Source organism: Apteryx mantelli, chromosome 7, assembly GCF_036417845.1.
Source record: "Apteryx mantelli isolate bAptMan1 chromosome 7, bAptMan1.hap1, whole genome shotgun sequence".
NCBI classification, from domain to species: Eukaryota; Metazoa; Chordata; class Aves; order Apterygiformes; family Apterygidae; genus Apteryx; species Apteryx mantelli.
The window spans coordinates 1879253-1951341 of NC_089984.1; positions in this window are offsets into that span (position 1 = coordinate 1879253).

Here is a 72089-nt window from a genome sequence, read left to right on the forward strand (position 1 = left end):
TCCCACGGAACACCCACGTCACGTTCGAATCACCCACGTCACGCCCACGTCACGTTCGAATCTCCCACGTCACACCCACGCCACGTTCGAATCTCCCACGTCACGCCCACTTCACGTTCGAATCACCACGTCAGGCCCACGTCACGTTCGAAACACCCGTGTCACGTTCGAAACACCCACGTCGCGCCCACGTCACGTTCGAATCTCCCACGTCACACCAACGTCACGTTCGAATCTCCCACGTCACACCCACGTCACGTTCGAATCTCCCACGTCACGCCCACGTCACGTTCGAATCACCCACGTCAAGCCCACGTCACGTTCGAATCACCCACGTCACGTTCGAAACACCCACGTCACACCCACGTCACGTTCGAATCTCCCACGTCACACCCACGTCACGTTCGAATTTCCCACGTCACGCCCACGTCACGTTCGAAACTCCCACGTCACGTCCACGTCACGCTCGAATCACCCACGTCACGTCCAAGTCACGTTCGAATCACCCACGTCACGCCCACGTCACGTTCGAATCAGCCACGTCACGACCACGTCACGTTCGAATCTCCCACGTCACACCCACGTCACACCCACGTCACGTTCGAATCTCCCACGTCACGCCCACGTCACTTTCTATTCACCCACAACACGCCCCCTTCACTTTTGAATCTCCCACGTCACGCCCACGTCACGTTCGAATCTCCCACGTCACACCCACGTCACGTTCGAATCACCCACGTCACACCCACATCACGTTCGAATCTCCCACGTCACACCCACATCACGTTCGAATCTCCCACGTCACGCCCACGTCACGTTCGAATCACCCACGTCACCCCCATGTCACGTTCGAATCTCCCACGTCACGCCCACGTCACTTTCTATTCACCCACATCACGCCCACGTCACGTTCGAATCTCCCACGTCACGCCCACGTCACGTTCGAATCACCCACGTCACGACCACGTCACGTTCGAATTTCCCACGTCACACCCACGTTATTCCCGCGTCACGTTCGAATCTCCCACGTCACACCTACGTCATGCCCGCGTCACGTTCGAATCACCCACGTCATGCCCATGTGACGTTCGAATCATCCACGTCACACCCACGTCACGTCCGAATCACCCACGTCACTAACACGTCACACCCACGTCACGTTCTATTCACCCACGTCACACCCACGTCACGTTCGAATCTCGAACGTCCCACCCACGTCACGTTCGAATCACCCACGTCACACCCACGTCACGTTCGAATCTCCCATGTCACACCCACGTCACGTTCTAATCACCGTCACACCCACGTGACACCCAGATCACGTTCGAATCTGCCACGTCACGCCCACGACATGTTCGAATCTCGAACGTCACACCCACGTCACGTTCGAATCACCCACCTCACACCCATGTCACGTTCGAATCACCCACGTCACGTCCACGTCACGTTCCAATCTCCCACGTCACGCCCACGTCACGTTCGAATCTCTCACGTCACCCCCAAGTCACGTTCGAATCTCCCACGTCACACCCACCTCGCCTTCCACGCACTTATCGAACAACCATGCTCCTCCCTTGCAACAGCCTCACAGTGCTAGTGCCAAGGTGGGAGGACAGCTGGTGTAGGCTTGCGGAGGGGAGGCAAGGGAGCCGGGCACTCGTGCTGGGGGCTGTCCTAGGCATGCGGAGGCAACCTCTGCCTTCCCAGTGCTCTTGCCTCTGAGCCCTGCTTGGTGGGGGAGCCTTGAAGCAGGGTGGCACACCCACGCCAATTTCGAACCACCCAGCTCACGTTCGAAACACCCACGTCACACCCACGTCACGTTCGAATCTGCCACGTCACACCCACGTCACGTTCAAATCTCCCACGTCACACCCACATCACGTTTTATTCACCCACGTCACACCCACGTCACGTTCGAATCACCCACTTCACACCCACGTCACGTTCGAATCACCAACGTCACACCCACGTCACGTTCGAATCTCCCACGTCACGCCCACGTCACGTTCGAATCTCCCACGTCACGCCCACGTCACGTTCGAATCTCCCACCTCACGTCCACGTCACTTTCGAATCACCAACGTCACACCCACGTCACGTTCGAATCTCCGTCACACCAACGTCACGCCCATGTCACGTTCGAATCTCCCACGTTCGAATCTCCCACTTCACACCCATGTTCCGTTCGAATCTCCATCGTCACACCCACGTCACGTTCGAATCACCCAGGTCACACCCACGTCACGTTCGAATCACCACGTCACACCCACGTCACGTTCGAATTTCCCACGTCACGCCCACGTCACGTTCGAAACTCCCACGTCACGTCCACGTCACGTTTGAATCTCCCACGTCACACCCACATCACGTTCGAATCACCCACGTCACACCCACGTCACGTTCAAATCACCAACGTCACACCCACGTCACGTTCGAATCTCCCACGTCACGCCCACGTCACATTCGAATCTCCCACGTCACACCCACCTCGCCTTCCACGCACTTATCGAACAACCATGCTCCTCCCTTGCAACAGCCTCACAGTGCTAGTGCCAAGGTGGGAGGACAGCTGGTGTAGGCTTGCGGAGGGGAGGCAAGGGAGCCGGGCACTCGTGCTGGGGGCTGTCCTAGGCATGCGGAGGCAACCTCTGCCTTCCCAGTGCTCTTGCCTCTGAGCCCTGCTTGGTGGGGGAGCCTTGAAGCAGGGTGGCACACCCACGCCAATTTCGAACCACCCAGGTCACGTTCGAATCTCCCACGTCACACCCACGTCACGTTCGAATCTCCCACGTCACACCCACTTCACACCCAGGTCACGTTCGAATCTGCCACGTCACACCCACGTCATGTTCGAATCTCCCACGTCACACCCACGTCACGTTCGAATCTCCCACGTCACACCCACGTCACGTTCGAATCACCCACGTCACACCCACATCACGTTTTATTCACCCACGTCACACCCACGTCACGTTCGAATCTCCCACGTCACACCCACGTCACGTTCGAATCTCTCACGTCACACACACGTCACGTTCGAATCACCAACGTCACACCCACATCACGTTCTATTCACCCACGTCACACCCACGTCATGTTCGAATCTCCCACGTCACGCCCACGTCACGTTCGAATCTCTCACGTCACACACACGTCACGTTCTAATCACCAACGTCACACCCCCGTCACGTTCGAATCTCCCATATCACGCCCACGTCATGTTCGAATCTCCCACGTCACACCCACGTCACGTTCGAATCTCCCACGTCACACCCACGTCAAATTCGAATCTCCCACGTCACACCCCCGTCACGTTTGAATCTCCCACGTCACGTTCGAATCACCCACGTCACGCCCGCGTCACGCCCACGTCACTTTCGAATTACCCACGTCACACCCACGTTAAATTCGAATCTCCCAAGTCACACCCACGTCACGCCCACGTCACGTTCGAATCACCCACGTCACACCCACCTCACGTTTGAATCTCCCACGTCACACCCATGTCACGCCCGCGTCACTTTCGAATCTCCCACGTCACACCCACGTCACACCCGCATCACGTTCGAATCTCCCACGTCACACCCACGTCACGCCCACGTCACGTTGGAATCTCCCACGTCACACCCACATCACACCCACGTCACGCCCGCGTCACGTTGGAATCACCCATGTCACACCCACGTCACGTTCGAATCACCCACGTCACACCCACGTCACGTTCGAATCTCCCAAGCCACACCCACGCCACGTTCGAATCTCCCACGTCACACCCACATCACGTTCGAATCACCCATGCCACACCAACGTCATGTTCGAATCTCCCACGTCACACCCACCTCGCCTTCGAAGCACATATGGAATAACCATGCTCCTCCTTGTGGTATTTTCCTCTGGGGTCCTGACCAGAGTATGCCTAGAAAGATGACTTCATTGCTGGGGCCCTGTATTTTCTTTGGGTTCACTACCCACCCTCTGTCAGTTAACACATCTAGGACTCGTGCCTTTGTTTCAGCAAGGCTTGCTGCAGTGGGACCACTTAGCAAGATGTCATCCATATAGTGTTCCGTTACTACCTTATTGGGCAGGATCACCCAGTCAAGTTCCCTGCTTACCAGCTGGTGACAAATGGTGGGGCTATGTTTGTAACCTTGTGGCAGCACCATAAAGGCATATTGGCGGCCTTCCCAGGTAAATGCAAATTGCTCTTGTCTCTTTTGTGTGATTGCAATAGAGAAAGTGGCATCTGCCAAATCTACTACCACATGCCAGTGTCCTATTCTGGTGGCAATCATTCCATGATGGACACCATGTCAGGCAGAGCTGCAGTCAATATCGGAGTTATGTTGTTAAGGTTGTGGTAGCCCACTGTCATTGTCCAGGAACCATCTTTCTTTTTCACTGGCCAAATGGGGCTATTAAAGGCACTGGCTGCTGGGTGAATGATGCCAGCAGCTCAAAGGCCATGGATGGCATCTGTTATCTCATCATGCTCTCTGGGTACACGGTACTGTTTAGTGTTAACAACAGTGGTAGGCACTGGGAGCTCCACTGGGTCCCATTTAGGGTGCCCTCTCAAAATAATAGTAGCTGTTTTAATGTATAAAGGCCGCCCAAAAGAAAAGGGGACCCACTGAGTAGTGATTGTTTTCCTTCGGAGTATATCAACGCCTAAAATATACTCTTGGATCAGGGCCACCAACACAAAAGCCTTAACAGAGGATGATCTGCCCATAGCCAATTTACTTGCATGGGAGTGGCTTGCACATCAGCCCCGCCGAGGCTGCTCACAGACACTGCGCAGCCCTGGCGGGACGGGGTGCCATGCAAAATGCTAACCTCTGCCCCTGTGTCCACAAGCGCCATTACTTGCTGTTACCCCCCATTATGACAGTGAATTTCAATCGGGATAAAATGGCGACAGTCCCCCATTACATATCGTCTAATTTGGATGGGGGATGGGGGGTACCCGCCTCCCTATCAATATTGAGCAGGCAGTTTCCACTCGGTGTACTCAGCAGGTGGGGCAGTAGGTGCTGCTGGCCCTCCCCTGTACTCTCCGGGCTGCTTGGTGGGCCTTCCCCTCCGTAGGCTTTGTGTACTGCTCCAGCTTGAGCTGCAGTCACTGCTTGAGCAGCTTTGCATTGGGTTTGCCGTCCACCTCCTGCCATGGTATGCCAGCTCGCAGTAGGTCTTGTAACACAGTGCTGTGATTCACTCTTTCTTTCTGTGTCACGTTTACCCGCCTGTTTCCTGACTTCCTATCTCTGCTAAGAGAGGACACCCCTGCTAACTGATTTGCCGCACTGTACTGACTCCTGAACATAGGTAGCACCATCACTTTAAAATGGGGGGGGGGAGGCAGTCCACAGCATCTTAGTCTGGATGGTTTTGCTCATGGGTATCTGATCTGGTCCTGTAACCTCGGTGGAATAAATTCTGGACAACATTTCTAGTTGCTGCAGCTGGTTTATCCCTGCTGCGATAGTAGTCTACCGGGTGAGCCCATCATTGATGCCTGCGGCAGTCGGCCAGGTTAAACGTGCCACACTCATCAGCCACTCCGTTAGGGAAGGGTGAACCTTTTGGTTTTGTTGCTGCGGGGTACAGAGAGTGTTACACAGCTTGGGATCCTGGGGCAGAGCCCCCATCCTACCGAGCTCCTCTCCAGTAAAATAAATTGGACAAAATAAACAACATGGGCCTGTCCCTTTCAGAGGTGACCTTTCAAGGGTGAGAGAGGGCAGCCTTGCAAGGACATTGGCCAAAACATTCAGCTCCCACAGCTGCAACCTGTAAGGTCCCCACAGCTGCAACCTGTAAGGTCCCCCTGCTTGTATGGGCAGAGGTCTCGCGAGGAATCCCTTCCTTGACCCTTGTGCACTGCCTGTAGTTCATCTCCTCCTCAGCCCCCTTCGCTAAGCATAGGAGCTGGGGGGATGTTGTTGGTAAAGACTGAGGTAAAGAAGGCACTGAGTACCTCAGCCTATCCTGCCTCTGCTCTCTCTCTTACTACTAATGCAGTGCTGGAAGCTTTTCTTGTTGCCCTTGACAGCCCTTTCAAGTCTCAGCTCCAGCTGAGCTTTGGCTTTCCTAAGGCCATGCCCACGTGCCTGAGCAATGCTTCTAAACTCTTCCTCTGTAGCCTTGTCCCTTCCTTGTCCTTGCTTCCACCTCCCGCGCACTGCCTTTTTGCTTTCTAGCCGCATCATGAGTTTGCTGTTTAGCAAGGGTGGTCTCCTGGTCTGCCTGTTTTCCTGAGCATGGGGCTGCATTGTTCTTGCACTTGGAGACAGCTGTTTTTAAAGGTTTGCCAACTTCCCTGTTCTCCTTCCCCCTTCAGAGCTGCCTCCCATGGCATGCCCCCTACCAGGTGCCTGAAGAAGGTGAAGTCTGCTCTCCCAAAGTCCAGGGTCTGTACATTGCTACTGTCCTTCCTCACTGCCCTCAGCATCTTGAACCTCCATGACTGCATGGTGACTGCAGGCAAGGCTGCCATCCCTTATCACCTCACCAACCCGGTCCTCCTGGTTTGTGAAGAGCAGACCCAGCTGTGCATCAGCCATTGTTGTGCCAGGCAGCACCTGAATCAAGAAGTTCTCCCCAACAGTCTCCAGAGGTGTCCTGCATTGCTTGCATGTTGCAGGGGATCAAATGACTAGCTTGGTGGATGAAGGGAGAGCAGTGGATGTTGTTATTCTCAGCTGTACTAAGGCTTTTGACACTGTCTCTCATAACATCCTCATAGACAAGCTGATGGCCCGTGGACAGGGCAGTAAGGTGGACTGAAAACTAGCTGAACTGCTGGGCTCAGAGGGTTGTGATCAGCAGCACAGCATCCAGTCGGAAACAAGTCAGTACCCTCAGTGCACCCGAGGGGTTGATACAGTGGCCACTGTTGTTTAACATCTTCATTAGTGACCTGGATGATGGAACTGAGTGCACCCTCAGCAAGTTTGCAGATGATACAAAGCAGGCAGAAGTGGCTGATACACGAGATGGTTGCACTGCCATCAAGCGAGACCTCGACAGAAATGGGCAGAGAGGAACCTTGTGAAGTTCAGTAAAGGGAAGCGCCAAGTCCTGTCCCTGGGGAGGAATAACATCATGCCCCTGGGGAGGAATAATATCATGCAGCAGTACAGGCTGGGGTGTAGATGGGCTGGAGAGCATGCTTTGCAGAGAAAGCCCTGAGGGTCCTGGTGGACAACAAGTTGGACATAAGCCTGAAGTGTGCCCTTGTGGGCATACACCATCCCGGGCTGCATTAGGAGGAGGGTCACCAGCAGGTCGAGGAAAGTGATTCTTCTCCTCTCCTCAGCCCTAGTGAGGCCACACCTGGACCTCTCCAGAGGTCCCTTCCACCCCCCCGCCATTCCGTGGTTCCGTGACCCTGCAGCTGTTGATATTCAAATCTCAGAAGAAGCCTGAGTTCTACCAGACGGAGGGCACGCTGCGCTTCAAGCTAGAAAGCTTCCTGGTCCTGGGAGGTGTACAGACAGTGTATTAAGAGTGAGCAAACAGGTAAATCTTCCTTTAAAAAGCAGAACCACTCAGAATTCACTGAGATCAAGGGGAGGCCCTTGCGACCTCCCTCTGGTCTGCAGGAAGCACATCTGGTTGCCCTTAGACAGTTCTTGGTAGTCCTGGGTATCCCACCCCACATTCATGCCTCAGCTGTTCATTACCTCACCCTGCCACCCCCCTTCCCCCCCCCCCCATAGGTAGCTAAGTCTGGTGAATATTTCCCCTCCTTCTTTGGAAATGCTGGGTAATTCCACACATTCATCCCTCATTGCTGCCTCTCCTCATGTTACCTATGATGACTTCTCTGAAGTTCTGGATGATTTGGGGCCTTATTTACACAGTTTGAGTTACCAAGCCACGTGTAGGATTTTCCCCTAACTGCAGCCTGTTCCCTTTACAGCCACATACAGTCATGTGCTCTAAGGGCCCTCAAGCCTGACAGCACCCTGGAGAGAGCACGCCTGAACCCTTGGAGGAGCTGAGCCGCATTTGGCTCCCCCACCTGCACTGCCTCCAGCAGTGGAGCCCATGGAGGTAGGTGCCATCCGCCCTCACTGCTCAGCCCACGACTGACAAGAGAGGCAGAGGGACGGGGCATGCTCTTATTGCGGTGAGAGAGGCCATTGCACTGCCGCCTGCCACGAACCCCCCCTGCCCTGCCCACTGTGAAGGGAGTGTCAGCTTGTAGAAGCTGCAATGTCGGGAGATGCTCCTGTCCTCTCTTTGGGTTCATCACCTCTCCAACAAGCCTTTTAAAGGGTTGCGGTCAGAGCTGCCAGGGACAGAGGTGTTGTTGAATTCTGCTATAATTTGGCTGAGTGGCAGGGTTGAGGGTCCCTATCTGTGCCCAAAGAAATAACATTGCTCCCTGCCAGAGAAGTCAGGGGTTTGTGCCTGAACCTTGAACCGGACAGCTCAAGAAGCACCCCGAATTCTGCGGAAAAGCAGGAAGATCCCGAAAGGCCCTGCCAAAGATGTCTAAGCCCTGGCAGGATGTCCTTTCCCAAGGGAATGCTGGTCCTGTGGTCAGGGTGTCCTCTCTGTGCGGCTCAGGGCACCCTTGGGATGTCACCTCTGAGCTACTGTGGCTGCTCTGTTCTCGCTGAAGTTCCCCAGTGGCAGAGTCTCGCCCAGCTTAGCTCACCCCCAGGTTGCTGCCAAGCATGTGTGCAAGGCACGGCAGGAGCTCCACTCAGACATGCTGTTGGCGTGGGGATTGGGAAGTTTGGGGGCTAGCAGCAGCTCTGGGTGCTGAATCGCAAAAGTGCTTTCTGTCTTTTCTCCCTCGGCTGACAGGGATGCTGTGTGTCTATGGCCAGTGCGCTGTGTGTACCAAGAGGCTGCAGGGGTCTCTAGGAATGCTGAGACACCTCGCTGCCTCTTCCTGAGTGTTCACCTGCAGCTGAGGTGAGCTGCACTTGGAAATGTCCTGCAGGCTGGGGTGTGCAAGGAAGCAGTGGTGTTGAGTGGGGTTTTGGGAAGTGCTGAGTCCCAAGCAGCAAAGGAGTGCTTTTGAAGAGGGGAAGGAGAAAGGGCAGGGCTGAGGCTGGGTGCCCAAGAGTGGCAAGGCTGCCCGTGTTCCCCGGGGGCAGCATGTTGGTTCCTGAGGTTTCCAGCAGGTGCCAGTTCATCAAGGAAGAGTTGCTCTCACAGCTGACTGAATGCATGCTCCCGCAGCCTCTTGTGTTCAGCTGATGCAGGTGGTACTGGTGCAAATGGGGACCTCTCCCCTTCTGGAGGAAGGAAGGAGTCAGCTTCTGTGCTTCCTAGGCAGTTCCTGAGCCTGGACATTTTTCAACGCCTTTCCTTGCTCTCTTGCTGAGTTGGGAGGGGACTGACCCATGACACCTCCCTTTTTTGAGGGCACCCAGGCCTTCTGGGGTGATAGGCCACCAGTGCCCATGTTCTTTCTTCTCATCCCAAAAGAAGCCTCCTGTGGGTTTCGGTACCAATGGCTCTTCTGCACCCTTCCTGCACCATAGTCCAGCCCCCACACAACCCCCACAGTCTGCTCCGGAAAGGAAATGATCTTGGCCTCTCTTTCTTCAGCAGAGCGCAGCATCAACAGCTGAGGCACCTGCAATGGATGGCAGTTCCTTACCCTCAGCTCTCCCCAGCCCTCTGCAGCCAACAACACCACGACCTGCAGCTCCAGATGCTACATGTCCCATCTGTCTGGACACCTTGGACGACGCTGCCTACGTGAAACCCTGCTTCCATAAGTTTTGCTTTGGTTGTGTGTACCGGTGGTCAAAAAGAAAGGCCGAATACCCTCTGTGCAAGCAGGTTTTCCAATCAATTCTGCACACAGTGGTGGCAGAAGATGACTACCAGGAGTATGTCATCAGGCCTCCCAAAGATGGTTTTGTTGCCAGCCGTCAGCAATGGAGAGCTCCTCAGCGCCCTGCCATCAGGAGGCGCCGCCACCCTGCAGCTCGCCCGCAGCAGCATTCCCCTTCTCCTCAGATGCGGTCCTCTGCCCAGAACAGCAGCAGCCTGGAGGAGAGCCCAAGCCACAGCATGCAGAGGCAGAGAGCCAGAGGGCTGCTGGAGCCAAGCCAGAGGCTGTCCCCACAGAAGCAGGCTAGTGCTAAGAGGAGACCTCAGGGGCATGTGCCAGTGAGGGAGGAGGAGATGCTAAATTTCCGCCACTCTCTGTACCGCAGAGGGATGCGCGTGCAAAGGGCTCCCGATGGCGGCCAGCCCTAAGACATCTCAGCAGAGTTCTTCTGCCACAACCCAGCCAGCATTCAGAGACTGCTGCCCTGGCTGCAGCGGGAACTGAGAGTCCTCTTTGGAGTCCATCAGACATTGGTGACTGTCACGGAGCTCATTGTCCTGACAAACCTGAGGAGGTATGACCTGGACAGTCAGGCCTTTGCTGAGGACTTAGGGCTGCTTCTGCTGAGTCGCACCAAGCACCTCCTCCATGAGCTCATCAGTTTTGCCCAGTGCTCATGCAGCATGGAGACCTATGACCAGCAGGCCATATACGGCTACCATGCTCCCAGCCAGCACAAAGGAAGCCCCTCAGCCTCCCTGAGCCCGGCAGCTGCTGCAGGTATGGCCGTGACGCCAGTGTCAGCCCAGAGTCCATCCCAGACTGGTAGCCCTGGGCACACGGAGCTTCCTGGCACCTCATATGCCATCCCCCATGAGGTTGCCGCAGCCACACAGTCTCCCCAGCAGCCACAGAGAATCTCTGATGATGGGGCTGCTCGAGCAGGAAGAGAAGCCTGGAGACAGTTGCCAGCTCCTGCCCACCCTCAGGACAGTGACTCCTCATCAGACAGCTGTGTCCTTGTGGGGTACTGGAAGCCCTTGGCAGAGAGAAGCCCCGAATGCATTGTGCTCTCCTTGGACTTGGAGCACTCGGCCCCAGCAGAGGAAAGGGAGGCTGGGCAGAAAGAGCAGTCACTCTACGTATCCAGCTGGAGCCGCAGCAACGCCAGCGGGGGCTGCTCACCAGGCTCTGCCATGTTGGAGGGAACTAGCTGGAGCCACCCCAGCTGTTGTCCCGCTGCCCCCAGGGAGGAGAGAGAGCCCCAGGAGGGGTGGATGGAGGATACAGCTGGCTGTTGTGTGCAGAGCTGCAGCCAGATCCCCTTTGCTCCTGGCAGTGGCAGGCAGTGCTCACCTGGGAGTCCTCAGCTGTCCAGCAAGAGGAGGGCAGGCAGCCCTGAGGCTTGTACCCAGCCCAGCAAGAGGCCAGCATGGTCTCAGCATTAGGAGGGAGAATGGGACTGCCCAGGAGATGGTCAGGAAGCAGAGACAAGAGCAGCCAGAGAAGCCAGGGGAGATGAGGACTAGAAAAGAAGACCAAAGGAAATGGAGAAAGGGCTGCAGTGCTGGGCTCCAAGGGTTGTCCTCAGCAGTACGAGGTCTGACAGTAAGCTGGTGAGTAGTGTCATCCTGGGTGGAGGGGGGTTGCAATGCTAGGGCAAAGACTGCTTAAGGTCTTTCTTAATGAGCTGCATGAGGGGATGAAGGGCTCTAGGGGCGAGCTTGGAGCAGGAGTTGGACTAGACACTGGCAGATGCAGGGCCCACATGGATGAGGAAGTCTGTCTGTCCCCACAGCAGTTATTCTAGGAGTTGGCTGTCTAAAAGCACCTTTTGCAGGACACTGCAGGGCCAGGTTTACATAAAGACCGGTGCAATGCAGCTGGTTGCCATGACAAATGCTGAGGAGAGTGAAGGTGTTAGAACATCCCTGTGACCGCAAGGTGGGCAAGAGAGCGTCAGATACCGGTGGAGAGAGACACTCAAGGTTCATAAGGGGTTAAACAGGATAGATTTAATGAAGGAATTGCTCTACAGACTGCATGGGGAGCCCTGGGAACTGCGAGAAGGGATTGCCGATGGGAGGCTGCTGGAGGTATGGGTCGGACACACAGGCAGAACACACGGGTCGGACGCATGGGCAAGACTCAACTCGTTGTTCCTAAGGGCCCCTTAAATCTACTAGAACTATTTCCTTATCTCAGCTGCGCTAACCTTGAGCAGCTACTGCCCAGGAAGCAGCTAGACATTGTTGACAAAATGGAATATGCGTGCCTGGCCCTGACGGGGATTTGGTCAGTGTGTAGTTTCACACGCTGGGCCTGCTACCACCTACTCTGCCAGTCACTGACTCCTTGCCAGATCTTCCACAGGTGTTCTCACTGCACTCCACCCCTTGACTGACAGAGACATGCTATCAGTGCCACCAGTGTGTGGACAAGTTTCAGACATGCCTTTCAGGTATTATCCTAACTAAACAGCTAAGATGTACAAGCAACTAAACCATGATGAATATACATATAGATATATACATATAGACAGTAAATTATAACATGTATGCACACAAAACTGATCAGCCCAGAAGACCAGGAGCATAATGCATTTTCCCCATAGTCTGAAATTCGACAGCCATGATGACAGTCACTGCCAGGGGTTGTCCTGCACTGATTCTTTGGACTTTACATCGTGTAGTACTTGAAGTTGGCTCTTTATCTTGTGGATGTTGTGTTCGATGTGCTCACCACAGTTCCGTCGGTGCTCCAACTACTGTTAGGGTATAGGGTTAGGATGGAGGGCAGCAATGTCACGGCTCCGCTCAGCATATTCATCAGGTCACACACAATTCTCTGAGAGAGAGTCTCCTAGAGGGGACATAGGCTGGGACACTTTCCCCTTTGATTAGTACCAGGTGGGCGTCTCCTGGCCCATCAGCAATGATTTCCCCTTCCGACTGTTCAGGTTTAGCCAGATCATGCTCCCACACAGCACGCCCTGGAGACCTGAAACCTCCCAGTTGCTGGCTGGGCCACAAGGAATCTATTTCCTGGATAGTGGGGACCCTTATCCGCTCGCATATCAGTAGGGCTATTTGGTCTCCCTGTGCACATCGCAGAGATTGGGATCCAGCATAATGGATTGCAACTTTCACCCCGCAAGGTAGTTGGAGTCAATGACTCCTGCCTTGATGTCCATTCCCCTGGAGAGCTAAACTATTATAGGGCACCATGCGACCATAATACCCTTGAGGTATGCTGATGGCCAACTCCATACTCACAAGATGATGGCTCTCCCGTTCTAGGGTTATTTCTTTGTGTGGCAGTCGCAGACCCAACCCTGCACTCCCAGGCATGGCTTGCATGGGGAGGCAGGCTTGGGGGTGCAGCCGTTGCACTCTAAGCACACGCGCCGCTCGATGGATTCCCCTTTGAAACAAGCATACAGGGTAGAGCCACACAGTGGTCGGTCACTGAGGCAGGCAGTTGCCTGACAAATGCTTTTGCTCCAGCCCATGAGGGTACCAGTAGGGGCAGCTGGCACAGCTGCTCTTTGAGCAGCCCATTCATTCACTCTATCAATCCTGCCCTTCACAGGTGGTAGGGTATGTGATATGTCCAGGCTATTCCCCGCTCTTCGGCCCAGTTCTGAATGTCATTCCCTGTAAAATGAGTGCCCTGATCACTTTGGACTTCCACCAGGGAGCCATATAACCCAATCAAGTCTCCTAATGCCTTAATGGCGTGAGCCCGGGTAGCTGCGGCACAAAAGTGTATGATAGACCAGAGTAGGTGTCCACAGTGGTCAGGACATATCTGTGCCCCTGGCTCTCTGGTAGGGGTCCAATATAATCAGTTTGCCACACCTCCCCAGGCTTTTGCCCCCTGCGGATATAATGCTTTTTGGTCCGCAACTGCTGTGGAGCTAAGCAGGTACAGCAGGGGCAACGCTGCCTGGCCTGTTTTTTGTGCTGCTGGCAGATTCCCCTCTGTGCATGCTGCCGGCGGGGCAGTGGGTGTCACGGGTCCCCCCTGCACTCTCCTGGCTGCTTGCTGCGCTCCCCCATCACTGGGGACTGTGTACTCTGCTCTGGCTGAAGCTGCAGCCACTGTTCGAGCAGCTCTGCACTGGGTTTACTGTCCACCTCCCGCCACGGCATGCCAGCTCGCAGCAGGTCTCGTAACATAGTGCCGCAACTCACTCTTTTTTTCTTTTTCACATTTACCCTCCTGTTTCCTGACTTCCCATCTCTGCTAAGAGAGGACGCCTCTGCTAACTGGGATAGCAGTGCTGCAACTTCCCACACTGTACCTGCCCCCCCACCAATCATAGGTAGCAACATCACTTTAAGATGGGGAGGGGCGGTTCGCAGTATCTTAGTCCAGATGGTTTTACTCATGGTGACTTGATCTGGTCCCGTAAACTCGGCGGAATAAATTGCAAACAACGTTCCTAATTGCCGCAGCTGGTTTATCCCTGCTGCGATAGTAGTCCACCTGGTGAGCCCGTTATCGATGTCAGCGGCAGTCAGCCAGGTTAAACGCAGCACATCCCTCACCCACTCCATTAGGGAGGGGGGAACCTTTTGGTTTTGCTGCTGTGGGGTACGGAGAGTGTTACACAGCCTGGGATGCTGGGGCAGAGCCCCCATCCTACCGAGCTCCTCTCCAGTAAAATAAACTGCCTCCGCCCCATCGTCCCACAGCCCTAACAGCCACTCTAACAACCCTTCACGGGGTGGCTGCCTGTAGCGCCCCTGCATATCTTGCTGCAGCTCTGATGCTTTAAAATCACAAATAGTTGTGGTCTCTTGCAGATTGGCCACATTTGGTCTGGAAAGCTGCTGCTCTACCACCGGTCGGGCAGCTACCTCCCCCTCATACTCTATGTCTGACTCCGAGCTGGGGAGGTCGTTGGAGTCCCAGACGTTTCCATCCCAAGTTTGACACAACCTTCTGGGTCAGCTGGTGAGCCTCCTTAGTGGCTCCAAGATCACTTTCCAACTGCCCAATTCGCCAGCGCTGTGTCAACAGCACCTTGTCCAGGGTGCAGAGCACAGTCAGGAAGATCCACCCCAGATCCCCCATTCCCTTTCGTGACGCCAGCCCTGCTTTTTCCAGCCAGAGCTCGGAAACCAGTTCCACGAGCCGCTCTGGGGAAACCCTTAGCTCACTCTCTAGCTCCGGCCGTGCTGCGGGGACGATCCACCCCGCCAGCATGCAAGCCATGGGTGCCCACCGACCTGTAGCGGGCCACCCGGGAATGTGACTCACTCTCTCCCCCTTGTTCTTTTGCCCCCAAAGAGGCATCTCCACACCGGTATCCTGCTGACTATGCCAAATGTGACCGCAAGGCAGGCAAGAGAGGGTCAGATACCGGTGGAGAGAGACACTCAAAGTTCGTGAGGGGTTAAACAGGATAGATTTAATAAGGGACCTACACTCCAAGCTGCACGGGGAGCCCCAGGAATCGCGAGGAGGGGTTGCCAGCAGGAGGCTGCTGGAGGCACAGGTCAGAGGCACGGGTCAGATGCCCAGGTAGGACTCCCCCCCACGTAACCCAAGGGTCCCCTCTTTAATCCACTAGAACTATTTCCTTATCTTAGCTGTGCTGTGAGAAACTACTGCCTGGGAAGCAGCTAGACACTGTAGACAAAACGGAGTATGCATGCCTGGTTCTGATGGGAACCAGGTCAGTGTGTAGTCTCACATGCTGGGTCTGCCGTCATGTACTCTGCCAGTCACTGACTCCTCACCAGATCTTCCGCAGGTGTTCTCACTACACAAGACCTTGGTGTCCCAGAGGAAAGGAGTCTCCTGAGGGAGCCAGTGACGGCTGGGAGCACCCATGGAGCTCACTTCTGATTCCTCACTTGGATTTGTCCCCCACTCCTGCCATGCAGGAGAGGTGCGTTGTGCATCTTCAGAGCAGGAAAATCCCCATCCTAGGCACTGTGGCACATTTTGGACAAACGATTAGAAGAGCCCAGCTAGTAGCACTCCAGGCAGAAATGTGGTCTGGAGCCTCCCTGGGTGCTTTCCCCCGGCCAGGGCTGACAGAGAGGAAAGGAGGCACAGGGCAGCCCGCTCAGGGGGAGCGAAGGTGAAAGAAAGTGTTTTGAGGTTTCCAGGCAGTTTGAAAGCAAACCTGCTAAAATTGTGCTTTCGACCCTGGGCTGAGTAAGCACTAAGGGTAGCAGAGCTTTTTTGTGCCCTTGCGTTACAGCCTCTCATGGGGCAGGAGTTGCTGGCGGTGTCTGGAGAAAGCCCTTGGCCCTTCGGGTGATCTGCGCCCTCGCTGGGGGCCCCGAGGCAAGCAGCGGATGTGTCGGTGTTTGGAGCAGGAGTCTCCACGTCCCCGGAAGGGTTACTGGGGATGAAGCTTCTGGAAGGATGGGTCCAGACCTCTTTCTCGGGCCAGAGTTGAAATCCCTCCTTGACGTGGCTGCTAATGGAGCTGGGGAGACTGGGGCTAATCTCAGGCCTCCCCAGCCCCAGCCTGTGGGTTTTCCTGCGGGAGAAATGCCACTTGCCACAATGATACTTGCTGCAATGGATAGATACTTGAAGATACTTGCTACCTGAAGTGAAAAGATAATTGAAATAATGAAATGATCCAGTAACAAAGGCTCATCTGAAAGGTAGAGATCTCTTGGCAATTTGTAGGGTGTGTGGCAATTTGTGTCTGTTTTTTGTGGGCACAAATATATCTATATATGCCCCTTGCTGCTCTCTCCCTGGGAACAGGCTCAAGCATCCCCCTGATGCTCTGTGTGGCCCATAAATCCCCAGTGCTGGCAGCGCTGTTTGCGATGGGTCAGAGCTGCTGTTGGCAGCACGGCTACAGCGAGGACTCTGTCACGAAGGGCTCGGGGACCCGTGTCCTGCTGGGGTCGGGCCCTGCTCTGCTGTGACAAGGGGGGAGATTTTGGTTTCTGCTACACCAGGTTATGATCGCTGTTCGTTCCTCTGCCTTCCCCTCCCGTGGTGGGAGAAGCTATGAAGGAGCTTTTAGTGCTTGTCCATGGACTTGCAGATATGTCTGGGCCTGGGGCCTGCTGTGCCCGTCGCTGGGGCTCTCTGACTACAAGCTGCTACCCTGGGATTTGGGGGGGATGGTGGTGGGCAACGCTGTGTTGGGGCACAACGGTGGCTCTGTTAGCACTCTTGGGGTAGTGCTAAATATTGACTGCATCTGCAGCTGTTGCCTCCTGGATGCTGCCAGGCAGGTCATTTTGGGGAGCTGCTGAGATCCCTGGCTTCTCCACGGCAGGGAGCCAGTTCTCAGCCAGCGTTTGTTAGGCTGGAGTTTTCTGGGCAGGAGCCTGACCTGAGCGCAGCGAACAGAGGCAGCGAACAGACGCAGCAGTTTGCGCAGCAGTTCGCGCAGAAGGGCGCGCGAAGGGACGTGCGAAGGGACCTTTGTTTCTGTTCCCTGTGGTGTACATTTCCTCAAGTATGGTCATGACACGCCGCACAGCGCGTTCCCCAGCGGCTGTTGGAGTTGCTGTGTCAGAGGCTTGGACCCAGACCGACCCTCTGACAGTAGATGCAGCTCTACAGGTCTCAGGCTGCAGGGAGTGCTTGGGGCCTCTCCGGGAGGCCTGGGCTGGCAACCAGCTCTCCTGCAGGAGGTGTGCTGCTGTTGACGAGTTGTGTCATCAGGTAAGGGAGTTACGGGAGGAGGTCAGTAGGCTGCGCAGCATCCGAGAAGCAGAGCAAGAGATAGACAGGGTATTCTCGGAGACTGTACAGCTCCAGGAGTCCCAACCCCCTGCAGCAGTGGAGTTGCCAGAGGGCTCTGTGCCGTGTGAAACGGTACATCAAAACATTGTAGAAGAAGGCTGGAAACTGGTCACTGCTCGTGGGAGGAGAAAGGCTCCTACTCCTCCTGAAGACCTGAAGCTGAAGAACAGGTTTAGTGCCCTCCAGGATGAGGAGGAGATGGGCATGGCTGCCAGGGAAGTACCTGGGACAACAGACCCTGTGCCCTGCCGGAACACCCGGAAAAAGCGGCGGGTGATTGTTGTGGGAGACTCCCTGCTGCAGGGGACGGAGGCATCTATCTGCCGACCTGACCTCTTGTCTAGAGAGGTTTGTGGCCTGCCGGGGGCTCGTGTGAGAGATGTCATGCAAAGACTGCCAAGGCTTGTCCACGCTTCGGTCTATTACCCACTGCTGCTCTTTCATGTGGGCGCCAATGACACCAAGGGCAAACTGGAGACCATCAAGCAGGATTTCAGAGCTCTGGGGATGGTGGTCAAGGGTCTGGGAGCCCAGGTCATCTTCTCCTCAATCCTGCCAGTGAGGGGGATGGATGAGAGGAGGAGGAGACGGACTTTCCAGGTTAACGACTGGCTGCGCCGCTGGTGTTGGCAACAGGGTTTTGGTTTCTATGACCATGGGACCCTGTTTGAAGATCGACAACTGATGGCGAGAGATGGGATCCACCTCACGAGGCAGGGCACGTGGGTCTTTGCCAACAGGTTGGCCAACCTGGTAAGGAGGGCTTTAAACTAGGAAAGATGGGGGAAGGGGAGAGTTATAGTGACAGGGTAGTTAGCAAAAGACTGCTCATGTCAGGATGCCTCCAGCAGGTGAATACAGCCAGGGAAGTGCGCATGGGATGTGGCTATGGAGGACCCTCTTTTACCCCTCCTGGGAAACCTGCATGCTCGACCACCTCCCTGAAATGCCTGTACACCAATGCACGCAGCTTGGGGAACAAACAGGAAGAACTAGAGATATGTGTGCGGTCGCAGGGCCATGATCTCATTGCCATTACAGAGACATGGTGGGATAGCTCGCATGACTGGAGTGCTGTCATGGATGGCTACGTGCTTTTTAGGAAAGACAGGCCAGGAAAGCGAGGTCGTGGAGTTGCTCTTTATGTGAGAGAGCAACTGGAATGTATGGAGCTGTGCCTAGGGGTGGATGAAGAGCGAGTCGAGAGCTTATGGGTAAGGATCAAAGGGCAGGCTAACAGAGGTGACACTGTTGTGGGTGTTTACTACAGGCCACCTGATCAGGATGAGGAAGTCGATGAGGCCTTCTACAGACAGCTGGAAGTAGCCTCACGATCCCAGGCCCTGGTTCTCATGGGGGACTTCAACCACCCCGATATCTGCTGGAAAGACAACACAGCTAGGCACAAACAGTCCTGGAGGTTCCTGCAGAGCATTGGTGACAACTTCTTAACACAGGTGGTGGAGGAGCCAACAAGGAGAGGTGTGCTGCTGGACCTCGTACTAACAAACAAAGAAGGACTGGTGGAAGATGTGAAGGTTGGGGGCTGCCTTGGCTGCAGTGACCATGAGATGGTGGAGTTCAGGATCCTGCGAGGAGGCAGCAGGGCACCAAGTAGGATCGCAACCCTGGAGTTCAGGAGAGCAAACTTTGGCCTCTTCAGGGACCTACTTGGAGGAATCCCATGGGTGAGGGCCCTAGAAGGTAGGAGTGTTCAAGAAAGCTGGTTAATATTCAAACACCACTTCCTCCAGGCTCAAGAGCGGTGCATCCCTATGAGTAGGAAGTCAAGCAAAGGAGGCAGGAGACCTGCATGGATGAGCAAGGAGCTCCTGGCAAAACTCAACCAGAAGAAGGAAGTCTACAGAAAGTGGAAAGGGGGACAGGCCACTTGGGAGGAATATAGGAATGTTGTCAGAGTATGCAGGGATGCGACGAGGAAGGCTAAGGCCCGTTTGGAATTAAATCTGGCTAGAGATGTCAAGGACAGCAAGAAGGGCTTCTTCAAATACATCAGCAGCAAGAGGAAGACTAGGGAAAATGTGGGCCCTTTGCTGAATGGGGTGGGTGCCCTGGTGACGAAGGATGCACAGAAGGCAGAGTTACTGAATGCCTTCTTTGCTTCAGTCTTTACTGGTCAGGCCAGCCCTCAGGAACCCCAGACCCTGGAGGCAAGAGAGAAAGTCTGGAGAGAGGAAGACTTTCCCTTGGTGGAGGAGGAGTGGGTTAGAGATCATTTAAGCAAACTTGACACCCACAAATCGATGGGATGCACCCACGAGTGCTGAGGGAGCTGGCGGATGTCATTGCTAAGCCACTCTCCATCATCTTGGAAAGGTCATGGAGAACAGGAGAGGTGCCCGAGGACTGGAAGAAAGCCAATGTCACCCCAGTCTTCAAAAAGGGCAAGAAGGAGGACCCAGGGAACTACAGGCCAGTCAGCCTCACCTCCATCCCTGGAAAGGTGATGGAGCAGCTCATCCTGGAAGCCATCTCCACGCATGTGGAGGAAAAGAAGGTGATCAGGAGTAGTCAGCATGGCTTCACCAAGGGGAAATCATGCCTAACCAATCTGATAGCCTTCTATGATGGAATGACTGGCTGGGTAGATGAGGGGAGAGCAGTGGATGTTGTCTACCTAGACTTCAGCAAGGCTTTTGACACTGTCTCCCATAGCATCCTCATAGAGAAGCTCAGGAAGTGTGGGTTAGATGAGTGGACAGTGAGGTGGATTGAGAACTGGCTGAATGGCAGAGCTCAGAGAGTTGTGCTCAGTGGCACAGAGTCTAGTTGGAGGCCTGTAGCTAGCGGTGTCCCCCAGGGGTCAGTCCTGGGTCCAGTCTTGTTCAACTTCTTCATCAATGACCTGGATGAAGGCACAGAGTGCACCCTCAGCAAGTTTGCTGACGATACAAAACTGGGAGGAGTGGCCGATACGCCAGAGGGCTGTGCTGCCATTCAAAGAGACTTGGACAGGCTGGAGAGGTGGGCAGAGAGGAACCTCATGAAATTCAACAAAGGGAAGTGCAGGGTCCTGCACCTGGGGAGGAATAACCCCATGCAGCAGTACAGGTTGGGGGTTGACCTGCTGGAAAGCAGCTCTGCTGAGAAGGACCTGGGAGTGCTGGTGGACACCAAGTTAAGTATGAGGCAGCAATGTGCCCTTGTGGCCAAGAAGGCCAATGGTATCCTGGGCTGCATCAGAAAGAGTGTTGCCAGCAGGTCGAGGGAGGTGATTCTCCCCCTCTACTCAGCCCTGGTGAGGCCCCATCTGGAGTACTGCGTCCAGTTCTGGGCTCCCCAGTACAAGAGGGATGTGGCACTACTGGAGCAAGTCCAGCGAAGGGCCACAAAGATGATTAGGGGACTGGAGCATCTCTCTTATGAGGAAAGGCTGAGAGAGCTTGGCCTGTTTAGCTTGGAGAAGAGAAGGCTGAGAGGAGATCTTATCAATGTGTACAAGTATCTGAAGGGAGGGTGTCGAGAGGATGGGGCCAGACTCTTTTCAGTGGTGCCGAGCGACAGGACGCGAGGCAATGGGCACAAACTGAAACACAGACACTTCCATCTTAACATGAGGAAAAACTTTTTCACTGTGAGGGTGACAGAGCGCTGGAACAGGTTGCCCCGAGAGGTGGTGGAGTCTCCTTCTCTGGAGATATTCAAAATGCGCCTGGATGCAATCCTGTGCAATATGCTCTAGGTGACCCTGCTTGAGCAGGGGGGTTGGACTAGATGATCTCCAGAGGTCCCTTCCAACCTCAGTGATTCTGTGATTCTGCCCTGCTCTCTCACTTTCCCCCTGCTCACTCGCTCTTCACAGAATCACAGAATCGCTGAGGTTGGAAGGGACCTCTGGAGATCATCTAGTCCAACCCCCCTGCTCAAGCAGGGTCACCTAGAGCACATTGCACAGGATTGCATCCAGGCGCGTTTTGAATATCTCCAGAGAAGGAGACTCCACCACCTCTCTGGGCAACCTGTTCCAGTGCTCTGTCACCCTCACAGTGAAAAAGTTTTTCCTCATGTTCAGATGGAAGTGTCTGTGTTTCAGTTTGTGCCCGTTGCCTCGCATCCTGTCGCTCGGCACCACTGAAAAGAGTCTGGTCCCATCCTCTCGACACCCTCCCTTCAGATACTTGTACACGTTGATAAGATCTCCTCTCAGCCTTCTCTTCTCCAAGCTAAACAGGCCAAGCTCTCTCAGCCTTTCCTCATAAGAGAGATGCTCCAGTCCCCTAATCATCTTTGTGGCCCTTCGCTGGACTTGCTCCAGTAGTGCCACATCCCTCTTGTACTGGGGAGCCCAGAACTGGACGCAGTACTCCAGATGGGGCCTCACCAGGGCTGAGTAGAGGGGGAGAATCACCTCCCTCGACCTGCTGGCAACACTCTTCCTGATGCACCCCAGGATACCATTGGCCTTCTTGGCCACAAGGGCACATTGCTGCCTCATGCTTAACTTGGTGTCCACCAGCACTCACAGGTCCTTCTCCGCAGAGCTGCTTTCCAGCAGGTCAACCCCCAACCTGTACTGGTGACTGGGGTTATTCCTCCCCAGGTGCAGGACCCTGCACTTCCCTTTGTTGAACTTCATGAGGTTCCTCTCTGCCCACCTCTCCAGCCTGTCCAAGTCTCTTTGAATGGCAGCACAGCCCTCTGGTGTATCAGCCACTCCTCCCAGTTTTGTATCATCAGCAAACTTGCTGAGGGTGCACTCTGTGCCTTCATCCAGGTCATTGATGAAGAAGTTGAACAAGACTGGACTCAGTACTGACCCCTGGGGGACACCGCTAGCTGCAGGCCTCCAACTAGACTCTGTGCCACTGATCACAACTCTCTGAGCTCTGCCATTCAGCCAGGTCTCAATCCACCTCACTGTCCACTCATCTAACCCACACTTCCTGAGCTTCTCTATGAGGATGCTATGGGAGACAGTGTCAAAAGCCTTGCTGAAGTCTAGGTAGACAACATCCACTGCTCTCCCCTCATCTACCCAGCCAGTAGAGCTCTTCTGCTCTCGTCTCCCCTTCTTTTCTCCTCCTTCTTTTTCACTTCTATTTCTCTCTCTCTCCCCCTTCCTCCCTCTTTCTCTCCTCCAGATCAGGCCCCACCCCTTCCTCTCTCCTGAGGACTCTGAATCCTGGACTCCTAATGGCTGACAGAGTTGTCAGTCCAAGGGAGCCCCGCCCTCCTCCTCCTGCCAGCCAATAGAAGGGCTGCACTGGGGCGGTGCCATAGCAACGTTGGGCCCTCCTGCCCTGGCGGCCTGCTCTGCCCCCTCCCCCTGCGGTCGGGCACCATCTTGTGGGCGGCAGTGCGGGGCCGGGGCATGGCAGGGCCCGGGGGCAGCGTGGCCCGTGTGGTCGGGGAGTGTGGGGCCCCGGGGTGCAGCCGCTGCCCCGCAGGGGCTGGGCTCTGCCCAGGCTCAGCGCTGGGGGCTCTGTCTTGTGTTGTGGCATCTGGGCTTGAACTCAGCGCTGCTCCCCGGGAGGCAAAGTGGGAGCAGCGCAGAGGGGTCATGCTGCATGTGCAGCACCACACGCCCAGCTCCCTTGCGCAGTGCTCCTAAACCTCAGGGGTCCAGTGCACAGTGTCAGTAATCCAGGCTGGTTTGGGAGTGTCAGCACATGCCCAGACAGGGTCTCAGCCTGAGGGCTTTGGTGGGGACAGAGAACGATGGGTCCCATCGTAGTGTAACATCCTCCTGTCTGAGTGTCAGCACAGCCCTGGGGCACTCTTGTCCTCCTGCACATGGCGGGCCCAAACCTCTGCACCCAGAAGAAACCACGACTGGGAGAGCAGCTGGGAAACATGTGGGGGACGCAGTCGAAACCCAGCAAGTGCTGGCCGCCCCCAGGGTTGGTCTCTGCAGCCGTGGCGGGCAGTGCCAAGGTGAGTCCTGCAGGGCCGTCTCCCCCAGCCCCCTTCCGGCCCCCTTCTCCTCCCCTTCTGCTTCCATCCCCAGTGGCCGTTATTGCCATGGGAACACGGATGCACTCAGGGCTCCAGCCGTGAGGTTTCTGTGCCAGAGCGGTCCTCCCCGCGGTCAGTGGCTGCTGGTGTGTTGCTGCTCACGATGCCCATGCGCACAGGAGGGAAGGAGGTCACCCATGGCCTCACCGGTGTCGGCCTGGGGAGAAGAGGCCAGGTGCGCAGCAGGGCCTGCCAGCTCAGGCAGGTACGCTTGGTGCTGGCATGGGGGAGGCCTGCGGGGTGGGTGAGAGGGGAGGCGGGCCGCGAGATGGGGCCGGCGGGGCACGATGTGACGGAGGCAAGGGGGAAGAGATGAGGCTGGGCCGCTTGTTTACCCATGAAGCGTTCCACTTTCCCCGTGGCCTTGGGGAGCAGCGCCCAGGGTGTGTGTGGCGGAGGTGAGGGAGGAGTAGGCCTGGCATGGGCAGTCTCGACTGGACCCCAGGGGATGGGAGCAGGCAGGGGCTGCCGATGCTGGGGAGCTGGTGTCGGCCCCTGGGGAGCCTCCGGCCTGGGGGGGGGTCCCTGGGTGAGGCCCCGGAGTCTTTTGGAAATGCCTGTGGGTTAAATTCCTGAAGGGGAAACGTCACCTGATGTTCTGGGGGTGCTGGAGGGAGGCTCCAGCCCCAGACGATCACCTGGTGTGTGGGCGTTTGGCAGAGAGTACTTAGGGTAGGGGCTCTTGGAGTTACAGGAAAAGAAAACATGTCGTTAGCTCCTGAACTCTTTGCAACTGCCCTGGCCGAGGGACACAAAGCTTCTGGACTGACAGCCACAAGTGATATGAATGTGAAGTGCTTTGAAAGACTGAAGGGAACAGCCCTGCCCTGTGTCCAAGGCCCCCTGGGGGAAGTGACACCTACATGGGGAGAGACACAGGGGAGTATTTGTGCGTGGCTCAACAGTGACACAGTGATAGGTGCTGGGCAAAGCAGAGGCAGGCATGCCTCTCTGCCCTGTTCCACCAGGCAGGGCAGGCGCCAGGCTTTCGTGCCCTGGCCTTCCTCCTGTGCTGAGGAGGAGGGGGAGAGCCTGACAAGGGCCTGGAAGGGCTGGCTGAGGTCCCAGCTCGGCTGCCTCGCACAAAGGGCTTGTGCACCCAGGAGGGGAGGAGGCCCAGAGGCAGCACTGACATCTTCTGATGCTTGGCTAGAAGGCCCGAGGCCCTGTCAGGAGACGATGCCTTCAGACCTGAAGTGTCTCCTGCTTGTAAAGGGCTGCTTCCTACACCAGGTGGTCTGGGAAGCAGTGAGAAAAGACACTGTGGTGGACTTGGTCTGGATGTTTGCACAGGACCTAGTTGGAGAGGTATTGGAGAGAGTCGCTCTGGGGTGGTGAGTGCAGCTGGGCTTAACATGAGACTAGCAGAGTGCAAGCCAAGCAGAGCCAGGATGTACACAGATCATTTCAAGAAAGGGAGAGACTAAAGAAGAGGCAATTAATAAAACACTACAGAAGACCGCCTAAGAGATATCTTGGAAGCATGTTGTGCTTCCACCGTTGTGTGTCTTTGTTTAGGGACACAAGGGGGCACAAATGTGTGCCTGTGGTTGTGCACATAATGGGGCACAACTGTGTGCATTTTGTGCCTTTTGGTTGTGCACATAATGGGGCACAATTGCGTGCCTTGTGTTCCTTTGGTTTTGGCCCAGAATGGGGCAGAAATGTGTGCTTTGTATGCCTTTGGCTGAGAATACAATGGGGCACAAAGGGGTGCCTTCTATGTCTTTTGGTAGGGCAGGCATTGGGCACAAATGCGTGCCTTGTTTTCCTTTTTTTGGGGCACACAAAGGGGCACAAATGTGTGCCTTGTTTTTTTGGAGGGGAACAAAATGGAGCACAAATGTGTGCCAGGTGTGCCTTGGTTTGAGCACAGAATGGGGCACAAATGTGTGCCTTTGGTTGGTCACACAGTGGGGCCAAGTAGAAGAGACTTTGTTGGGGGCAGCCTGGGAATGTCTCAGGAGGCGGGACAGAAGAGGCAGTGTCTCTTGGTGTGTCTTTGTGTCTGCCTTTGTCTAGAAATGCCTCGTTTTGTTTTGCAGGCGGTGAAGAGAGCTGGGCTGGCATCAGCCAGGCCAGCCGAGGCGATGGAGTGGTCGAGCTCAGGCAGCAGCTCCCAGGTAGGTGGCGCCAGGTGTTTTTTTGCTTGGGGAGGGGTGGGTAGACCGTGGTTGCCTTTGGAGGGGCTGTGTTTCCTTTTTATGCATTTGGATTTTGAGAGCAGAGAAATGGGACAGTGCTGGTGGGACAGTGGAGGTGCTTGAGGAGCAGGCACTGTCAGTTGTATCCCCCAAGCGCAGGAGCTGCCCAGGCCATGGCAGTTTGCCGTGTGAGTGGCTGTGGCAGGCAGGAGACACTTGCGTTTGGGAAGGCTGTGTCAGTGCAGGCAGGGTAGCAGGCGCTGCAGGAAAGAGTGCGGGGATGCGGGCGAGGTTTCAGCTGAGTGTGAGAGCATCACAGGCTGTTCTGGGGAGTGTGGCTGGCTGTGTTCTGGTGTTCATTTGCGCTGAAGGCTGTTGGCAACCGTCTGGAAGGTATCCTGTATGCTAACAGATATTTTTGGAGGATGTGGGTTCAGAATTATTGGCAACAGCATGCAGTAAAGAGCAAAGGAAAACCAAGTACTGTAAATTTTCTGAAAGAGTGTGGCGTCAGCTGGGTACGACACTGTTATGTTTCGCTGCTACAGATGAAAGCTAGTAATTGCTTGGGGCAGCTCAGGTAAGAGGGCAGGTACTTAGCATAAGAAGGCTGCTGACAGTTTTTGACATTAACATAAGAATTTCGACAAGCTGATGCTCTTAACAGCATATGAATTGGGCTGAAAGAGGAGATCTGAGCTTTTCTGAACTACTTGCAAGCAGAGTAGGGAGGGCTTTTGTAGGAGAAACTTATTTTGGACTGTGGTAACATATGCCCATGAGACAGCTTCAGAAAAAGTGGAAGAGAATTTACAGCCATGAGTTTAAGATCCCTTTCAAGAGGCTCTTCCTGCAACATCCTACGATCATGGTGTTCTTTAATCTATTGGTGGTGCCAGGCGCCTACAGCTGCAGTTGACCTTCAGCTGTTACTGGATACAAGGTTTAGTTGCTTATATTTTGGGCAGATCTTCTCTGGAAAGGAGACAGTCTAAAGGATTCAGCTGTTTGGGATGATAAGGGAGAGGAACCATTTGGTGGGGGCAGGGGGAGCTGTCCTTGCCTCTGTTAAGCAGAGGAACTCTGATGTTTTCCTGCTTCAGAGCCAACAGCTGGGAAGTAGGGAGGTGTAGAGCTGTTATTGTGGACGTGCCATCTTCTGCTGTTCTAGTGAGTTTCTTTTTACTGCAAGAGCATCAAAAAGTCTGTTAGAGATGGGCAAGCATTTACCACACACCAGACAGCCCATGTTGAGCTTCTGCAAAGAGAAGGGCTGAGGAGTCCAGCGGCAGAGAGAGGGAGAACTGCCAGAGAGCGCTCTGCAAACCTGGAGCCAGCTCCTTATTCTCCAGCTTCAGCATCTCTCTGCGGCCTCTAAGGTACTGGGAAATACATTGGGAAAATACATGAGGTGGTTGCACTGCAGGTTTTCCTAAGAAAGAATAACATGCTGCTGCAGTTAGTTCCTTTCGTTCAAGCAGGTGAAAGGCAGCTCAGTGGGACTAATGAGCCGATGTGTCCTGAAAGCTCCCGAGCTATGAATTATTTGCTTAGAAGGAATTTTGGCGGTTTAAAATAAAATTTCTCAAAATACAAACAATCTCAAGGTTGCAAAGGCAAGCCGTCAGCAGTGAGAAATGCTAGAGCAGAGACTAGAAGTCTCTCCTGCTCCAGCTAGGTGTTGTGGGAATCTGAATGTCATGATCATGTACTGTAGTGCCACACGTCTAAGTTAAGTGTTAGGAGGGGTTTGAGCAAGACTGGTACGATAAAGTGAGTCGGGCACTTTTCAGCTCCAGTTTACAGCCCCTGGAATGGGCTGAGGGGTGCCCAAGTCTTGCTTTGAGCAGGAAGGGACAAGAACTTCCTGAGCAGAAAAGTGTGTGGCAGGAATTGATTCCGCATCCAGGCCCTGCTGTTTCTCAGCTGTCAAAAGCCATGCTTAATGTGACAGCCCGGCCTGTTTTCTTATTCATAAGTGCCTTGTAGCCTAACAATATCAGGCCAAAATGCCCGTTTCTACTCCCTGTCTTCTTTCCTTTCTCCCCCTTCTCCCCCCAACCTTTTCCTCCTTCCTGTTTGCTGTGTCCAAAGCATGAAAAGCAGCAAGTTGACAGTGAACTCATTGTTCATCTGCAGAATAGCCAGCTAAGGTGAATTGGATTGAAATGATACTTCTTGCTTGACATCTTGATTTTGAAGGACTTTGTGGGCTTTTTTCTCTCATGTCTGCTAGTGAGTGGATTTTGAGGTTTGGGCAGGGTTTTTCCAGCATTGCGACCACAGGACAAAGCGGTGGTGAATCTTTCAGACTGGTACTCTGAAACAGTCTTGTTAACAGCCTGGATGCTCTGGGTCTGTATATTTGGGATCAGCCAAACAGGATGAAGGTTTTGTTCGTTTCAGTTCTGTGGAGAAGGCAGCTTTGGGCCTCGCTGCAGAAGCTGTTGCTGCCATATGTGACTTGGGCTGCTCTAAAAATGCCATATAAGGTGAAATTCAGGTACACCCCCCCGCACCCCATTTTTAGTAGGCTTTTTCTCAATACCATTCATTTTTGCAATGGAAGTGGTTGTTTTTCAGCACCCAAAGGACTAAGAGTTTGAACTGCATCTAACAGATGAAATTATGAAGCAGCAATATCCAGAAGTATTTTGTTTCAATTGGAGCTCGTAGTATGAATGTCTGTAAAGTTAAGGAGCCTCTGGACTGCATTCAAACTGACCTGTTTTACAGCTGAGATGAAATTTTACTCAATTGTGCCTCCTTCTGGCCTCTTGCCATTCTGCACAGTGATTAACAGTGTCTGTACTATAATTTGTGGAGCCAAATTACAGTTGGTATTGTCTTTTCCAGGAATTTTGGAAAATAACCCATTATCTGTTGAACTGTGACTTCTCCTCCACTGCTTCTGGGAAAGGATGCTATAACATAACCTGCCAGCTAATATTAAAGAGGAGCTAGTGTTTTACGTTCTCGGGTAAATGAATTGTGTCTAATGACAATTCTCAGGGAATCTTGACCACTACCGCAAAGTTATGGACATGTGTAAGCAGGTGACCTGCAATGCCTTGACTTTGCCATGCCGTCAAGATGCACCAGCTGAAACAAAAGGCCTAGCCTGTATTACACTGATTGGCAGAACTGAGGGGGATAAAAACCAAATCTTGGTTAATGTTTGAATTTGCTGATCAAGAGTTGATTTGAGAGTTGGGGAAGAAACAAATGCCTCTGCCATCCTCACATTAAAACATTCCTGAATGCGATGTCCTTTAAAGTTTTGGTGGTGAGGATCCCTATTCCCCTTAGTACGAGAATAAACAGGATCTTTTCCACGTTTACCTGCACCTGAGGTAATAGCCATCTCTTTGAGCTGCCCTCAAGGCTTCTCAGCATACCTTGAAAAAGGCCTGATGAGCAAGGCTGTCTGTGGGTGGGCTTAGTGCCCCTTGTGGAAGGCAACAAAAGCCTTTGGCAGTTCATTGCAAGGTCCCACAGGAGACCGGAGCAAAACATTGCCCTGGTCCTTCTCTTTCTGGTCCTCTCAAGAGCACACTGAGCAAGGTGGTGGGAGCTGTGCTCCTGTCTTTCTCCTCCTGTTGCCTGAGTTGCCGGAGAGGGGCCGATCTGCTGTTAGCACAGCCAAAATAAACAACAGGCCAGGCATTTAGGGGAAATGCAAGCCATCACAGACTGTATGGCTTGTTGATGTTCACCAGGAGATTGACACAGCTTGTCCATTGGCTGTGGAAATGTTTTTCCTAGATGACGCAGGAGAGTTTATTTGCTGTCTTTCAGAGCGCTTTGTTCCTGAAAGCCAAACCTGTTCTCATAGAGGGTCTGGACACTCTGTCTTCTTGCATCTTCCAGGCTGCCCCAGCAAAGGTGTTGCAGCAGTGATACAAGCTTATCACACGGCAGATCTCAGGGTAAGTACAAGGAGAACTTGTATTTTCCTCTGCAGTGTATCTTGTGAGCAGCACCACTTTATCTGGACTTCCCAAAACGTAATAATGCTGCTAATGTCCATTGCACTTTGCACTTCTTTAGGTCAGTAGATAAGAGATACCAACAGTAATTTCATAAGTTGCTGCATTTACAGTCTCTGATTGTTCTTTTTCCCTCTTTCTTCTCTTCCCTTCTCTTGTTCTTTCACACTGTCTGAGTTGCACATCTTCTGACACACTCATGTGGTTTGATGGACTCCGAATTCAGGGAGCTGGTGCAAGTGCCTTCGTCCCCAAGACATCTCCTGCAGTTGGTTTGGAGCAAGAGAATTTCCTGTTAAATGGACATATTGCAGATGTACGCAGGATGCTGTGGCCAAAGATCCCCCTTAATACCTGTGTCTCTGAATGGGGATAAGAGACCTGTCCACACCATGGATGCTGCACACACCCCTTTTCCACACACCTGCCCAAACACAGCACCGCATGCACTCCCCCATCCCCCCACACAGCACATTGTCCAGCCCACCTGCACCTGCTGCACCCACAGCCCTGGGGCAGCGGGGCTGGGCATGGGAGTGGTGTAGGGCTGGTGCACAAAGACTCCCCCCCCTCCTCTCAGGTTTGGGTGGGAAGGTGAAGGGCAGGGGTCTGTTGGGGAGAGCAGGGGAGAGGCTGACTGGGAGCCCAGACACCTGGGTTCTCTCCCAGCTCCAGTGCACTGCTGGCAGCCAAGTCTGGGGAATGTCATTTCTCTCCTCTGTGCTTCAGCCAGTCCCTGGGCTGTCCTGGGGCAGCGCTTACCTTGGGGGGGAGTCCCTGGAGGAAGGCCCCTACAGCACCCAGAGACCCTGAGTCCCCAGTCCAGGGGCTGGCTTGCACTGCTTGCTCCTGAGCTTCCTAGCTGAAAGGAGAGGCGATTCAGACAGAGCTCTTTATGTCGCAGTGGCCGTACAAATGGCTGTGGGATAGCCCATGGGGTTGAGCAGCTCCCCTTTCCTGTAGGGAAATGCATTGCAAGGCACAGGCTGGTCGCTTCTGCTGGGAAGCAGCACGAAACCATCTTTGTTTTGCATTTGTAGGTAGATTTGAGCAGCTTGCAAAGTATGGCCGCACACGCGTGCTTTTTAACAATGCCAGTGGTGCAGAGAGGCCAGCACTGACAGCAGCAGCGGGAGTCCCACATGAGCCTGCCTCCACTCAGCCTTGTATGTGCGCTCAGGTAGGAGATGCCGAATCCAATAGTCCAACAGAAGTGAGGCTGCCACAGCTCCATGTCCCCAGGTGCAGGCAATAGCGAGGCTGAGCATGTAGGCTCACCAGTAGTCAGACAAGCACACCTACATACACTACCTATGTTTATCACCAATCACACAGATCAACACAGAAGACACAGCACTTGCACAAACACAAACAGAACCAGTGGCCTGATGCTGATCCTAACTCCCGGGAGAGGGTCCCCTCACCCTGGCAAATAGTTCAAAAGGGAGTTAAGAAGACAGAGCAGGCTGCAGTTATCAGGTGCAGGGCATCGCCAGAGAAGCTTCCTGACCAGGCACCTTTTCACAAGCAGCCTGCACCTTTTATCCCCTTTTTCCTCTGTTTCTCCACACTGGTTCCTCCCCAAAACTAGCTTGATGCCTCTCTTTCACTGCCTTTGGTCTTTCCTCTAAACAGCCCCTAGTGAGTCTCAATTGCAAGATGTTCTTCCTGGCATCCCGTATTGATTCCCATACCCCCGCATGCAGTAACCCCTCCAAGGGAATCTGCAAGGTGGTCCAGGGAGACGGTTGACTCATGTGGTGGGTGTCACCCCAGGATCATGGGTTGAGGAGCCATGTTAGGGAGCCCTGTTGGTTCTGATGAGGTTACGGAGGGTTCCTCGGCCTGTCATTGTTCCTCTGCTCCTCTGTGTTTGTGGAGATTAGCCTTTAGTGCCATAACCTAACACAAACCAGGAGGTACAATAAGAGCTGACTAGTTCAACAAGATCCACTTGGATCAGCTAATAACTTGGTGCATTGCATTTCAGATTGAAAAGTGTGGTGATAAAGCAGACTCAGGTTTGTATTTCTGTTTGCCTGGGTTTTTTGACATTTCGTCACCTCGCTAAGAATCTCCTGTGTCATGTAGTTTAGTCGCCTGTTACAGGGAAATGTATCCTAGAATCTTCTTCATAAATTGACTTAAGCTCCCTTGTGAACTGCTCCTTTCACTGAGAGCCACTTCCAGAATCCCCCTTTCAGGGATTTGAATCCTTCACAAATCCAAACTGCACTTTTTAATGGCAACTCTATGTGTATTTGTTCTTGTGCCAGCATTGCCTGTGAGCTTAACTGCTTCTCTGTCCCCAGAGGAATTTCTGTTATAAGTAACTGTCACTCTAGGAAGGATCGATAGTCACTTCTGAGACAGTAACGTAATAAAAATATGTTTATTTCCTCACGCAAGCTCTCGGATTAGTAACACCCATTAAAATAATGCGATTACTAATTTAGAAAGGATAACCCCAAACCGTTGGCTACTGCGCTATTACTTGGAAGCACTGCTTATCCCAACTTGAAAGCTAGCTTGTTCACTCTCTTAGTGAGAGGACTCTCAACCTCGAGGAGTTACCTTAACCCGGCGTCCCAGGAAAAGGAGGGGGGGGGAATACTCACGGTCCAGGCGGAGAGGATGGTCAGGTCACGTTCCCGTCCCTGCTCAAACTGTCTTAGCTTCCAAGTTTCTTTTTATATGGCTGGGGCTCTGGGCAAACTCTGCTCTTGCTGACCTCTGTGAGTTTCACAATCACAGGACTGTTCGTTCTTCTGCTTGGAAGTCCCTGCTAGCGAGGCAAGACTGCAGCACCTCCGTATTGCTTCTTCCCTCCCTGGGTGTCCATGCAGTTTGGATTCCACAGCCTTATCAGGTGGCAGACTTCTTTAACCCTGTTAACACTTCTATTCCACAGCCTTGTGCATATCAGTTGGCAAACTTCTTTAATCTTGTTAACTCTTCACTCGTTCGTCAGTAACAATCATGTTTTCTCAGTCTTAGTTTTTCTCTGTTGAATTAAATTCTCCTAGTGGGCTTTTGAATGATCAGCACTTCATTTTTGGAGCATCTTCATAGGCTGCCTTTGTGCTTTTTGTTTGAATCTCAGTTCCTTTTTTCCAAAGGAGACCAGATTTATCCACAATATTTCTTATGATATCCCTCAAGTGCCAGTATGAATACTTCTGTGGCTCCTGGGAAACTTGCTTTTTTCATGATTCTCCTGGTGGATTAGTAGTCTGTGATTAGCTGATACACTCAGTTTTGAATCTGGATGAGAAATTCGCAGCAACTTCCACATTTACTGAACCCTGGTTTGGAGCAGAAATTCTTCTGGTTAATCCTGGGTGCCAGAATGAGCACTCCTGCGAGTACCACTGTCCTGTTCTTTGAGAACTCTAGGATAAAAAGCAAAGATAGATTCATAGACTTCAGGAATCTCTGGGGATGACCTGCTTTTTGCTTTGCTAATCACTTTTTTTTAAAAAAACATTTCCTGGGCCATGAATCAACATGTTAACAGAGAGGCAAAGTAGGCCATGACCTATCTTTAAAAGTGTATGTTTCCTTCTTCTCTTAAAGTATGTGTCCATTTCTCATCTCTATTAGATTGAAAGATATAAACTGAAACTAGAATGTTTCTCTTGTGGAAATGAGGAAAAGTAGGTGTTTGGATTCTAGTGATCCTTATTTGCTTTCTGCATAGTTGGGCTGTATGCTAATCTTTTGTGTACATGCAGAGCCTTGATAAAGTTACTCTGTAGGCACCAAGTGTGCGCATGTCAGATTTGCTGCATGTTTGTGTCTGATCCTTCTTCTCTCTTTTAAATAGGAAAACCTTGATATGTACTACTGAGGAGGGAAGAACAAGAAAGAAACTTAAAGAACTCATGATGAAATTGCTGACAATGAAGATGGCAGTGCAGGTTAGTTTCGGCTTTCAATTTTCTTTACTGCATTCTGGCCAAAAGTCTTACCTTAAATGGTGGAAATGAGCTGAACTACTGGATATTTTTCATCTGTTCGCATTTGTGTATAGCCATAGAGCTGACAAGCTATTGTCAGGGACTGCAGGGCCTTGCTAGTAAGCTCAGGACAGAGTGTTGGCAAAAGAAATCGGTCCTTATCCAAAATGCTTACAATCTAGCAGAAGAGAAAAGGCAACAGATGGCTGTTGACAGGTGGGAATATGAGGAAATGGACAGTCCTACTCTGACTGATAAGCACTGCTCTTGCTATAGCAGTAGCCTGACAGTTTTCATGGGTTTTGAGCAGCCCAGCAAGAATTTTCAGGAGATAATATGAATATGATGCATATGAAAAGCTCCTCTCAAGCATGAAGACAGCAGGGGAGGAGAGAACGTATTTCTGCATTTTTGTGTTGAGCAGGCAGTCAGTGGGAGCTGCTGTCAGAGCCGGCTTGGAATTCAGAGCTGTCATCTGGGTACTCAGTGGGAAATAATACAGGAAGGAGAATAAGTCATGGAGGGCCTTAGCGACTTCATGTTTGCTGCGAGAGAAGAATCTTGAAGGGTTTCAGGAGAACGTTCTTTGTGATTAAGGCAGTAAGTTCAGAGCATGATCTTTGTAGCAACTTTCTGAATAGATCTGAGTGGGGTAAGGCTGTATTTGAGGACAGAAAAGCATGTTGCAGTAGTTGAGTTTATCAGGCCTGGATTAAGAGATGTAATTATGCAGTACCTCATGAAAGCAGTATCTTGCACAAGTTCTGCAGCCTGTGCAAGACTTGAACATTGGAAATGAAAACCTACAAAAAAGTACAAGTCAAATGTCCATGAAAGAAGTATTAATTATCCCTGGGGTAATCGTGTTATTAGTCTTTAACAGGCCAGGGAACAGTCCATGCCTGTTTTTATGCATTAGTCTAGACATAGCCTGGGACTCCCAAAGAAGCACCTTGGCATCAGAGCCCCTTGTAGAACAACGAGAGACCATTTAGACGGACGGGAGGAAACTGGGAAGGGTGACCAAGAGAAATCAAGGTAGGGCAAGAGATGAACAAGAAGAAATATGGTCAAATGTGCCAAAGGCAGCAGACTAGTAAGGGGGAATGAGAACTGACTAATGGTTTGGAAGTCTCCTTGAGGAAAGTTAACTGAAGATTTTAAGGAGAGCTGCTTCAATACGTGGCCATCTAGAGAGTGGAGTAGTGTAATGCGGATAAAGTGTGTGGATTTCAGGGAGTTGGCAAGGAGAAACTTGCAGAAAGCCAGTATAAATAGTCTGCTGAATGGGAGAAAAGAGTATGTGGGATTTCATTCAGGAGCAAAGTGAAAACCCTGGAATTTGAAATGGGGAGAAAACTGAAGCATGCTTTTATGGTGGGAAGCATACCAGAAGAGAATGAGTGATTACAGAGAATGCTGGTTTAAGGGAGGTTAGATGGGATCATTGGAACAGGTGGAATTGGAACAACTGGAATTCAAAGAATAGGAGAGCAGAGAAATTCATTTTTTTATGATCAAAGAGAAGAGTGTTGGAGGACTGAGGAGTGGGGTTGCCAGTGCTCACAGACTCATTTTTCAGTTTTCCATGTGCTCTGTCTCTATACCCCATATCATTTATCCTGCATTCGGAAAGCAGGACCACTCTTTCTTTTTTTTTTTTTTAAAGATTGTTTTTACTGAGGAATAAAATGAAATTATTCTTATTGGGCCAGTAGGTAAACAGAGCATGTACGTTCCTTTCACGGCATCCAGCTATTAATGCAAAAGAATATTATTAAAAGCTGGCTAGGCAGGCAAGCGCAGTATTTTTCATTCTAGTCATCTTCGTGGAAGAATTTCAAATTACTTTACAGAAGCTAATGGCATAAACGTTTCCTGCAGGCATTGAGTTCCTTTTTTCCTCATTGGGGAATTGGGTATAATTATTGTGTCATCAGAAGAAGGCTAAACCTGAGAAGCTGAAGATGGCAAAGATTCTCGAATGCCCTATGACCTTAGACCAAGGAAAACTGTTGAATGCTGTCAAGCTCTGCTGGAAAGTAGGTTATCTGCACAATAGCTCTGAAGGGCTGATTTCTTGTGTATAAGTGGGATATAATTTCATGAAGGAAAAGAATATAAACACCCACACTACTTTTATTTAAATTTCTTACCATCATTCTGCAAGTAAATGTCACTGGTTTTGCTAGATGCAGGTATCGGTGCACACTGTATTTCTTTGTCACTTGGCATGCTCCTTGCTGTTTTCCATTTTTTCTATGCACTGCTCTGTGTCTAATGGGTATCAGCACTATACTGCAAATGGGATGCTAACTACTATAGTGTGACTTCAGGATGTCTGCTCTTTATAATTCAGTTTCTTTTCCTACTCGTAGTTTACAGTTTATAATACCATTTCCATTCCACTGCACTATTTTTACTGAGGAGTTTTACAGAATGAGTTTTACTATCTCCATGTCAAACTTCCTGATTTTCAATTAAAGCTCTCCACACAGAATTAAGGCAATGACCCGTGTATCTCTAAAAGAACAGCACCAAAACCATCTTTCTTGGTCTCTGTGGTGACTTTCAGTCCTCCTGAAAAAGTGGGTGTGCGTGTGGTCCACTTGTCCTGTGCATTGATAAAAGAAACTTGAAACTTCCCTGTGCTCTGTAAAGAGATGGTTGAAACACATCACATGTTCGGCTTCATCGCTAACCTGCTTTATCTTAATGAAGCTTGTAACGCTCTTCTAAATCCTTTGCTTTCAGTAGAACACAAACAAAGTAAGATATTCACCGCGGGCTGGTCTTCTCCGGTCAGGCAAATGTACACATTTAGAAGTGCCCTGTCATAAAGCCTTTGCTGCAAAAGAACTAATCGGAAAGTGTATGGCTAATGATGGTTCTTATTTATCAGTTGTAGTGTCAGTCACAACACCCCAAAATGCTTTAAAGTATTTTCAGATGGCTGGTAATTACAGAGTAATTGTGGCATTGTAACTGTGACAGTCTGAAGGTACAAAGGAAGCAAGATCTTTTTCTTGGGAGAAATGATATTTCAATAGCAAGTGATTTCTAAAAATACATTTTGGGGTCAGTGATGACCTGATTTAGGAAGTATTGGCTGAGATTCTTTAACTGAAATCCTTTTGTTCTGCACTTGAAACCAGAAGCCCCTTCTAAAAATCTTCATCAGACTATTTAATCGTCAAGTATAGCAAAGAATTTCTGAAAAAGGGTAGGTAATTTAGTTAGACTTCACAGAAGAGTCTGGAAATTTTACTGTATTCTTAGTCTCTTCTGCTCCATGATTCAGAATGGGTTCATAAAAACTTTTCAGTTTGACATAGAGGTGGAACTCAGTTCTTGTTTATATGCAAAATTCAGAGAAGCTCATCTGTAATTAGTGTCAATAAAGCAGCAGCTGGGACCAGTTGTTAGCTTACAGACAGAACTGGGTATGCAGCTCGGTCAGTACTTCAGTATTATGTATGGCATCATATAATCTCTACTGTCACTTAGTTTTTTATGCTGTCTGCTTTGCAGCCTGCCATGATTTTTAAGAAGACCGAGAACTTATGTCAAGACGTGATTATCCACTGGCAGGCTGCTTGACCCAGCTGTTGCTGCCTTTGGATAGATCTGCATTTGCTTTTCAAGCTCCGTGTGACGTTGTCTGGTCTGCCTGTGTCGGGGAGACAAACTGTGAGGAAAACAAAGGCCGAAACACTGAGAAATCATAAAGCCTGGAGACCTTGGGAGTAAGTAACTGAAGCTCTCTCAGGAGCTCCCTTCTTTACTTGCCCTGCTGTTTTTGGTAACCACTTTGAACACAAAGTTCAGTGGAAATCAGGGGGAAAAATACAATACAGTTATTTTGCACAGCTCTGGTATACTGTATGCAAAAGTCAAACTGAATAGTATCACCATATACTTCTGTAATCACTCAAATGCCAATGCAAGTTTCTTCTTCTTCTTCTTCTTCTTCTTCTTCTTCTTCTTCTTCTTCTTCTTTTTTCTTGGAATGTTTCTCTGTGGAAATACTCTTAATCAAGAAGAATTCCAAAAAGAGGTGTCGATGGTGATGGTGGTGACAAAGGTAGCTTGGATTCTGTAAGCACTTGGAGCTTGGAGAATGCTGTCTATAGCGTGATATGAGCACTTTGTTTGGCATTCTTTCAAGCAGTCAGTTTAGGAAAGAGGAGGGTGCATCAGTTTTAGAAGACCGATTATTAAATAAGTTCAAGGGACTTATGTTTCATGGAGTGAATACTTTATGCTCAGTGAAACTGGATGCTTTCTGTGTGAGACTGATTAGAGGAAATGAGTCCTTTGTAGCTGAATTTTGTTTGTAAAATTGTTAAACATTTTACCTTCCCAACAAAGACTGAATTTTGCTCTCACAAGGGAAAACATGTAGTGCTTTTTGAAATCCCTTGCATGAGAAATATAATGAACTGGAAAATTCATAGATCTCACAGTACATTCTGAGATAGACTTCACTTGATTCTTGACATGACTTAGCATGTTCTTAATCTTCTTTTTGTTGCCTTTGAAATGCTTTCAGGTAGAAACATGAACTCTACAACGGTACGGCCCCGTCCTCCTCTTCTAATGAGGAGGAATATTTTCAGAGGCGTAGGAAGCGCAGCCCTAACAGAGCTTTCAGAAGGTGAATGTGATTAGAGAACGGGGGAGGGAGGAAACTACTGAAGAGGAGGAGCAACTGCCTGACTGTGAAGCGGTCCCCTCCCTGCTCTCCTACAGAGTCTAAAGGGTGGCAATATTTACTCCATTGGCATAATATTTAATCTGTTGGCATTGGTGGCTTTAAGCGGGCTCTCTTTTAGAATTGATTCTTAAAGAGCAATTAGGTTTCTTTGGGGGGCTTAGGAGTAAACTCTAAATATTCTAATGTAAAATCCTACTGCACCTCTGCTTTACAGTAGGTTATTCAGAAAGAAACCCTCCGTAACAGAAAACGTATGGAGACAATGATTGCGTTTCTTTACCTTTCTTTAACCTATGACATGTGTTGTGTGGAATTCATCTTTAGGTATGATTTGATGGTGTGGGTGGTCTCTCTGACCAAATTTCAGCTTGAAGAAGAGAGATGGTCATTGCTCCGTTTCTTCATCCAGAAGTCCTGTGACAGATTCAAAGTGTGACATCCAAGGTAACAGAGACTGTGTTAGAACTATAAATGCTAACTCAGCTGTTTGCAGGAGCATGTACCTGAGGAATCAATACATTTGTGTGCTCAAAAAACTTCTGTTAGTATTGAGCTCTTATAGTAGTAGAAAAAAGTAGTTTCTTAAGAGTGGATAAAATGCCCAATATATGTAGATTCAAAATATAAGCAATGCGTTGTCATAGTAGGAGTCTTAGTGTCTGGTGTAATAAAAAAGGAGAGTATACTCAGAAAGGCTTCTGGTTTAAAAAGGTGGGTTTGGGGATGTTGTTGTCTGTGTGTTTTATGTAGATGTTAGCTTGACTGGTTTATAAGCAGGACAGGTTTATCTGTTGGAAGTCCATTGTAATTTGTTGCTTGAAAAACCAGCTGTTTCCTTTATGGGCATACTATCTGTAGATTTAATGGTTAGCTGTATACATTCTAGGTCAGCAAAACTCGGTGCACAGTAGGATGAAATATGTCTTTAAATACTTTGCTTTCAAGAATGTAAAAAGTACTGCAAATAATGAAACAAAAACCTTCAAGTGTTTTGCTGCTTTATTCATTGATATTCTCTTCTAAACAACAGCAGGTTAGCTTTGCTAGTTGGTATTTAAGTATTATCTGGAAATGCAGAATACCTTTTTCTTTCTGCCGGCTTCAGACTTTCTCTTCATCTATTGAGAAAAATTCGGGGAGAGCAAATCCAGTAACATACATCCTTTAAGAAGGAATGAAAGGCTTTGCTATCAAGTCCTGCCTGTCCATCTGGAGGTAGATCAGCTACATGGATGAGGACTGACTAGTGGACTGAGTTTAGTGAACTGCTGAAGATATGAAATGGAAATGGGAGGAGGCAGATGGACTGGGGGGAAGCAGCAAAAGTTTGTGGAGAAGCTGCAAGGCTTTAGATAGCAGGACAGCATTAGTCATGATGTTTTATGATATCATTTGAAGGAACTGCAAGAAAGGCTTCAGGTAGAGCCTCAAAGATGTCAATATTTGAGGTACTGCTACTTGGGCTGAAGGGCTTTGAACTCTTTGAGGAGGCCTACGTTAATTGTTATATCCTAAATCCATTTTCTTCTCATCCTCTTTGGAAGGATAAGGTGGAACCTTTGCACCTTGGCTCCTGAACATCAGAGAGCGACATGGCTTCCCCCATCCTGAGGAAATGGAGGACTGTTTCCAGGGCCAGCACTGACCCCTGACCTGGGGGCTTAGCCCTGAACTACTGGAGCCTTCTGTGAGAAAAGGGACCCGCTTTACTGCCAGAAACTCTTGACGTGCTGGAATTTCAGTATTCAGTTTTAGAAGGGATTTACCAACAGTATCCAAGTTAAGCACTTGCAAAGCCTTTGATGGTAAACCCATCCAGTTAGGGTTTGTGTTTCCATATTCAGGAAGACATCATCAGCTGGAGAGTAACTTGTTTCATCTTTTAAACACCTTCCTTCAAGGCCAACTCTCAGAAGCCTGGAAAGTGAAGGCTGTACTCCTCCTGAAGTCTGCTGATGGAAATGGAGGTAGTTGTCTTCCTAAAGTCGCTGAAACACAAGATGGGATTTAGCTTTGTAATTTTTCAAGCTTTGGCCTTCACGAAGCAAGAGCTGACACTGTAGTTAAGGCGTTGAAATGTTCAGTCGATTTCTCTGCTGAACAATGTAACAACTCTACTTTGCAGTGGCAGACTGTGGGAAGGTATGCTTTTAGTGAACACATCTTGATTGCCTTTTACATTGCACTCATTGCATACACTGGACTCACGATATAAATAGCCATCTCAAAGTCACTGGATTGATTCTCCTAGGCAAACTTACACTTACAGACCTGTCTAATAAGCCTGTGTGTGTGAGAACGTGGGGAAGGCTGGGTCCAAGTGAATCTCTTGCCTCAGAAAACAGTTTAGACAGATGTTTCCAGTCTTGTTTTCTGCCTAAGCTAATTACAAGAGCTTCAGGTAGGGTGCCCTCATGATAACAGTATCCAGTTGCTTGGGAAAGCACAGCATTCAGGTGCTTCAAGGACACATAAATGAAAATGAAACTGGAAAAGGAAAAGGAAAATTAAATGAAACTTGAAAATGTACATATCCATCCATCTGAAGTTGCAAGCAAAAAACCTAGTGCATATGCTGGACTGTTCTATAATAATGTGGTAATGTAGCTTCCCGTGAGACTCCAACAGCCTCCCACCTTACGTGGACACGTGGAACATAAATGATAGTTGGTGCTGTCCTCTGGGCTTCCTGTGTGCTGGTGAAAAGGAAGTTTGTATGAGAATATTGAGCCATGTAGACTAGGCGGCTGTGTAACTAATAACTATGTATCTATGCAAACTAACACATGTAAACACATGAAACAGGATGTAAAATGTCAACTGATGAAAACTGTATCAACCAGATAGTACCTAGAGACAAAGTGTCAGAACACACCTACCAAGACAAACCAATTGCTTAATAATAGGGTATAATTTCTACTCTGATTAAATTACAGACCTAGCTACGCAGACAGAAATGGACCTTAACCTCTGCATGACTTCAGAGCTACTGAGATGTAAGGTCACTCCTAAGAAGCCTCACAGCTCAATCATGTGGGGGTGTGCTTGAGAAAAGAAGATGAGCCCTTCAGCAAGGCAGATGAGCCTGGGTGCACTGCTGCACCCCTGGAACTGCTGAGTTTTCAGGTCAGGATGAGCTTGTGCCCAAGTCAGTCTGGAGCACAAGCAGCATGACGTAGACAGAAAAGCTGAGGGCAGGCACTATCCTATTCACCTGGCTATGAATCGTAATTTCAAAGTTCATTTTCTAAGAGGTGACAGCTTTCAGCTTTCAACCTGTCTGAAGAGCTCCCCAGCTCACAGCCTGCTGTCTCATTTCCAGAGGCTCCTTCAGACCAGCTTACTTGCTTGGGAAGAGCACAAGCCATTGCCTGCAGGTGGTACCTCAAGCACGTAAGCAGACAAGCCTCTACCTCATGAACAAAGTGGCAAGCATCCTTTCACAGGATGCATATCTCTGTGCATCTGATCAGATGATCAACACTCACACAGTTCTGGTCCCCAGGTGGAAAGTGCTAGCAGGATATGTGTGCACTGATTAGACGTTAGTGGTAGATGATGACAGAGGCAACCGTCACATAACCCAAATGGAGATGTGCCTCTTACATGACAGATGAGCACCCAACCATGTAACGTGTGTGTGTTTGTACTGACACAGCTCTCAGATGCTTATACTAAAAGTCCAGATGCTGTAATACAGGGATGCCAAACAGAATGGATTTCCTGCCTAAAAGTAAAAAGGAACAGAAGAGCACTAAGTCTATTTGTGCTTCATCCTTCTTGTTAAGAAAAAGATGCAGATGTAGAAATAGAAGTGTTCTGAGAGTTGAGATGCTTTTAGTGCCTACAATGCAGCATTGTGTGGCAAGTGTATTATAACTGTTCCTCCTAAGTTAAATAAAAGAAAAAACACATTTCTTTCCGCAAAAAAAATTGTTGCATTCCACTATTATATAAAAGAAAAAAAAGTAGGCTAGAGAAAGGGCATGATCAGCAATCAGGCTGCTGCAGAGCCATCTGCTAGGGGCTACAGAGTCTTACTAGGCAATGGAAACTGTGGTCTGAATCCCACTGAGGTCAGCTGGAGTTCTTGCCATTGGGAGAGGTTTGCGAGCAGCATCTTCCAGCTCCCTGAGCTGCTAGCAATATCCTGATTGTTTAATTTGGAGTGGAAGTTATGGTCATGCACAATGTCCTTATTTGATGTCATTAAATCAAAAAGAAACATGGATATTAAGGCAGAAATAACAGGAAGCACATTAAAACCAGGCCACCTCCTTACCATGAGTTCCACCCAGGTCATTTGAGTCAATTAATCCTAGGAGATTAAAGAAGTGAAAAGATATCTTTCTTTAGGGGATGTGGTGCTAACAACTAGACCTGACAGGCCCAGGGTATGAACAGCAAACCTTTCCCGAGCACATATTGCTGCAGGCTCCAAGGAGACCTTTGCCTGTATCCTGGCTCTCCAGCTGTTTAGAGCCCTGGCCTGTACCGTGTTGACTAGCAATAAGCATTTCTAGAACAATAATTGAAAAGCAAGAAGTTTAAAAATAAAGTTAGCAAGGAAGACAGAGATGTTAATGTTTTTTTTTCCCCCTTCCCCTCCCTATTTGTTGTTGTTGTTAATACTCTCCATCCTCCAGCAAGTAATAAGCTGTTCTGTGGTCAAGAAGACTACCGAAGCCCATTTTCTTGACAACTCGTGCTATACCTGCCCTGAGCAATTGTGTTGATCCCCACCATGTCTGCTGGTCCCCACCATGTTGGCTGGGCAAGTGATGGTTCTCACATTACACATGGGCAGTGGCCAGCCAAATGCACGCAGGGCAAAGGGTCAGTTAGCTGGTATGGGGAGAATTACAGCTTTCTCTCCCAGCACACTCCTGTAGGGATCTCTTCACCACCCAGACACTAATTTTCATGTTGCCAGGAATTCAACAACCTTGAGATCTCTACATTTGTCAAGTTTAGCTGAAATTGGTCAAAAGTTCTTGAAGAGGATGGGCAGGGAGAAGGGAGCAGAATAACATTTTTAGAAAAAAACAAAAAGGGAATTTAAACACATGAGTTGTATCTAAAGAACTGCAAATTGGATGGGTAAAGTTACGGCATTACCATATGTACATGTTAGATACTTATTCTATTCAGCCATTCCAATGGTTTCATCTTGCCTTGTGTGCTGTTTACTAACCCAGATTGCAAATAAACTTTATAGTGATCTCACTTTAGTATTATGAAATACATTTGCGGACACCATTTCTTTTTGCCACCACACCGCTGCAGTACCTCCTACTGGCTCAAGCCAAAGATCCTAGAGGCATAACTGCGTTTAGTAGGTCAGAAGATTTCCTGACCAACACAGTAATAGAAATTGAGAAGAGTGATTGATCCAGCTGGAACAACCTAACCTAACTTTATACCTGTGGGTTTAAATGACTCACATTGAAATATCAAAAGATTAACATAAGCTTAGTGGCTTAAAGGTAACAAATGCCGACATTGTTTCAAGTTTTTTCTTACACTGTTTTAACAAACCCTTGCTCAATTTTATTCCTACTACATAATTCACTGCTGTTTTAGCAAACCTGGAAGCTGGAAGGGCAAAGATGGCTACACAAATCCATATAGGTTTTATATCTAAAAGGATGGACAACAGATTGTTTGGTCCTTAATCTTTTAAGGAACACCATGTTTTAAATCAGCGTGCTCAAATAGTCTGTGGATCTTTTATGTGCAGGAAAAGGAGGCTGAGTCCTTCAGTTTGATCAGTGATAACAATGTACTTTATTGGAACTTTAGTACCTAGTTTTATCTTTGTGCTTACTTCTTGCATGTATTGATATTAGCATCCCTCCCTGAAAAGCTTTCCTTTACTCCCTCCTCTATCTCACCTCACACTTACAACCACCAAGACTGTTTAGAAAGACCCAGCACTATGAAGAGGTTGATACAAAAGGACACAGCCATTTACCTGTTGTAGTCAAGCAATGTTTCCTTTTGTCTGCTAGGCATTTGATGAGATGATAACTCATCTTCAAACCATGAAGGTGATTCCTCATCACTATCCATGGCATCCTCTTTTATAATATGATTTATAGCCTCTGAAAGACAAGAGATGTTTGCTCGCTTCCCTGAATAGTCCATATGCCTCACTTGCATATGTAGAAGCTTGTAGAGCTTCTAAATTAGTGCTGAAATACATGAGCTTGCATTTCTTGATTGAATGGGAACACGCTATTTGCTTAAAACTTCATCCTACCACACATCTAAGGAGACTGTACCAGTCTCTGCAAAGCACTCCTGAATACCATGATTTGCCTAGGTATGTTTCTGCAGTGGTGAAAACACCTATTCTCCTAAGAATAAAGATAGCTGATCATCAGGAAGGCCTTCTGTAGTTCCTAGACACCCAAACAATATACATAGATAGGTATATAAGTATATATGCTTATGTGTATATATATATATATATATATTTCATGACAGAGCACTTGTGTGGAACAACAGACTCACCACACAATTGCATGCACTGTGTTTTCATAGTTCTGTGCTATATGTGGTTCATTGGTACCAGCTGATAAATCTTTGTTTTTAAATGCAACAGCAGTCTCTATTTCAGTGTGCGAAAAAAATCCCAAACAAACCAACCAAATCCCTGCTTGCATGAACTCAGTGATGAGTCCATTCAGTGGACTCCGGCACCCTGCCGGATCCACGGCAGCGGAAGCCCAGCGCAAGCCCCCTGCCCAGCACAGCCTAGGGGCGGCTCAGGGCTCCCTGGAGAGCCCCAGCCCGGCAGGGAAGAGCCCTGCAAGGCCAGCGCATTAGTGGACTGTCATCTTCAGAGACAGAAGCATCCTCACAATCAATTTCACAGCCCCGTTCCTGCTGATCAGCTGCGCAGGCCAAAGTGACCTCACAGGCACTTTGCTGATGCTGTTCCCGCTGCTGGCCTAGCCGGTACTCAGGCAGAAGTGACCTTACAAGTACAAACTTCAGTCTTCTGGCTGCTTCTCGCATATCAGGTGCTGCTGCAAAAATGGTCTCACAGTTAGCATCGAAGCTATGAGCCTGTTCTTGGCCCCTGAGCAGCAGACGCAGAGGAGACATAAAAAGAATCTACACGAACCAAGAAGTGGCTGATTGGCCTGCTGTAGGCCAATCAGCTTCAGAGAGAGAAGTGACCTCACAATACGCATCTAAGCCACATGCCTGCTTCTGGGCTATCAGGTACTCAGGCAGAAGTGACCTCACAAGTACAAATGCCACTCATGTCCCTGCTGCTGGCATGTCATGTTCTCACACAGAAGTGACCCTGTCATTGGTCCCAGAAACATGGGGAAGGTTGTTCTCCAGGATTTGCTTGCTCCTGCAGTGGCCTCCCATGAGCCGAGAGAGGGTCTAGGAGATAGCATGTGCGCTGGCCCCAGGCATGTGTCAGCACCTTCACCTCACGAGCCATGGGACCTGTCCGTCCTCCCCACAGTCCTCTGAGCAGCCAGCTGCTCTCCAACAGGGTGAAAAGAGCCTGAGGTCTCCTTGCCCACCCAGAGGTCCTGATGGATCCCATAAGCACTGCCAGCTTCTTGTCCGCAAGCGCCTTTCCTGGGAAGCATTTGCAGGAGGGCACGATCAGTTATGATAGGCCCCAGGCAATGCGGTGCCATGAGGATCCTCCAGGCCTGTTCTTCCAGCGCTTCCTCAAATGACATGCTTGGGAGGAACAGGAAGGGCCAGGTCCCACCTTTGCCCAGCCAGACAGCTGCAGGAAGTACTTTGGGGACTTGCTTTAGTTCAACAGAATGAAATTCTGAGGGTAGCAGCGGGGCTGGCAGTCGCTGGTGCCTTCTCCGCTGTCCCAGGAGCTGAGACTTCATCCCAGTGCTAAGAAGCTAAAAAGAAAGTTTTAGGTATGGGGAAAAAAGGCAGAGAAATTCTGTAGGTCCTGTTCAGGCCAGATGTCACAGGATCGGCTTCTGGGGGCATTTCTATGGTTGCTGTGATGTGACTTGTGACAAAGCCAGTTACACAGGCCTGTTCACACCTAACCAGCCCTGGGCTGAGTCTGGCAGGGCTGAGACCTTGGGCTGAGTAGGTATTGACCGCAGCGAAAGGCATCATGGTTTTGATCCTCTGAGAGAGCAAAGAGACTCTCTGGTTTAAAAAGGGAGAGCCAAACACTGGAGACATCTCATAGTCTTCAGCCACCTAGGACTTTAAGGTCCCAGACTGAAATCTTTGCTTGAGTGCCCAGCAACTCCCCGTTGACTGGAAGGGGTCTCTCAAATCCCACTGCCCTGCATCCCATGAGGGATGGCAGGAAAACAAAACAAAACAAAAAAACAAACTCCTTCCCCCATGTGCTGCTGGTCATGGAAGAAATGGCCTTGCCAGAGAGGAGGTAAAATCCACCTGTATTTGGAAATATTTACCGGAGGGACTCCTGGCCTGCATTCCCCCTCTTTTGATTCCTTTCTACTTTCTTCCTCCCATTCCCCCGCAGAAATTTATTTGACTCTGTGAGGTGTGTCATAAGCCCATGTCATGAGCAATCCAAGGAGGCCATATCCAGTCCTGCGACTCAGGGACTGGGATCCTTGGCACCTCAGGACGGTCACTGCCACTTGGCTTCTCCAGGCCTTTTCTGTGAAATCTCACGCACACTTACTTTTTGAGTGGGCTCCCCAGGCAGTCCAGATTATCAGCGTGGCATTTCCCTAGACTTCTGAGGCATTTCCTCAGTTTTTTCTCCACAGGTCTGATCTATTATGTAAGGGAAAAAATAGAGCGCATTGTAGACTGAAGAGTGATGAGAAGAAGTACTGCTGAAAAGCACGGAAGGCATCAAGTAGATCAAGTATGGTCACTCTCAGGGCATCCAGTCCTAGTCTTTTCTCTTTCAGACCAAACTCAGGCTTCATCCCACAACCACTGAAGCCACTGGAAAGTGTCTTCCCCTCCCCCACCCCATTGATATGCTTGAGCAGGAGTCCTAATGCTTTAATTAAAAAGTTAGACTTGAAAAAAACCACGTTCTATCACTAAAAAATCATAATCCTGGACATGCTTTTAGAGGCAGAGTAATAAAAAGTCCCTCTGGACCTCTTGCCCCTGAGCAAGTCCAGGTACATCTGGCTCCAGCCACTTGGCAACCGGCAGAAATGCATTTGTTTTGATTGCTTTAAGATGTTTGCAGTACCTGGGCACTCTGTTAATCATACATCTCTCTCCAAGACTGGTAGTTGGCCAATTCTGCCCGTCTTTATTTTGCTTCTCTTTGGTCAAGGTTGCCAGGATATTTCATCTGTCCCACTGCACTGACCCTGCTGCCTTTATTCTTGCTAATACAACTCTGGATAAGGATGGCCAGCTTTGCTACAAGAGCAGCCTGAGGCCTCCTTGTCAACTGGTTGTCCCCCTGGACCCCCAGGTCCTTTTCTGCAAAGCTGCTTTCCAGCCCGTCAGCCCCAACTTGCCCTGCTGCACAGGGTTATTTCATCCCAGGGACAGGACTTAGTTGAACTCCCCGTGTCCTTATCAGCCCGTATCACCAGCCTGTTGCTGTCCCTCTGCTTAGCAGCCCTGCCTTTCAGCATGTCAACCATTAAACCCAATTTGGTATCATTTGTGAACTGGCTGAGAGTGCACTCCGACCCATCATCACAGAATCACAGAATCACAGAATCACTGAGGTTGGAAGGGACCTCTGGAGATCATCTAGTCCAACCCCCCTGCTCAAGCAGGGTCACCTAGAGCATATTGCACAGGATTGCATCCAGGCGCATTTTGAATATCTCCAGAGAAGGAGACTCCACCACCTCTCGGGGCAACCTGTTCCAGCACTCTGTCACCCTCACAGTGAAAAAGTTTTTCCTCATGTTAAGATGGAAGTGTCTGTGTTTCAGTTTGTGCCCATTGCCTCGCGTCCTGTCGCTCGGCACCACTGAAAAGAGTCTGGCCCCATCCTCTCGACACCCTCCCTTCAGATACTTGTACACATTGATAAGATCTCCTCTCAGCCTTCTCTTCTCCAAGCTAAACAGGCCAAGCTCTCTCAGCCTTTCCTCATAAGAGAGATGCTCCAGTCCCCTAATCATCTTTGTGGCCCTTCGCTGGACTTGCTCCAGTAGTGCCACATCCCTCTTGTACTGGGGAGCCCAGAACTGGACGCAGTACTCCAGATGGGGCCTCACCAGGGCTGAGTAGAGGGGGAGAATCACCTCCCTCGACCTGCTGGCAACACTCTTTCTGATGCAGCCCAGGATACCATTGGCCTTCTTGGCCACAAGGGCACATTGCTGCCTCATACTTAACTTGGTGTCCACCAGCACTCCCAGGTCCTTCTCAGCAGAGCTGCTTTCCAGCAGGTCAACCCCCAACCTGTACTGCTGCATGGGGTTATTCCTCCCCAGGTGCAGGACCCTGCACTTCCCTTTGTTGAATTTCATGAGGTTCCTCTCTGCCCACCTCTCCAGCCTGTCCAAGTCTCTTTGAATGGCAGCACAGCCCTCTGGCGTATCGGCCACTCCTCCCAGTTTTGTATCGTCAGCAAACTTGCTGAGGGTGCACTCTGTGCCTTCATCCAGGTCATTGATGAAGAAGTTGAACAAGACTGGACCCAGGACTGACCCCTGGGGGACACCGCTAGCTACAGGCCTCCAACTAGACTCTGTGCCACTGAGCACAACTCTCTGAGCTCTGCCATTCAGCCAGTTCTCAATCCACCTCACTGTCCACTCATCTAACCCACACTTCCTGAGCTTCTCTATGAGGATGCTATGGGAGACAGTGTCAAAAGCCTTGCTGAAGTCTAGGTAGACAACATCCACTGCTCTCCCCTCATCTACCCAGCCAGTCATTCCATCATAGAAGGCTATCAGATTGGTTAGGCATGATTTCCCCTTGGTGAAGCCATGCTGACTACTCCTGATCACCTTCTTTTCCTCCACATGCGTGGAGATGGCTTCCAGGATGAGCTGCTCCATCACCTTTCCAGGGATGGAGGTGAGGCTGACTGGCCTGTAGTTCCCTGGGTCCTCCTTCTTGCCCTTTTTAAAGACTGGGGTGACATTGGCTTTCTTCCAGTCCTCGGGCACCTCTCCTGTTCTCCATGACCTTTCCAAGATGATGGAGAGTGGCTTAGCAATAATGTCCGCCAGCTCCCTCAGCACTCGTGGGTGCATCCCATCAGGGCCCATGGATTTGTGGGTGTCAAGTTTGCTTAAATGATCTCTAACCCACTCCTCCTCCACCAAGGGAAAGTCTTCCTCTCTCCAGACTTTCTCTCTTGCCTCCAGGGTCTGGGGTTCCTGAGGGCTGGCCTGACCAGTAAAGACTGAAGCAAAGAAGGCATTCAGTAACTCTGCCTTCTCTGCATCCCTCGTCACCAGGGCACCCACCCCATTCAGCAAAGGGCCCACATTTTCCCTAGTCTTCCTCTTGCTGCTGATGTATTTGAAGAAGCCCTTCTTGTTGTCCTTGACATCTCTAGCCAGATTTAATTCCAAACGGGCCTTAGCCTTCCTCGTCGCATCCCTGCATACTCTGACAACATTCCTATATTCATCCCAAGTGGCCTGTCCCCCTTTCCACTTTCTGTAGACTTCCTTCTTCTGGTTGAGTTTTGCCAGGAGCTCCTTGCTCATCCATGCAGGTCTCCTACCTCCTTTGCTTGACTTCCTACTCATAGGGATGCACCGCTCTTGAGCCTGGAGGAAGTGATGTTTGAATATTAACCAACTCTCTTGAACACTCCTTCCTTCCAGGGCCCTCACCCATGGGATTCCTCCAAGTAGGTCCCTGAAGAGGACAAAGTTTGCTCTCCTGAAGTCCAGGGTTGCGATCCTACTTGGTGCCCTGCTGCCTCCTCGCAGGATCCTGAACTCCACCATCTCATGGTCACTGCAGCCAAGGCAGCCCCCAACCTTCACATCTTCCACCAGTCCTTCTTTGTTTGTTAGTACGAGGTCCAGCAGCACACCTCTCCTCGTTGGCTCCTCCACCACCTGTGTCAAGAAGTTGTCACCAATGCTCTGCAGGAACCTCCAGGACTGTTTGTGCCTAGCTGTGTTGTCTTTCCAGCAGATATCGGGGTGGTTGAAGTCCCCCATGAGAACCAGGGCCTGGGATCGTGAGGCTACTTCCAGCTGTCTGTAGAAGGCCTCATCAACTTCCTCATCCTGATCAGGTGGCCTGTAGTAAACACCCACAACAGTGTCACCTCTATTAGCCTGCCCTTTGATCCTTACCCATAAGCTCTCGACTCGCTCTTCATCCACCCCTAGGCACAGCTCCATACATTCCAGTTGCTCTCTCACATAAAGAGCAACTCCACGACCTCGCTTTCCTGGCCTGTCTTTCCTAAAAAGCACGTAGCCATCCATGACAGCACTCCAGTCATGCGAGCTATCCCACCATGTCTCTGTAATGGCAATGAGATCATGGCCCTGCGACCGCACACATATCTCTAGTTCTTCCTGTTTGTTCCCCAAGCTGCGTGCATTGGTGTACAGGCATTTCAGGGAGGTGATCGAGCATGCAGGTTTCCCAGGAGGGATAAAAGAGGGTCCTCCATAGCCACATCCCATGCGCACTTCCCTGGCTGCATTCACCTGTTGGAGGCATCCTGACTTGAGCAGTCTTTTGCCAACTACCCTGTCACTATAACTCTCCCCTTCCCCCATCTTTCCTAGTTTAAAGCCCTCCTTACCAGGCTGGCCAACCTGTTGGCAAAGACCTGTGTGCCCCGCCTCGTGAGGTGGATCCCATCTCTCGCCATCAGTTGTTGATCTTCAAACAGGGTCCCATGGTCGTAGAAACCAAAACCCTGTTGCCAACACCAGCGGCGCAGCCAGTCGTTAACCTGGAAAGTCCGTCTCCTCCTCCTCTCATCCATCCCCCTCACTGGCAGGATTGAGGAGAAGATGACCTGGGCTCCCAGACCCTTGACCACCATCCCCAGAGCTCTGAAATCCTGCTTGATGGTCTCCAGTTTGCCCTTGGTGTCATTGGCGCCCACATGGAAGAGCAGCAGTGGGTAATAGTCCGAAGCGTGGACAAGCCTTGGCAGTCTTTGCATGACATCTCTCACACGAGCCCCCGGCAGGCCACAAACCTCTCTAGACAAGAGGTCAGGTCGGCAGATAGATGCCTCCGTCCCCTGTAGCAGGGAGTCCCCCACAACAATCACCCGCCGCTTTTTCCGGGTGTTCCGGCAGGGCACAGGGTCTGTTGTCCCGGTTACTTCCCTGGCAGCCATGCCCATCTCCTCCTCAGCCTGGAGGGCACTAAACCTGTTCTTCAGCTTCAGGTCTTCAGGAGGAGTAGGAGCCTTTCTCCTCCCACGAGCAGTGACCAGTTTCCAGCCTTCTTCTGTGATGTTATGATGTACCGTTTCACACGGCACAGAGCCCTCTGGCAACTCCACTGCTGCAGGGGGTTGGGACTCCTGGAGCTGTACAGTCTCCGAGAATACCCTGTCTATCTCTTGCTCTGCTTCTCGGATGCTGCGCAGCCTACTGACCTCCTCCCGTAACTCCCTTACCTGACGACACAACTCGTCAACAGCAGCACACCTCCTGCAGGAGAGCTGACTGCCAGCCCAGGCCTCCCGGAGAGGCCCCAAGCACTCCCTGCAGCCTGAGACCTGTAGAGCTGCATCTACTGTCAGAGGGCCAGTCTGGGTCCAAGCCTCTGACACAGCAACTCCAGCAGCCGCTGGGGAACGCGCTGTGCGGCGTGTCACGACCATACTTGAGGAAGTGTACACCACAGGGAACAGAAATGAAGGTCCCTTCGCACGTCCCTTCGCGCGCCCTTCTGCGCGAACTGCTGCGCAAACTGCTGCGTCTGTTCGCTGCGCAAACTGCTGCGTCTGTTCGCTGCGCAAACTGCTGCGTCTGTTCGCTGCCTCTGTTCGCTGCGCTCTGGGAGCTGCGCTCTAGGCCTGGCTCTTATATAGGCCTCTCCCTAGCACTGACTCACAGGGTGCTTGACCGCCCAATCAAGGGCCACTGGGATCAAAGGGATCAAAGGCCCCAACCCCCTCTGGTCAGGGGCAACCCAGAGAGCTCGTTAGCAGCAGCCACTCCTAGCTGGAGCTTTTCCCACGAGCTTTTCCCAGGAGAAGTCAAGGCCTCCTGCAGTTGTCCTTGCCTAGCTTCCCCTTTCCTGTTCACAGCGATCACCTTCTAGGTCCTCGGGGGTCCTCAGAAAGCCCACAACTTCCACAAGATCCTCAAGTTCTAGTCAGAGCCCAACCACTGCTGCGCAAACTGCTGCGTCTGTTCGCTGCCTCTGTTAGCTGCGCTCATCTAAGTCATTCATAAAGACAAACAGTATTGGCTCCAGTATCTCCCTCTGAAGAACATCACTGGCAACGATTAGTCAGTTGGACTTTGCACCACTCTTCTCCACTCTTTGAGCCAGATGGCCTCCAACTAATTTCCCCCACTCTCCGTTGCTTACTCCTCCATCCCACATCTGCCCTGTTTGGCTACAAAGATGTTATGGAAAAGTCATGTCAAAAGCCTTCCTAAATTCAAGTTCTACAACCTGCACTGCACTCCCCTTGTCCACACAGCCAGTCATCCCATCGCAGAAGGCAATATCAACTTCGTCAGACACAATTTGCCCTTGATGACTTCATGCTGACTGTTGCCCTAAATACAGGCACTGAGACAAGCAGCATGGAGCTTGTCATGCAGCAAAAAGCACCCAGAAATGTGGAGTGTGAGCCCAGCATGGAAACAGACGATGTGAGAGGCTGCTCTGTGACGATTGCCCAGGGGCACCTTCCCAGTCAGTCCATGCAACCAAGGTCACAAAGCGGCCTCCTCTCTTTTGTGCCCTCCATGTCTCAGTTCCCATCCATGAGACCTGGCTCTGCACCACAAAGCCACCGGGGTGTGTCATCACCCTGCCCGTTCACACAGCTTAGCTAACATCAGCATTTTCCTCCCCTGGGCCCTTTCCAGCCCAGCCCAGACCTTCCCCAGCTCTCCCCACCTCCGCTGCCCTCTGCCCAGCCTACCTGACAGAGCAGCCCAGTCTGGGGCTGGCCCCACAGCAGCGCCAGCGACAGGGTGCTGCAGAGCTCTGGGCACTCACACCACAGCCCGACCCTCTTGTGGGCATGGCAGCCCCTGGGAGCAGGAGTGTGTGTCAGCATCCCCACCAGTCTCCAAGCTGGAACTGGCCCCCATGGCACAAGGAGACAGAGGACAGTGATGCTCTGTGTCCCTTGCTCCTGTGTCTAGGAGACTCTGTACCTCCAGACTGCGTGCAGCCCCCTGTGCTATCCCCTCCCTCCAGGACAGCACAAGAGTCCCTGCCCTGGGGCTCCTCAGACAACTTCTGCTGCCCCAGCAACACAGCTGCCTGCCCTTAGTTGACATACAGAGAAACAGATTTCTTTTGCTCATTTACTTCTCCTTGCAAGCACACAATTGCTCCTTTCCTCTTCTCCAGGGACGTCCCTGCTCCCTGGAGAGCCATTCCCCAGGTGAGTGCATCAGTGCTGGCCTGCCCAGCCATTCCTGGACCCTCCCCTGAGCTCCCCACAGGGCCCAGAGCTGGCGGTGCTGCTCTGCAGAGCGAGCGGGCTGTGAGGTGACTCCGCAGTGGACGTGGTGGTCAGGGTGGGAAGTAGACCCAGTTGGCATTGCACCTGACAATATCCTACAAAGGGTCTGTGGCCATGGGTGCTGGCTCTGAGCAATCACAGGGCATTTCAAATGGCTCAGGCTGCGGTCAGGTGTGTCGCTAGATCCAGCCCGTGTTTTTTCATTGAAAGTGACATGAACCACTCTCCAGGCTCCCTTCTCAGTGCCTGCCACCAGCCCTGCCATATGGCAGACAGTCCCAGGCAGGTACCACTTGACCATTCACCACCTTCAGGAGCCCATGGCACACACATGTGAAAGCTGAATCCAGCCCTCATGCTGGAGATGTGGCTGCAGTTTCTCATTATGAGGTGATTTGTGCCCCAGTGTCTGGTAGGCCAGGGCTAGGTAAATGGCTGTTGTTTGTACTTGTGAGGTCACTTGTGGCTCAGGACCTGATAGGCCAGTGCTGGTCATGTGGCTGCTGTTTGTGGCTGAGAGGTCACTTTCCCGTAGAACCTGATAGGCCAGTGCTGGTCATGTGGCTGCTATTTGTGATTGTGAGGTCACTTCTGCCTCAGTTCCTGATAGGCTAGTGCTGGTCATGTGGCTGCAGTTTCTCATTATGAGGTCACAGCAGTCACATGAGCAGTACTGGCCTATCAGGTGCTAACAGAAAGTGACCTCATAACTATAAACACCAGCCACATGACCAGCACTGTCCTCTCAGGCACTGAGGCAAAAGTGACCTCACAACCACAAAGAGCAGCCACATGAGTAGCACTGGCCTATCAGGCAATGAGGCACAACTGACCTCAAAATCAGAAACTGCAGCCACATGACCAGCACTAACCTATCATGCATTGAGAACCACATGACCTCACAACCACAAACTGCAGCCACATGAGAAGCACTTGCCTGTCAGGCACAGAGGCACAAATGACCTCACAACCACAAACAGCAGTCAAAATCAGAAGCACTGGCCTACCAGGCCCTGAGGCACAAGTGATCTCATAACTAGAAAAACCAGCCACATCACCAGCACTGGCCTATCAGGCACTGAGGCAAAGCTGACTTCACAACCACAAACAGCAGCCATATGACAAGCACTAGCCTGTCACACACTGAGGCACAAGTGACCTGACAGAAACAAACAGAAGCCACATGACCAGCACTGGCCTATCAGGCCCTAAGACACAAGTGACCTCAAACCTACAAACAATAGCAATTTACCTAGCACTGGCCTATCAGGCACTGAGCCACAAGTGACATCAGAACCACAAACTGCACACACGTGACCAGCACTGGCCTATCAGGCACTCAGCCACAAGTGACCTCACAAACACAATCTGCACCCACAGGAACAGCACTGGCCTATCAGGCACTGAGACAAAAGGGACCTCACAACCACAAACTGCACCCACAGGACCAGCACTGGCCTATCACGCACTGAGCCACAAGTGACATCACAACCACGAACTGCTGCCACGTGACCACAAATGGCCTATCAGGCACTGAGCCACAAGTGACCTCACAACCACAAACTGCACCCACATCACCAGCACTGGCCTATCAGGAACTCAGCCACAACTGACATCACAAACAAAAACTGCACCCACAGGATCAGCACTGGCCTATCCGGCACTGAGCCACAAGTGACATCACAAACAAAAACTGCAGCCACGTGAACAGCACTGATCTATCAGGTACTGAGCCACAAGTGATATCCCAACCAAAAACTGCAGCCACATCACCAGCACTGGCCTATCAGGAACTCAGCCACAACTGACATCACAAACAAAAACTGCACCCACAGGATCAGCACTGGCCTATCCGGCACTGAGCCACAAGTGACATCACAAACAAAAACTGCAGCCACGTGAACAGCACTGATCTATCAGGTACTGAGCCACAAGTGATATCCCAACCAAAAACTGCAGCCACATCACCAGCACTGGCCTATCAGGCACTGAGCCACAAGTGACATCACAACAACAAACTGCAGCCATGTGACCAGCACTGGCCTATCAGGCACTGAACCACACCTGACCTCACAAACACAAACTACAGCCATTTGAGCAGCACTGGCCTGTCAGGCAGTAGAGGAACAAGTGACCTCTCAACCAAAAACAGCAGCCCTGGACCTAGCACTGGCCTATCAAGCACTCAGCAGAAGTGGCCTCACAGATACAAAGAAGTAGCAACGTGGCTGCTGGTGGCCTAGCAGGTACTGAGGCCAAATAACTGCACAAACACAAACAGCAGCAATATGCATCGAGGTGGACTGTCAGGTGCTCATGCTGAAGTGACCTCACAGGCAGCCATGAAGCCAAATAGCTGCTCCTGGCCTCTTTGCAACTGAGGCACAATTGACCTAAACAAGCACAAACAGCAGCAATGTCCTTGCTGGTTGCCAGTCACATACTGATGCACAACTCACCACAAAAGCACCAACAGCAGCAATGGCCCTGCTCACCCTTTAGGAGGCATTGAGACACAAGAGACCTCACCATCATCACCAACGCTACGTGCATGCTGTTGTCCTACCAGCTTCAGAGGCACAACTCACCTCACAAGCACAAATGGCATCGACCTGCCTGCTGCTGCCCTATCTTTGACTGAGTCACAAGGGAGCTCAAAAGTGCAAACCTGCACAGAGGAGAAGCTCACCTGGGCCACTCGCACATCCCTTGATTACGCTGTGATCATTCCGAACAGAACAGTCTTCTGCAAATGGCTTTCATCTCCTGGCAAGACTCTCTCCAGATCATGCGACAGCTCCACTCTGGCACCCTGGCAACAAATCACAAAAGGAACAATTGGTCTCGCTTTTCCTTTAGTACCATCAAGTCCGAGCTGGGAGCCTTCGCACTGCAGCACCTACACAATGGCAGCAGCATGCCACTTCCATTTCTAGTGCATTTCTAGGGACAGAGATCAGCTGAGGGAGCAGCTGCACTGCAAAGGCTTTCTGACACTCTCAGATCAACTCGGCACTGCACCAGGCATCAACCTGATGCCAGACCTCTGCTCTGACACCTACTCTACAAACACACTGCCTCTGCCCCACACAGCTGCCTCTTCTGCTAGATACAACCAAGTGCCAGCAAGAACAGATGCATGCAGGACACTCGCCACTTGCACACTCCACAGCCACTGCTCTGCTTGCTGCCTTCCCTTGGCTCCTCAATCCAGACACTCAGGCAAGCTCTTGCGGTAACACCACAAGGTGGCCAAGGCACTCTAGGCTCACAAGGCATGTGCAAATGAGCAGCACAAGATCAGGCACTGATCAGCTGCCTCCTTGAGTGATGCTGCCCTTTTCAGAGGGAAGGATCCTGCTTGCTTTGGGCACAGCAGGCTGCTGCTTTCCACCCCCATCCCCTCAGGAATCTCCAGCTAGGGATGGGGGAATGGGGATTTTCTTTAGTAATACAAAAGATACAGATACAATGCAGAAACAGTTGAAAGTCCTGAAGGCCTCCTGAGCCCAAAGGAACCTCCCTTACTTTCCTTTAGTTACTAGGACAAGGAGCCCCGGGGAAGGGAAAAACGGTGCAGAGCCTTTGAAATGAGGCCCAAGGAATGAGGCAGCCCCACACTGGATGGCTGCTGAAACGCCAGCTCTCCTGGCTGCACAGCCTCTGCAGCAGCAGTCCGCGCTCCACAGCTGGCTTCACAGAGCACTGAGGGCTGGGTGCCACGGGCAACCTGGCCCTGGGCACATCTTCACCCCTCGCAGAGCCAGCAGCCCAAGAGCTCTGAGACTTCCACAGGTCAAGCTATGGACGCTTTGGGGCACTCACACAAAGGCACTCAAGACATGCTGGCATCTATTATAAGGGTCTTGGACTCGTCCTATATGGCACCACAACCTCCTAGGAAAAGGAGGGGGCACAAGAGCATTTCCTGAGCGGGCTGGCAATAACAGCACTTGTGGGAGGCGGAATTTGCAGCACAGCAGAGGTACCAGGAGCTGAACCCACAACCCAAGTCACCCAGGGAAGACAGGCGCATTTATGGAAGCCTTCGCATCCATACGTAGCCTCTTCTCAGTCACTTGCAGCTGCTTTCACAGAGGGCTCACGACGCTGGCCAAGATGTTCACAGGTACAGGGACACAGCCTGGCATCCTGCCTCCATCCTCAGCAGCTCTAGCACTGCACTGGGAACCTCCATGAGTGGAGCAACCTAGAAAGAAAGAAAGAATCGGAGTGTTACTGGCAGTTCTGCTGGCCTTACAGAGTCGCAACAGGCAGGGGCAAATGTCTCCCCTCTGTGCTGAGCTCTATTGGTGAGAACACAGCCAGCAGGGCCACCAAGACCTTCTACCCCTCTTTTTGGCACAGCTGACACCATGTCTGTATACCAGGTCCTGTTTGGGCTCTCCAGTTCTGCACAGGCACTAACACACTGCAGGGAGTCCAGCACAGGGACACCAAGATGGTCAGGGGCTGCAGCGTGGGGCATAAAAGGAGAGGCTGCGAGAGCTGGCTTTGTTCAGCCTAGACAAGAGAAGGCCAACGGGGATCTTCATGCTGTGCACAGCTACCTTATGGAGGGCACAGAGAAGACGGAGCCGGATTTTCTTGGAGGTGCACACTAGTAGCATGGGAGGCAACGGGGACAAATCGGACAATGGGAAATGCTTCTGAGACATTAAGAAGAAACCTTTTTCTCCGTGACGGTGGCCAAACTGCGGCACAGGGATCCAGAGAGGTTCCCAGATCTCCATCCTTGGAGGTAATCAAAACTTCACTGGAAAAGGCCCCAAGATACCTCCTCTACTGGCACCTGCCTGGAGCAGGGCGTTGGAGCCCTGCTACCTCCACATGGCTCCCCCATTGCAGCCTCAAGGAATATGCTATTATGAGACTCTTGCCAAAGGCAGCAGAGGCTTTGGAGATGCCGCCTCCACCGCTCAACAAGGACAGGTGTCTCAGAGTCACCCATCGCCCTCACAGGCCTGACTTCTTGTGAGGGGGGCATCTCCCCTCTCTGCAAGGCTCTGCGTAGGCACAACGTGCAGAAATGCCTCTGACTGCTTTCATTAACTACCCATCTCGCTGAGGGACTGGAATGGATTAGCGTCTGAGATGGGAAGATGCAATGAGGGTCCAGATTCAGCAGAAAGCCTTTAAGGAGGGAGAAGAGAACTCTCTCCAGCAGTCAGTAAAATCCCAAAGACTCACGGAAGCATCAAGACCTTCAGAAATTGCAAGCCTGAACCTCAGCTGACACAAACCACCAAACTGTGAGCAGCCCTGCCTTGCAGCACGATGCTCCAAGAAGGCAACACGGTCACCAACAGTCCTCACCCAGGTCTCCCAGAAGGACACTGTGATGGCAGGCTGGGCCTTGGGAGCAGAGCACTGCTCTCTCCAGACACCTCCTCCCACGCTGAGCAGCAAAACACTGGCGCCACCACCCGGCTCCACCACAGGGCATCTCGCACTGTAACACGCCGTTACCTCCACACCTCACAGACGGTTGGCAACCAACACACGCCTCTGCATCAGCGACACACAGGCCACAGCACCACACACGGCAGCACACAGGGCACCCCAAGCACCCCACAACACACAAAGCCCAACTCTCCAGACCTTCCATTCCTTTCTAGTCCTCCAAGGCCTTGCAACAGGCTCTGCCTCTGAACAGCCACTCACAGCCCGGGGCCTGCTCACTTCCCACCTTCCCACCAGGAAGCAGAGAAGAAGTGCTCTCACAGGGGCTGATCAGGCCAGCTTTTCCCTCTCGCTTGTGCCTCAACTTCTCTGAACAAGAAATCTCTTTCAAAATGTGGCCCATACCCTTTTTGGGGGGTGACATTCCTTCCATCTCCTCCAACAGCCTTTGCACCCATTCTCCAATGACTGCATACGTGCACAGAAAATCAGAGACCCCTAAAGTGTTACAGTTCTAAACGTGTCATAAAAGCAGCTGGACACCTCAAAGACAGACACAGCATTCAGACCTTGCAGGAAAATCTCACAAGCTCCCTGCTCTTTTGACAGGGGCAACTTCTAAAGCGCACACACCCTGGCAAGAAGTGATTATTCACACCACTGCTCACACCAGCATTACATTCACTTAGCAGCCTCAAAAGTCTAGCTGCACTCCCTAGCTGACTGCGAGGACGCTGCAAGCTTCTACTTAGCAACAAGTGGAAAGGCCAACTCCATGTCCATGCTCACCACAGAACATCATCCACATTTGAAATGTAGCAGTACTAACTCATGATGATGGAGTGGAATAAAATTTGTGTCAGATGATGTGGAATATCGACTTCTGCTTGATTAATGAGTTGCATTTCTGTATTGCTGTAGAGCTCTGCAGGGGTCAAGCCCTCCTCTGAGCACACGCAACAAACCCAGAAGTGACCTCACCACCAGCATCCAAGCCATGCGTCTTCTCCTGACCTGTCAGCTGCTCACATAGAGGTGTCATCACATCACAGATTCACATCATGGCCTCATAATACTCACAATGCTCTCAAACACCCATTGCCTACCAGTTACTACACCAAAAGATTAGCTTCTGCTATGCATTATCAACGCCTAGCCTATGAAATTTAAGAATTGCAGAACAGCCTGCAAGTAATTCTTGGCAACATTTTCTAACGGGAGGATTGCATGGGAGCAGCGATCATGAAACTGAAGACAGCAGGGCCTCATGTCCCAGGCACAGGGAGAAGCCTTCCCGCAACTCAGAACTCTGGTTCCTTCCCCAATGCTGAACAAAACCAGAAAATCCTCTACACATCCAGGACAACAAGCATTCTCCTATTTTAGGCCCTGACAACTGGAGGCACGTGGAAGGACTCAGGCCAGGGCATCTCAGTTGGTGAAACCAGCAGAGACACAATTCAGCAACTCTTCACCCTGACCTAGGAGCATGGAAAGAACAACAGCAAGTGCAAGCACTGGCCGTTCATCAACTTTCAAGGCCCTGACAAGCAAAACAGCTCACACTTACAGAGCTCTTCTGCAAACACCCTTCACCCTGCTGCCGGGCTCACAGGTCTCGGTGCAAAGCAAGAGGCAGGGAGCAAAAACGACGACTAAGGCACGGCATGACATGCGGGGACAGCGTCTCTCAGAGCCACTCGAAATGCATTTTTCACAACAAAAGACACCATTGGGAAGGGCACCTCGCGACGACACCAGCAGCCTGCTCACACTTTGCCCAGCACCTCCCAAATGCAGCTCCGAGCAGCACCTGGGGCTGCGCTGGCAGCAGCACCTCAGGGAAACGCTTTAACAGGGATCCCAGGGCCACCACAGGGGCAAAGGTTCCTGCCCCCAAACCCCACCGAGCCGCCCCGGCCCAGCTGCTCGCGGCAGGCCGCCACGTCTGGCTGCAGGGCAGCTCCCCCCTCTGGCCCACGTCGCTCTGGCCTCTGCTCACGGCCCCACCAGCCCCTGCTGCAGCTCCTGCAGCAAAGCAGCCCCGGCAAAGCCAGCACCGCTGCCCCGCCCCGGCGGGAGGGCACCCGCCGCCATTTGAACGCGCCCGCAGCCCCCACCAAACGCTCTCGCCCGCTCGCTTCTCGCCTGCTTTGCTCCCGCTCCTCTTCCACCTCTTTGACGTCTTTTTTTTTCCCCACATGTTGGACTGCAATTGGCTGGCAGAGCCATCAGTGAAACCGATGCCCGCACTGGGGCGATGCCATGGCAACGCTGGGCCCTCCTGCCCTGGCGGCCAGCTCCGCCCCCTCCCCCTTGGTCGGGCGCCATGTTGTGAGTGGCAGCGCGGGGCGCGGCAGGGCCTGGGGGCAGCGCGGTGCAGTGTGGTCGGGCAGTGCGGGGCCCCGGGGCGCGGCCGTGCCCCGGCGGGGCTGGGCTGTGCGGCAGGGGCCCCGCGGGGCTGCTGGCTGCCCTGTGCCCTGGGGGCCGTGCGGGGCGTGGGGGGGCAGCGCTGGGGCCTGTGCTGGTGGCCTCCGTGGTGCCGCTGTGGGGGCCCTGGGGCTGGCCGTGGCACCAGAGCCCTCAGGCAGCGTCCTGCTGCCCCCAGGGCAGGGCAGGGCAGGGCAGTGTCCTCTCGCCCCTCCTGCCCCGGCCGCCTGCCCACAGCAGCCCTAGGGCTTGGCTAGGGAGCGGTGGTGTGGGGTCGTGAGGGGGCTGGGGGAGATGGCTGTGTTGGGCTCACCCCAGCGCTGCCCACCCAGCTCAGAGAAAAGACCTTGGTGTCAGCCAGGACCTGTTGAATGAGGATTGCACCTCCGCCTGTTTCCAGGCTGCTCTCTCCAATGTATTTTCTTTTGGGTGCAGAGGTTTGAGCCCAATTTGCAGGAGGACAGGGGCTGTGGCCATCTGAAGGTGGCGTCTCTGAGCCCAAAACATGCTGCGCCAAGCTGGAAGCATAAAAGGATCGAGGGGGAAGGAAGAGAGATTTTTCCCAAACACCCAGAGGACTTGGGGTTATTAAAAGGTGAAGGTTTTATTATCATATACGGACATTTCCAGCAGGGTCTTGAGAGCCCCATGGAGCTGCAGGCCACCTCAGCGTCTGGGATGCAGGACCCCTTTCCTGCCAGAGCCAGACCCCAAAGAGGACCTACTCCCAGGGAAACCTGTCATGGATTCCCATGCCCCCCCCACCCTAAGAGGCGATGGAGCTGGCCGCACAGAAGCCTTGGGGCTCAGGACAGCCCCAGCCCCAGGACCCAGCAGTCCTGGCTGCCACATTGTCCCCCGAGCCAGAGGGGACCCTCAGGCAGGGCTCTCGCAGCAGCCCCCAGCCCTGTCCAGCCACCCCCACAGCCCGGGATCCACAGCAGTTTTGGCAGTTAACAGTCTCTGTGCGACACCTCGGGAAGGATCTCCCAAAGCCCTTACCCTTGGTGGAGAGCCGCAGGAGCGCAGGGGACAAGGAGCTGTGGTCCTGGCTGATGGTGTCCATCCAGCAGTCCTCCATCTCGCTTGCCCTCTTGCTCTCGTTTCACCTCTCCAGCCAGAGAAACAGGACGCTCTTCCCATCTCATTACCCAAAACTCCTTTCCAACATGCCCCTGCTCCTCCGTCTGTTGGTGAGGGGCCCCAACGTGGTCCCACTGCCTCCTGTCCCCTCTCCTTGCCATGGAGCCACTATGAAAGGCAGCCATGGGGAGGGTGTGAGCAGTGCCCAGGAGTGCCTGGGCCTCACAGGGAAGTGAGGGTCCCCACAACGACACCGGGGAGACCTCCCTGTGATGTGGCACATCCCATTGTGACCTCAGCTCGTGTCATCTGGGGGCTCTGTAGGTCACTGCCATGGAGATGGCACAGGCAGGGAGAGAGCAGAGAGATTTCCCCTCATGTGCTGGAAAGCAGCCACCTGCCTTCACTGCAGTTATTTTCCATAATTTTCTGATAAATCCTTCAGGAATGTCTCCAGACAGTGTCAAAGACTGTGAAATATCTCAAATGGGGCACTGGAGACGTCACTTCTGCGCCCCTGCACTGACAGGTCACTGCACTGGGCAGACCTGTGCAGGAATCTGGGGTTTGGGGGTTGGCATTTTTACAGGGTCCAAGGCATGTGGGATGAACCAGCACAAAGCATGGCCACAGGCTGAGAAATGCTTTGGTGAGCCTCAAAACTGGTTTCTGCTGTGGGCCACTCTTTTTGTGGAAGCAGGATGTAGGACAATGTGGGACAGGACGTAGCTTTCCTCCTTTAGGCACCAAGGCAGGCTCTTTGCTTTTAGAAGTGCTCGGCAAGGTTTCTCAGTCGGCAGTGCTTGAGCTAGAGATGCTATGCCAGAGAAGAGCAAACATAGCCTTAACACACATCATCCAGAGGCCCTTATCCAGGACCCTGGAGCCTGCCAGGCTCCAAAGCCATGGGCGAGGCCAGGTAGCAAATGTGGGGAAGTTTTCCCATTTCCCATGAAGTTTGCCCATCTTTCCTTCTGGCTGAGCCTGAGGAAAGCCATTTCTCATCCCTGGGCCTCATTTGGTCCTTGTGCTTTTCAGTGTCACCTTGGGGCTGTGCTTCTTCCCTGGGTACGCTCCTCAGCCCCCTGCCCTCCTCCTCCCCGCAGGCACCCTTGCTCTCCCAGGGTCTGTAAAGCCCCGACATCCTGGATCTCCCACATTTTATGACTCTGGGCTTCTCAGGACATGCCCATGTACTGCAGTGCTGCTGTCCAGGCTCCGGTGCAGAGTCTATGAGGCAGTGCGATGCCTCAGGACGTGCATTTTGACTCACTCCGAAGTTTGTGAGATGACCTGCTCCCAGCTCTGCAGCTGCTGAAGCCTGAGAGCATCCCTGCAACCGACCTTCCTGCTCTTGCTAGTCTCTGCCTAGTCCAGGGGCAAATCTTGCAGAAGAGAGACTCCATCCCCCTTGAATACTGTGAGAGATGTGGCTTTCCAAGTCACTGCAAAAGGAAGGACTCCTTTACTTCTTTGGGTTGCTTCTTGAGCCTGTGGCACCCCCTCTACGATGCTGGGAGCCCCAGGTCTGCACTCTGATGTCTCTGCTCTTTCTCTCCCTTGTCTCCTGCTTGACTACCCAAAGTCTTCTCTACACACCAGGGGCATGGGAAGTGCTGCTCTAGAGAGCTCATTTGAAGCTGTGACACGCTGTGAAGCTGAAGGCCTGAAGGAGGCTAGTCTGGGATGTGGCCATGCCCACAGACCCCCTCCTGCTCCCAGCCCGAGGATGCAGGAAGGTCTCCAGGGAGCGCAGTGGGTTTGGGGGTAGGTGGGATGGGTTTCCCTCAACATCCCTGGGTCCTGCATGAGTTTCTCTAAGCATCCAGGAAATTCCCTCTTCTCTAGGGGCTTGCTTCAAGACTTTTCCAGACTTTTGTACAGAAACACAGCCTGGTCTGGGATCCCCAAGAGCAGCACAACCCCCAGCATCGCCCGGGACCCCCAGGAGCTGCCTGGCTCTCTCTTCTGTTCCCCCATTCCCCGATTAAATTGACAGTTTGTAGCCTCACCTTTACAGCACTCCATCTGGACGCTGCAACATTGTGACTCCTCCCCTAGCTCATTCCCATAGGCAGCTGCTGATTTGCGACCTGCCTATTGGCTGGCAGGAGGAGGGGGGCGGGTCTGGATTTCACTGAAGGCTCTGTCAGCCAATTGGAGTCCACCATGTGGAAGAAAAACAGACATGAAAGAGAGAAGTGAAAGAGGAGAGGGAGCGAAGCAGGGGAGGCTTTGGGTGGAAAGCAGGACTGGGCTTGGGCGGCTTGTTTCTCACAAGAACGTGAGAAACGCTCTGCCCTCCCAGCCAGTATAACTGCTCTGCCTGGCACTGAGGCACAGGAGGACTCAGGGTGGAGATCGGGCTCTGCAGATAAGAGCCCCGGGGCAGAGTTAGGAAACAAGAAAAGACCTCGAATGTGTAAAAACAGCATCTTTAAGTATGCCGGAAACCAGCAGGGGCTGGAAAATGCCCCAAGCTGTAGTAAAAGTTTCTGAGCATAAAGAAAAATCAATGAAAAAAAAAAAACTGTTCAAATGTGAATAATAGATGGATGTAACCGAGTAACCTTAAAAGAAGTAGCTTCAGCAGTTACAGTTAAAACCAAAGTATAACAACCTAATGGCCTTGGTAGGCTTTTCTTTTTGTCTGGGTTTTACAGAGTGACCCTCTGAAGAGCAACAACTTGAAAAGAAGCAGCCAGAAAGAGTGGTAGAATTGTTAGGCTAAGTAATGTGGTTTTTAAAAGTATCTAAATAATAGAATGAATCTAGGAGCCAGAGGAGAAGTAACATCAAAGGAAGATGGCAGACCTAAGAATGAGAGGATACTCATACCAGGCTGATAACAAAACTCAACAGCTGTATTCTAGTGTTTGTAAAAATTGATGATCCTAAGGAAGGGGCTAACACCTTCCCTTGATGAAAGGAAAGGAAAGAAAGAGAAAAAGATGGTAAAATCTATGCATAAATGTAACAGCTGTTGATCTGAAGTTAAAGTTGTCTGTTTCCTATAGAGAAGACAGGGAAATACGGAAAAAGAATAAAAAAAAAAAGGTGACCAACTCTATTTGAAGCTCCTCTAAAGGGAACTATTCCAGCTTGGGGAACAAACTGATCTTTCGGTGCAGGAAAGAAATGCCTGCAATTAAAGGAAATAAGATTTCTGTGTTAAGATATGGAGCTGGAACAACACTCGGATTCACCGAATTTGGGTCAATAGGCCAGACCAATCATGTTGCTATTAGGATTAAGACTGTTATTTTTAACAGTTGTTTACATGTTACTACAAATGGACATGCTTTGCTTTTGGCGTCTATTAATAGCAGTGCGCATTTCCCCAGTACTGTGCTTACCAAAAAGCCGCCCACTGCACACCAAGGGGAATTTGCTGACTTTTGAAATAGATGCGTGTGTCTGGCAGTGTCAAGGGGTGGAGTGACAGGCGCCACATAGGCAAGCGTGGGACTCTGGATGGTGCAGCCCACAGAAGAGGGGTTTGCTCTGGGGTGATCCCAGGAGTTAAGGAACCCCGGGTGCATCACGGCTGGAGCCACCACACTGTGGGGTTGCTGCAGCCTGGGGACACAACATCTAACGACCCCACGACTGACAATTCCAGACAGAGGAGAAGTGACACCACAGATTCACCCCATAAACATCTAGGTGCTGTGGAACCATTCCCCACAGAATGACCTGTTCATGGGTGCTGTTGCCAACTGAGCAGTGCTGTGGGCTGAGCACTAGGTTACCTGTTGATGTGCATGCTGTTATTGACTGAGGCCATACAGCTTTTGTGTAACTGCGGTCTGGCGTTGTTTTGACTGGCTATAAAAGAGAGTAAGCCACAGAAGTTGGTGTGGACTCTGACCGACCATCAGCTGGCCTGTGGATGTGAATGACGTGGTGAGGAGAATCTGGGCAAAACCGTACCGGAAGGGTGGCCAATAAAGGGCGAGAGCAGTCGCTGTACCGTGCATCCATGATTTAACTGTAGAGCTCTGATATGCATATATATTTTTTCAGTTCTGTTATATTTCTAGCTTTTTTTTGTTATAACCTCTTATCTCTAATAAATTCTCATACTTGACAAATGATGATCTCTCGGAGTTCAGTGCAAATAAACCCCGAATCTGAAAGAATCACAGACACCCCTCTATTGGCGTGTCACAGGTAACACTCACAAGGGGCATCAAATCTCTTGAACGGGATGGTTGGTTACTGTCCAGATGGTGGTGGCAGTCTCCTTTGCCAGGGTCCTTCCAATAGTGGCTTCCACTGGATCAGATGAGACTCCCCAAACTGTTCTTCTGGGGAATTTTTATAGTCCAGCTGGCTTGTGGTCCTGTGTGACCTCTCCAGCATATGCATGAGCCATTGCTACTGATTACCTTAAACTGCGTATCAAAGCATCTCCTAACAATGCACAAAAGACTGTCCTACATAGCCGCTTCTTCATTTGCAGGAGCGATTCTACTGTCAATTTTCAAGGGCCTTAAGTATTTACAATTTAATCAGTTCTGCAGCAGGAGCTGCTGTAGAGATTCTGAAACAGCCAGATACTCCACCTGAGATGGTACTCACCCCATTTAAGCACAGGAATTGGTCCAGGCACAGCAGGATCTGCCTCTAGAAATCTCTAGAACTGTCTGAAATACCCACTTGGAGAGGTTCTGCACCAGTCAGTCCAACACTTAATTTGGAAAGTGGTAGGAGTTCAGTCAATCTCCTAGTTTCAAGTCCATCCCCTGTCTCAAACCTGCCCATCAGCTCACCTGTGTGGATTACTAGATGGGGGAGTTCCTGGGCCACCCAAGGGGTTAATCACAGAATCACAGAATCGCTGAGGTTGGAAGGGACCTCTGGAGATCATCTAGTCCAACCCCCCTGCTCAAGCAGGGTCACCTAGAGCACATGACTTGAGTGCTCTGAGTGTGCACACAGGCACAGGCCTGATAGCCTGGTGCCTACCCACACCACAGTTCTAACTGTAAGAGAAACCTGAATTTCATACCTGGAACTTGATTTCCAAAGCTTTTGCCACAAGTACTGGCTCTTAGCTAGCACTCTGGCCTACCTCTGCAAGCAAGTGAGGCAGGAGAGTTGTTTCCTGTGTCTAAAGACAGGTGGGATGAATCAACCTTTATTTCATGGCATTGGATATAAACAAAGAGAAAATGAGAATCCCTTGTGCAGTTCTGGTCTCCCACCTCAAGAAAGAAAAGTAGGACTAGGAAAAGGGAAAGGAAAGTTGATGAAGGCAGCAAGGCGAATTTCACCACACATGACATTAGTTACTGTTGTCACACCTTCAACTGACTGGCTTCTGAAATGGATCCTCCCAACCATACCATAGCGAGAAAATTCTTCCTCAAGGCCTTTTCAGTCATGAAATGCAAATCCTCTTCTTCACACTGCCGTGGGTGATTTATCTGCTCACTGCCATGGGGCATATGGTCATGATAGCCATCATTTGGCTCAACCAGTTCCACCCCTAGCATATCTCTTCCCCAGCAGCTTCTCCTTCCTAGATATTTGGTTCCCTTTGCCCCTAAAAGGTTTGTCAGCCTCATCTTGGAGATTAAGACCATCCCATGGCTGCTTGTCAGTTCCAGACCTTGCTTTCCATCTTCCTGGGCACAGCTGAGTTCAACCTACTTGCTGTGATGTCTTTTGATTGCTGTGGGGCCATTTGCAATCCATCGCACTGTACCATCTTTATGAAGCCCTGGTTGGACTCCACACTCATCTTTATCCATTGGCTGATGGCATCTCTATCCTTGCTCAGCCCCACCATCTTATATACCAAGGTACCCTGTGTCCCCAGTAAAGAGACTCTTTCTTCTGTGGCCTCATCCCTTTGATGAGAGCAGCCTGCATGGGCACCAGCTACCTTCAAACATGAGCTTTGTTCCCTTCTCTGCTATGTTGCTGAGCTCCTTCACACTGACCCCTGTGTCTTATGTGTGCACTACATGCACTATCTGGAGAATACCCTCTGGGAAAGAGCCTTCTTCACCTGCATATCTCACACTGCCATCGTCACTATTGCATATGGTAGCTCCATTTTTGGCTACGAGGGGCCTGAATACAGCAAATCCTTTGAACCAACCAAAGCCAGATAAAAGGCTTCAACAGAGGGTTACCCCCATGGTGAGCAGAGAAGCTGCTTTGCTGTAAGCTCTCAGCAGCTTTGCAGGCTCCTCTAAGAAAGTACATTGAGGAGAAGCATGATTTTAGCTGACATCCAGCAGACTAAGAAGACACAACATTTTGAGTGCTGGAACTTACCCAGCAAATGGGAAGCTGGGACTGTCACCTCTGATTCACTGAGGCTACAGTGATATTGCTGTAGGTGACTGGGCTTGAGTTTTTGCTCAAATAATTACAGCCAGTGGTTCAATTTCAGCAAATCTTCCAGATGAACCCAGTCCAGAGATTCCCTTATGCCAGACTAGAAGCAGAGAGTAAGACAGAGCATCTGGGATCTAGGACTAACCTGAGCCCCAAGTTAAAATGCCAGTGCAAACATGGGGTATTGCCCACTAATGAGCTTCCCGTTTTACTCTCTGTGTAAGAGTCACCCATTACACTCTGAGACAGGTTCTGGGGGGACAACAGAGTCTGTGGAGAACCTCTGGTTCACTCCTTGAAATCCATCATCTCCTTCTCCCCTCCACCCTTGTATTTTTGAGGCATCCTATTTGTGGAGTCTTCTGCTCCTTTCCTTTATATGTCTAAAACCAAATGCAAAGGTGGAGGGAAAAAAATGTCAGTATTTATTGCCTATGTTTTCCTTTGGCTTCCTTCTGTTAAATGTGTTTTTTGGTTTAAAAAAGAAATTAGCAGCTAAATAAATGAAGAGATTTGAGACTGAAATAGTGAGTTTATCAACTTCACTGGAGGTGCCTGTGAGCAGCTGGAGTGTGCACTTGTTTTCCCTTGGTCCCTACATAGTCAACAGAGGGAAAGAGAGAGCTCTAGAGAGAGGCTGGGTCCTCCCAGCCTGTAACCAGCAGGCGAAAGAAGTGTTACCAGTCTCTTCCAGACGCTCTTCTCTCTCTCTCTGCACTGACAAGATGGGAGGAAGCTAACTTGCTCAAGCTGAAGTGCCTGACTTTTAGACATCTAAAACATCACCCTGCTTAGTATTATTTTGTTACAGATGCTTCCTATGTCAAATAATCAAAAGGACAGCCTTTAAGTTCTTTAAGATGAGACAATCCTGCTGCTCCCCTAGAGGGAAGGCAAGGCATTTAGGTCAGGACATTTAATAACAATGGAATTTGGCAATGCTTTGGCAAGAACTCTATTTCAGTGCACAATGATATCAGATGAGACTGACACAGACATTTCCAATGACTGAATGGAACCCTCCTGAATTTCACTATTTAGAGTATTAAAGAAGGCAAGCTATACTTATTCTCTATGTCTCCCCATTTTCTGGAGAAAGAGAGAGGAAGAAGCTGTGGAAGAAAGCAGGGGATTACAGAAGAGATGCTCAGTACTGGCTTGTTTTGAAAGCAACAGCCTCACAGATGTTCCAACTCAAAAAAGGCAAGCACCGAAAAATAGAAGGAATAACTTTCCAAATACTTATCTAAATGGATGGACTGGCATCTGCAGATAATAGTAAGTACTTTTGCTGGGAGATTAGGTTGGCTTTTGAAGCACAGATGTGATGGACGTTTGCAATAGGTCTAAGTGAACAGGGAATTTCCCAGGCATGGCATGAACTAGTTCACAACCTCTTTACAATACTGTGCTCTTGAGAAAGAATCTTTTGTGAGTGGCTGGAAAAGGTAGAAAGAAGACAGTAAAATCTCTAAGGACTGTAAATGTGAAGCGGAGAAATCAGGGTGCGATGAATGGCTGAGAGGAAAATTTCTGTCTGTGCTACCTAGGAAGCAAGCAAGGGAGCAAAGAAGGAAGGATATACCCTCCCGTCGAGACTGTGAAATTCTCACGCTTGCTTCTTCGTGCTCCTGTCTCAGCAGGATGTACTGAAATTAGACATGGGACCAGGAAATGAAACTATAGTTGCTGAGTTCATCCTAGAGGGTTTCTCAGGGCTTGATCAAAGACTACAGCAATTTCTCTCCCTGCTCCTTCTACTCATATACCTGACAACAGTGACGGGGAACACAATGATCATCTTCCTCGTGTGTGTGTGGATCACCGCCTGCAAACTCCCATGTACTTTTTCATCAGCAATCTGGCATTCCTGGAAATCTGGTTCACATCCTCCACAACCATCACATTGTTGGCGATTCTGAGCTCTGGAAGGAGACCAATCTCATTAAGCAGCTGCTTTGCCCAATCCTATTTCTATTTTGCCCTGGGTTTTATAGAGTTCGCTCTCCTTGTTGTCATGTCCTTTGACCGCTACGTTGCCACCTGCCAACCTTTGCATTATGCTGCTGTCATGAAGTGGCAGCTGCGCACCCACCTGGTTGCTGCTGCGTGGGTCCTAGGCTTCACACTCTTCGGCTACCGCCTGGTCTTGCTCTCAGAGCTGGCTTTCTGTGGCCCCAACAAGATCCACCATTTTTTTTGCGATAACTCCCCCTTATTCACACTGTCCTGCTCTGATGCCAGCCTGCTTTGGAAAGTAGACACCATTTTCACATCGCTTGTAGTGCTGGGTTCCTTATGTCTAATCATAGTGTCCTCCATGTGCATCTTCCACTGTATTCTGCACATGCCATCAGCATCTGGGAGGAAGAAAGCTTTTGCTACATGTTCTTCCCATCTCACCAACTTAGCCATTGTCTATGGATGCTGCATTGTTCTCTATGCAAGGCCCTCAGAAGGGGTTTCCTTGGAGAACAACAGAATTGTAGCTTTGCTGGACACTGTCCTGTACCCATTCTTAAACCCCTTCATCTACAGTCTCAGAAACGAGACTGTGAAGGTGGCCCTGAAGGAAGCCATTGGTCGTGCAAAGGTTCGGCCTTTTCCCCAGTCATGATGCTTTTCATGACAGCAATTCTAATTATGTGTCATGTATTATATCACACACACATATGTATAGCTACTAAATACAGGTGCCTCGGGAGATTTATTTTCTCATTGGATTGTAGCAGTGAAAGGAAGGAACGTGAATTGTGTGCCTTGGTTGCAGGGGATTATTATAAACAAAATCTAAAAAATATTAATAAAATGTTGAACACACACACACACACACACACACACACACACACACACACACTTCTTAGGAGTGGGACATA